The following is a 64,605-nucleotide window of genomic DNA, read 5'->3' on the forward strand; positions in this document are numbered from 1 at the left end:
CTTATCTGACTGCTGGCTTTTTGGGAGTTGATCAAAATGGAGCTCTTCTAGAGGGCTTTTAATTGTTAATAGTTATTGGCACAATTTTAAAATTTAAATTAATAATATATTTAATAGCTTTATTATTTAGTTTATATTGTTGTATTGTAGATGTTTTTATTTGTGTAAATTGCCAAGATTTGTAAGATTGTAGCTTTCTAAAAATCAAAATAAATCTGAACAAAATTGTGTAATCAAAAGGATCTTTAATTGGATATACTATTCTGCATTTTTAGATAATCTTTCAATAATGAATATAATTTAAATTGGCAATAAGCTGATCTAAAGTAGTAATACCCCTATTAGCCTGTTTCCCAACCCCCACTGCTGAAAGATATTTACCAGCTCTTTTGAAACTTAGTATATCCCAAAGTATTTATTTATCATGTGAATAATAATCAAAATTGTACTTACACCCCATCTTCTAGACATGCCTTAGAAAATTTAATGCTGGAAATACTGTAGAATTATAATTAAATTTTTAATTATAAAAGAGGAATTAACCCCTACCATGATATCAAAAATATAATATATTCACTTTCTAATTGTGCTTATAGTGGTTTTTTTTAACTCAGTCACTTGGATCCCATAGAGAAATAGAAATTAAAATGTATCCCCAATGATAAAGCTGAAAATCAGGAAAGCTTAAATTACTATTACTGTATAATAACTATAAATAGTAATGGGAATTAAGGGTTTATAATTCCTATAAAATCTTTCTTAAGAATTTATCAATCTGTTTGAAATAATATAAAGATATTAATATAAGAATCACTCTAATTATATACATCACTCCTGAAGTAATAATCATTTTTACATTTATCTTCCTATAAGCTCACCTGCATTTTTAAGTCTACTTATATAAGTATTAACCTGACATAACCAATCTGAAACATTTCTATGAACAAGGATATTTTTCTTGGGGTAATTATTCCAAGATGTGTAAAAGAATTCAAACGTCAAGCAAAATTCCAATTTTTTCATATGTATATGTATATGCATATGTATATATGTACACAGTATATATCTGTATGTATGTGTGGATATGTGTGTGTGTGTATGTATGTGCACATATACTGTGTGTGTGTATATATATATGCACACACACACACATATAGTGTGTATATATATATATACACACACACACACATACATACATACATACACACACACACACACTGTAGAAAGTCTAGGACACTTACTAGAATTAATTAATTGGACAATTTACTGTGATATATCATTACATTTTGATATAGAACATTCATAATTTGTATTTAATTCCAGCTGTTTTAATGCCCGGAATGTCCTTCAGACAGGTCAGTGGGTCCAATATCAAATTAAACATAAAAGGGCATTGTAATTCAATTAATGAAAAAGGAGATCATATTTGGCCTAAACTTGTCCAAAAATTTGATCTCCACCATACCCAAGACCTTTGGTGCATCCAATGAAATCGTGGATTCCATTTTTTCTGAATGTGTAACTAAAGTATTAATAATATTATCTGAGGCTTGTCATCCTTTTATAAAAACAGATGGCACAGGGTGGATAACTGAAAATCATGTCTTCTGTAATCTACATGCCAAGTTCACTGTCAAAATTCTGGCAGCAACTTTTATGAAAGAAATCAGGCAATAGCTTGCACAATCAGCAGAATTTTTACCAACCTTCAAAATCTTAATTATGCATGTTTCATTAAAAGAAGTTGGGAAAACTGTACTCAGAATAACAATGTTATAAATCTCCAGCAATATAGGAGTGAAAGAAGATCAAGATATACCTTATATCACTCAGCAGGATAGCTATTAGCACCAGGAACTTTTTCTGTTTCATAGATTTAATATGCCTATTATTTCCTGAATAGATAAAGGTGCAGCTTGATAATGTCTTGATCACATATATTCTTTGGAAAACCTATATATATTTTTAGAAAAGAACAATTTCTTCCTTGGTAATCTGACTTGATACTACATGCTGATTTACTATTTCAGACTAATTATATAGTTTGTTCTGAGCAACATTAATAACAGAATTGTTATTACTTGGTTGCTGCTGTTTCAGGCAAGAGGCCAATAATTTACCAGGTCTTTCACCTCACTCCCGATATTTTTGCTTTATGCAAGCAATTCAATGAATATTCTATACATACTTCATAAAGGAAATTAAATTCCAATTTAGCAAACATGAAAGCTTTATATAATTCCAGATATCAATATTAAGATATATAAAAGGGTACTATAGGGAAGATGGTCAGGAACTCTTTTCTACTGCCACAGAAATTGGACTAGAAATAATGAGTGTAACCTGTGGCTAAGTAGATTTCATTTAAGTATAATGAAAAACTTCCAAATGGTCTGATACCTATGAAGGCTGTGGATTCTCCATCTCTAGAGTTGTGTTTTTTTTAAAGAGGCTGGACAGCCACCTATTAAAGATGGTTTAATTAGTTTTCCTGCACACTGCAGCAGATTGGACTAGATGAACTGTGTGGTCCCTTCCATCTTCACAATTCTATTACATAGATAGTAAAGTAATATCATTAATGAATGCAATACAATTATTAAAATATTTACTCACCAATGTTAAATAAAACCCTTCTAAAGAACATATTCCACTGTGAATTTTTAAGACTTGCTATTCAAAGTTGCTATATTTCTGGCAGACTTTAAATTTGAACTAATATATATTTGACCAACGCATCTTGTAGATAAAAAACCTCTGTCATGTTGAAGGATGAGTTTCTTGTATAAAACAAAAATAAAAACAAGCAAACCTGAATTTAACTAAGTACTATCCCTTCTTGGAAGGATATCTATCACCTTTTATATTACAGGAAACAAAGATGTCACAAGTGAAAAAAAAACTGCACATAAAAAAAATCTAGAAAAAAATTCATTTAATGGAGAGAATTATTTAAAAAAAACCCTGAAAATAAAAACATGAAAAAACACAAAAAGAAGAAAGAATAACTTTAAAAACATTGAAGAAAATTAAAAATAATAAAATGCTTAAAAAATCTAAAAGAGAAACAAAAATAGTGAAACTAATTCTACAGGGACTTCTGGAAAAGATGTACTGAACATACAGTATAAGAAATCCCCCACAACCCAAGGTGACCCACATTCTATTTTTTTAAAAAATATATTAAGTATAAAAAAGACTTCTGCTTCTTTACTTTAAATGATTCCAGATGAATAAACATATCTGCAGTCTCTAGACTGAAAACTTTTCATACCAGAATCCAGAGAAAAACAAAAAAGGAAATCACTGGGAAAAAGAAAATACTGTATTTAATATCCTATTCTGGACATAGATCTGGAAAAACGCATTCCATTCCAATGATCATGCTTGCCAAGGCAAATATATATGATCCCATATTATAGATCTTAGAAATCTCATAATAGGATTTGGATTCTGTTCTGAATAGAAATGGAAGCACACACAATCAGCAATTTTAATTTCTATCTTCTATTTCAGCTGCACTAAAAAAAAAAATCTCACATATAAATTTGTCCATGAAGACTGCCATAGACTAATCTTGCTCAGCTCCTCTAAGAAGTATATTTGACCTAAAAGGCTACTAATAATTGTAACTAATACATTTCTTGTAACAAATATACTGTAGTTTTAACTATAGGTAGTCCTCGACTTACAACCACTCATTCAGCAACCATTCAAAGTTATGGTGATGCTGAACAAAGGGATTTACAACCAGTCCCTGAAGTCATTGCTGTTGCAGCGCCCCTACAATCACGTGATCAAAATTTGGGCACTTGGCAACCCACATACACTTAACCGAAGTGAGATTAGCTCCATCCCTCTTAACATTCCACAAGTCCTTCAAGACCAGGCTATGTGATCAGGCCTGGGGCTCCCAGGGGACTGGGGAGATTTTGCAATGGCTCCCTTATTAATTTTGTCCCCTCCTATTTTGTGTGATTTTAGTTTTTTATTTGTAATTGTTTTTATGTATTTATTCTTTTTAATTGTTGTACGCTGCCCAGAGTCACCTTGTGTGAGATGGGTGGCTATATAAATATAATAAACAAACAAACAACTGCAAGGGCACTTCCACTCCACCCACCCAGCTATCTCCCCCTGCACTCCATGGCCCCTGCCACCGTAGCTGATTTTCGTCATCTTCTTGCTCCCACTGCTGACCAAGCATGCCTGGCCTGGCCCTTTGCAAGGCAACTGTTGGCCACATGAGGCTTTCTTCCCAAGATTTCGTATGGGAGTTTCCTTGTGAGACCTGGGGAAGATGGCCTCACATGGCCAGCAGCTGCCTTGCAAGGGCCAAAACTCTAGAGATGGAGAACCACAGCCTTCATAGGTAGACTGTTCCAATGTTGCATACCTTGTCAGCAGCGGGAGCAAGAAGAGGGCAAAGGTCAGCTGGGGCAGTGGAGTGCAGGGCAGTGAGAGCGACTGCGGCTACAACTGGGATGGGATGGCTAAGGCTTCTTGGGGCAGCTGGGGCTTCATGCTGCGCTGCTGGGGCAGCTGGGGCTTTGTACCAGACTGCTGGGGTGGCTGCAGCTTTGTGCCACGCTGTTGGGGTGGATGGGGCTTCCCAGGGCAGCTGCAGCTTCACACCACACCACATTGCTGGGGTGGCTGAGGCTTCCTGGAGCAGCTGTGGCTTCATACTGTGCTGTGGCTTAGGGGCTTCTTGCAACTCCAGTGCTGCGGGGCACCAAGAAGCCCGACGCACAGCATGGCAAACACCCCAGAGCTGTGTGGTTCTGGGGTTGCTTGCTACCGCTCAAGTCAGGGTACAGGGTAGTCAAAAGGGGGGGACAGGCAGTTGGGATGAGTTGAAGGGGAGGCAATCCCTTACCTTGGAAGAACTGAGGCTTGGGGCTAGGAGGGACCAAGCCTGGAATGGTTTGGATTATGGTGGGTCCTCGGCTAACAACCAGTGGAATTTGGTTAACAATGGCAATGGGGATTGCTGGGATTGCAGTCGCTAAGCAAGGCGGACATGTGACATCACGCTTTACGACCGCATCATTTAGTAATGGAAACTCTGATCCCAATTACCATCGTAACTCAAGGACTACCTGTATTTGTTATGTCATGAAATATCACAAAAAGCTGAAAGCCATGTAAAAATCTTTTCAAAATCTGATTTTTCTTTCCCACTGTGAAGTATTTCCTATTGCCAATTAATAAGCTGTAGTAGTATACTTCTTTCTTTGTGTATTTCTTTTAATTTCTTCCTTGCATGTGAAGACATATCCTTGTAAAAGAACAGGTGTGCTATATTCAGTTACTCTTTAGAACCATTACTAATTATTGTACGAAAGTGTCAAGTGGTGTACCACAGAGCTCAGCTGTAGGGTCTGGGTTATTTAAGATATTTATAAATGATTTAGATGAGAGTTTATAAATATAATTATCAAAGCTGCAGACAACACAAAAATAGGGGGGAGATTAGAAACACCTTAGAAGACAGTATCACAATTCAGGAGAATCTTAACAAGCTAGGACAGTGGGCAGAAATGATTAAGATGAAACTCAAAAGGGACAGATGCAAAGTCATACAGGAAAAATCAAAGGCATAAGTGTAGGATGGGAAGGACCAAACTGGGCAGCAGTATATGCAAAAGGGATCCGGCTGTCTTGATGGATCATCAGGTGAACATGAGCTTCCAAAAAGCAAAAGCAATCCTAAGATGCATCAAGAGAAATATAGAGTCTAAGATAAAGTCAGGTCATAATTCCTCTCTATTTTGCTTTGGCCACATCACACTTAGTATATTGCATCCAGTTCTGGGCACATTTTAGGAAGGACACTGACAAGAATGTGCAGAGAAAAGCAAGTAAGATAAAGGGACTGGAAGGAAACCCCTGAGGAGCAACTGGATGTATTGGATATGTTTAGCCTGCAGAACAGAAGACTGCAGAGAGACATAACAGCTGTCTTCAAATATCTGAAGGGCTGTTGTTTAGAAGATGGGGCAGAACAGTTCAGATTTGTTCCAGGAGATAGGACAAGAAACAATGGATTTAAAATACAAGGAAGTGGATTTTATAACAGAAATAAATATATGTTCCAGCAATAAAAGACCATTCATAATAGATTTGATAAACCAATAAAGTGTAAACCAAACAACTTTCAAGAAAATTGTTTGCCTTTTGCTTTATTACTCAATATGTCTAAAATGTGCTTGCAATTACTATGAGCTGAGCACATACCAGATTAAAAAACACCCAGTTAGATATTACAGACTAAAAACTGTTTTCCTTCCCACAAAAAAACCTTCTGTGTGAAAACTGATATTACAAAACATGACATTGATCAAAGCCATATTCACTTGTATTATTAATTCAAATATATTTCCTTAATTCTTCTTTCTTCCTTTCTGCAAAATGCAATTGTTCATTACAACAATTAAGGTGACACATTATGCTGTTTCATAATATAATTTGCTTAGTTTTGGCTTACAATGTTGGATAAACTGAGCTAACTATGGCTTGGTCAACAGTCCATGAAAAAAAATAGCTTAATATAAGATGTAAACCAAGCTAGGTTCATATACTGCACTAAGCCTTGGGTTAGTTAACCATAATTTGTTGAATAAGCCATACTGACTTTGAATAAGTTCATACCATTAAGCCAAAAACCATGGGTTTATAAACCATAAAGACTGGATTCACACAGTGTATTAAGCTACAATGTAGTTTCTTCAGTTTTGGCTTAGCATGTTGTATGAACATGTATTGAGAAATAAAGACCTTTTCAGCAATGGCATCCTGCCTCCACAACTTTTGCTCCATAGAATTTTGCCTGCCATTCTCTTTGTTTTCTTTTTGGCATGAGGCAACACATTTGTTATTTAACCAAACCAAACCAAATGATTTATGCTGCAAATCTATAGTTCTCTTTGGGGAATAAGCCATGTTAAATGTAATGGGATTTACATGTCTTAAATAGACAAGTATAGGATATGTTATATTAACCTACATGTTAACTTTATGGTGGTAATTGATATTAGTCTAGAGATATCTGATTTGCAATTGTGTCTGTTAAATGTTGTCCTATTTTCTTTTTCAATTTTGAAAGCTACTATGAGAGTTTAGGCTGAAGAGCAGCTAACAGTATGCATAAATAAATAAAGAACTCAGAGCAACTGGTGTTAATCGGCAGAGTTCTGATCCATGCCACTTGATCACTATTATACGGCATCTCCCACCAGTGAGCATGGCTAATAAATGTTGATTGCTCCATCCATGGTTAATTATTGTTATGAATATATCTTAATAAACCAGAATACCTGGTTTATGTGTTATACAAATAAATTATGCACAGAGGCATCTAGGTTTACCCATGCCTGGAGGCAAGAAGAATTAAACAAGAGTGATCAGCATGCTAGTTATTATCAGATATGCCAGAATTAAAAAACAGACAAAGAAGTAGCTGCCATACTTTGATACAAACACATACATACTCTATCATTCCAACTAAGATACTCTTGATCTGTTTCTGTTTGGATACAAATAGAAAGGGGAGCAAACTGCCATTTTTGATTAGGATAGACAGCTAAGTTGAAGCTTCAGGGCTCTGTAAGAAAAACAAAAAACTCCAGGTGCTATAAAATCATTTCATTACTGTCTAGCACATTTCAGATACAAATCCTTCCTCAAGGGCTAATTTCAAAATTCCCCCTATAAATTCCATACCAGCTTCCATTAGAAGCTGTGTGAAAAGTTTTGAAGAAACAAAAGCCCTTCAGGATGGATTTGTACACTATCTAAAATGTAATAAACTATTTTTCTCAAGAGCCTGAAGCATTTTTGTGCCTTTGCTTCTCTCTCTCTCTCTCTCTCTCTCTTTTTTTTTTTTGTCTTTATAAAGGGATTAGAGTTAAGCTTATGGTGACTTCATCCCAAATTGAACTTGATTAAGTGTTCTGATCCTGGAATTTCTGGCTCCTTAGAGAAGTTGAAGCGAACATAATACTTCAGTCAAAGGAATTTGTACTGCTTATATCAAAAATTGTTGCTGGTCATGTCAGTGATCAGGTCAGAACCATATTTATTTATAGACCAGGTCCATCTGAGAAAAGACAGATCTGTTTGCTTGGCAAAATAATATTTTTATATACTGTCCTTAAACTTTCATATACTTGAGAAAAATATTTTAATTCCTATTCTTATAACAAATGAATTTAGGATTTATTAATATCAATAAGATATGTTGTATAAGAAACCAGATTCTGGTAGATTTATTTTATTTTAATTTATTATATTTGTTAAAAGCCACAGGCAAATGACTCTGGGTCAGGAGGTTACATAAAGTTCTGAAAAAACAGGAATGTAGCACTGAAATAAGCACAATTTCATTACACTTTACTGGCAAGTGCTAATTTATCATTTCATGCAGGGGTTATCAACTTTGCTATACCTCAGCTCCCCCCATGATAAATAATTGGTGTGATGCCATGAGATTAAAACTAAATAATTAAGAAATAAAACTGCTGTAATTGATGGTTTTGACAGTTGGCTAGACCCAGACATTTAGCCATCTCTCAAAACTTACTCTGAGTTTTGATCACTGTTTTGCCTGTGTAGCCACTACAGGCTTGTCCAGGCAAGTCAGAGCAAGTTTTGATAGTGCCCCCACTTTGCCTATGTACATCTGATCAGCTAAAAAACAAAACTGAGACCATCCCTCTAACATGCTCACAACACCCAGGGATTGCAACTCACAGTCTGAGAAACCCTGCATCAATTTTGAAATTCCAAATTTGGTTATAACATAACTGCAGATGTTAGATCTGCTAATGTCAGAAGCAAACAGCTGAAAAAAGACTGGTCTGTTACTATAACAATACTAACTAAGCTACAAATTAAAGTTGAGAATTTTTGAAATGTAAAGCAAATTTAGATTTGTATCCATAGTTAGTCTAGCAATCATAAAAATTGCAAGAATATTTACTTACTTTCTCACGTACTTTGTACATCAGCGGCAAACTTTTTTCAATTTTACAATTAGCATCTACATTAAGTATCTGCTTTTGCATTGCAGCTGTAAGAGATTCTGGATATATTTGCAGGTTTCCAGATTGTTTGAACTATAAAACATAAACAAAATAATCCATATAATTGAATATGTAAAAAGTTAACGAGATTCTATATTCTGTACTTTATTGTTTGTATTACAGCAACACCTAGAGGCTCTATATAGAAGCAGGATCTGATTCTATTTTCATTTTATAAATAACTTAAAAAACAAACAATTCCTACTTTCCAAGTTGTATGATATATAAAAATGTGTTAGCATATTATATATACCTCTTGGTTGGCGGGATTTGGACAATGTTATGTTGGCTTGCAAGGGAATCTCTAGATTAGATATCCTAGTTTGCATGGAATAATTTTACTGTGCTTTGGGTAAAATTGGTTGAGTTTCTCACATGCTGGCCAAATGTGCAAAAACTAACCCATACTGCCCTTACTGTTAGAGGAACACATACAATGGCTAGTAACCTAGTCTATAAATTCTCTATATTACAAAAAAGTGTTAGGTGAAAGTTTCAATTGACCAAAACTATAACAAATGGGCAGAGATCATTATGGGCCCATCTCCTGCAATGAGCAAAATTTGTACAATGTAGCCGCATGCCAGTTTGTGGTACAAACACCAGGTTTTTTGCTCTTCAGCAAGTCACTGAGAAATATATAAATTTAAGAAAGTTCATTGCACTTGTTAATTTAGAGAAAGTATGTTAAAAAGGGAGTAAGTCTGATTTATGGGATGAATTGCACAAATATGGAGTTTCTGAATATAGTAAGAACAATGTATGACTGGAATATAGCTTGTGCAAGAATAAAAGAAATTCTTAGAAAATGGTATAAGACAAGAAAGTATGATGTCCCTTGGTTATTTAATGTATTGATGGATAAATGTATAAACTTGTATACATTTATCCATCAATACATTATCTAAAGTTACCATAACTGTATAATGTTATGGTAACTTTAGATACATTGGTTAGGGATAGGAATATATATATATATACACACACATACATACATACATACACACACACACTTTTGTATGCAGATTATGTTGTAGTGTTGGTTGAGAAGCTGAACGATTTGCAGGGAATGTTAGACTGTATGAAGCAAGGAGGAGCATGGATCTGAAAATTAATAATTAATTAATATAGCAAAGTTGTGGTTGGCCAGGAAAATAAAATGAACAATTGCAAGTTATCAATAAATGGCAAAAAACTAGGACAAGTACAGCTGATTAATTTCTGTTACAATAGAAAAGAATATATGTAGCTCAGGGTTGAACTGAGGAGCCCTTGATGCCTGCTGAGTTTGGTTGTTTCCCTGCAGATATTTCATTACCCGACTAGGTAACATCATCAGTGCTAGTGAGCGTGGGGTTTGTACCTTGTTTATATATATACAGTAGTTTGCCCTGCCTGTGTTGGTGGAGGTATGGCTTTCTCCTTAGTAGTTCCTTGATTAGGGTATTGTTTTCTGCTTGATGATTTGTCTGGTGATAATCCCTGTTTATCTGGGTGTATTCTGCTCTTTTTGTTTCCTTCTTTGCTTTTTTATTGTCTGTTTTGAATGGTCTGTAAATGTGGTTTATCTCTATGTGTCTATTGATGTCTGATTTGTCTGAATGCCAAGCTTCTAGGAATTTCCTAGCATTTTTGGACTTAGCTTGGTCTAGGATGCTCATAGTTTCCCAGTTGAAACTATGATTGAGTCTGTCCATGTGTTGTGAGATTAAGGAGTTTTCATCCTGTATTCTGACTGCTAGATGGTGTTCATGGATGTGCTCTGCTAGTCTTCTGCCTGTCTGTCCTACACAGTGGCTGTTACAGCCCTTACACTGTATGTTGTAGACAACTCCTGTTTTTTCTTCTTGGGCTACTGGGTGCACTTCTTAGGTCTTATCAGATGACATTGTTTAACGGATGGGACGTGAAGCACATCTGCTCTGTCAGATCTTGTGGGGCAGAAATGGGAGAGAGACAATTCTTTCAGATAGCCAGGCCCTATGCCACAAAGGGCTTTATTTTAATTATACATGCCAGGTCAGCAGCTTCATTCATAAGTTATAGAAGAGGGAAGACTTGTTACACACCAACCTATTATTTAACAGCTGGAGCTCAGGACTATTGAGGATCCAATGACCTGGCAATGGGATTGAACAGTGGGAGCTGGAAGGCAGAATTGATATCAAATATTGACTTAGATACTGACATGTGCAAAAGCCGGTAGAAAGGTAGTGGGTAATAACTGGCTGCAAGAAATGAATTAATGTCAAAAGAAACAAAAATGGCTTTGTATGCATCTATCCACTTTGTGGAAATGTTATCTAGAAGTGAGAGCTGGGATTGTCAGAAGAAACATAAAAATTGAATACAGTGAGAATGGGGTAATTAAGTGTGCACAGTAAAACAAGAAGAGGGCCAAGAATGAATGGGTGTTAAATGAATTTCAATTAAATACAAAAGTGATTGACTAGTACGAAGGAAGTACATTGAAGTAGTTTGGCCATACAGAGAGAAGGAATGAGGAACAAACTGCAAAACAAATATATGGAGGAAGAGAATGGATTGAGTGGAACAAGAAGACTGAAAAAGATGTGGGTTGATGGAGATGATGAGATTCTTAAAGAGAGCTATGAGAACAGTAAAGAACAAAAAGCAATGTATGAATGGGTGTGTGTGAATTCAGCCAATTTTACTCAATGAAGTAGTACTGAACAAATTATCCCTTAGTACAGTATATAACCAATTAAACATTATCACAGGAATAAAAAAGACAATTTGTAAGAATAAAAGGCAAGCATGTTTCACTAGTAGGCTTACCATTAAGGCCAAATGAAAAGTGAAAAAGAGATTTAATAAAGTGTACCTTCAGTATGATTTAATTGTTCATATTTTCAGTGAGGGCTTTCATAAGTATGCTTTACTTTGCATGACGTAATTGCTCTCTATGTTCAATATGAAACAAATAGTCTATATTAAAACTGTGTATTCCTTATTATAACACCAGTGCAATTTGGCATTTCATAACAATAACAGTTACTGCTTTTGTCCATTGTATTATATACTCCCATTAGAGACAAAGGTAATGAGCCATTCTCTTGCCAAAAGGGGGAAAAAAGAGTGGAACTGAAAAGAACAGCAAATTAAGTAGACTGTATAAAGAAAGGAAAAGATAAACTGGAGGTTGGGAAAGGATGGAGGAGGGAAATGCTAAAAATGTGCACAAAGAAAGGCATTACTATTATCTACAATGCTTCTACATCACCATTATACTTCAACTAAAAATGAAGAACTGTTTAAGAAACCATTTTTAGAAGGAGACACTGTTAACTGTTAACATTTTGCACTGACATCAACGATATTAGAGCAGATAATACCTGTGTGCTCTATGTTAGACTGCAAATGTTATACTCAAGATGATTTATTTTAGATTATTCCTTATTCTACTCTTATGCCTCCCTTTCTCCAAGCAGTCAGAGCAACATTCAGATTTCTCTTTTCTCACAACAATCCAGTGTGCTACAACTAGCTTGAGAAACAGACTGGGCTAAAGTCACTTCCTCCAAGACCAATATAACTTATTTATTTATTTATTAAATGTGTACACTACCCATCTCCCCTAACGGGTGACTCTGGGCGGCTCACAATTAAAACCAAAAACCCAAGCCATTAAAAAACAATACCATATAAATAATTAAAATTAAGTAATCAATTAAAACCCGACTAAAAGCAACCCTATACATAAATACTAAAAAACATTCAAGATGATAGGAGGGGGGCAACTTCTTACATCACACAAGTTCTCATAGTCACACTCAAAGGGAGGACAAGATTATTTCCATATTAATTTTAATCTTTTAATCCATATTCATTTTGAGACGCCTGGCATGTACTTCCATAAATTTTAATTCTGCTTTATGAGGTCTGAAAAGGTTTTCCACAAATTACTTATTGAGCCACACAGCAATACTTCACTGAGAGGGAATGTTTTTAGTGCTTTAGTGCAAGGGGAAGTTTCACTAGACCCATACAGGAACAGGAATCTATATATACACCAGAGAGGCCGGGTTAAAAAAGAAATGAATGGAGAAACACAAGCATCTTTCCTTGGACGAAGGAGCATTTGATACCCCTAGGTCCGGGGCTATTCCTTTTACTGCAGACCGTCCCTCTTTCAGGCTAGGCTCTTCCTCGTCTCCAAGCGCCAAATCGACCAGGTGGACCAAACTCTGGCCTGACAGTCGCTACCTTCCTTACCCAGATACCGTCCCGGGTGGTGCTCGGATTGGCCCGCCTCCCTTTCGGCATGGTGATGAAGCTGAAGCCGAGCGCTCTGACTAGGACTTCTCTCGGTTGGGGGTTAGCTCCGCCACGGAGCCGGAGGGAAGGGTCGCCTCCTCCATCTGCCGACTTCCTGAGGAGGAGAAATAAGAGGAGCAGGAGGTTGGAGAAGGCAGTTCTGGTTGCCAAGGCTACCGTTGTCGAGTTCCTTTCTTCTGCGTCACGTTGCGGGACTCCCCCCTTTCCTTCCCTAGCGGTCCAGCGCTCCAAATCGGTTTCCCGACCATTCAAGAAAAGGCGGGAAATCCTTTCTGCGTCAGAGAAGAGCAGTGGAACTTCTCTTTACTTTTCTGGTCGAGATTGAGTTTCTGGCCAACGGACATCTAGGGAGCTCAGGATTGTACAGGGAAATTGTTAGGTCATTGGCAGACCAAGGATTAAAGAAAAGCGGGAGAACCATTTTGCGCGCGGGCGTGAATAGACTCCGGGGAGAATATTCACCTTCAGTACAATGTCACCTCCATCTCTCCACAAAAGAAGTAACCACTTCTCTGAGCGTGACTTCCCAGGCAAATACATTGTCGTGTGATAGTTGAATTGCACGGTTTAATCTCATGGTGAAACCAGACCCAACTGATTCAGCGTCACATATTCCTGTCACAAGTTTTCATCAAAACATAAGCAATGACATGAGCTATAAAATGTTTTTTAGAAGTTGCCTACACGGCTGAGTCTTGCTCTCTTACAGTGACTCATCTGGAAGAAAGCTGATATATATAAGTTAGGATTTCCACTGCAAAGGACTGCAGGGAAGTAAAAAAAGTGGGAAGAGATGATCAGTGTTCATATGCTCATTTATCAGTTCACCTAATTGTCATGTATGTATGTACTCTAGATATACTATTGGGAAGCATTTGTATGAAATGTGAATTCTATTAACATTTAATTCCAGTTGCAACCTTTTATAAAATCAATTATGGTTCCCATTAAATGAGCAAACTGACAGTTTTTTTGTACTTCATTTCCTGTGTCAAAGCATTTGATCTCATTTTGAAATCAATTTTTTCACAATCCCAGTGTCATAATTTAAATTAAATTTCATAATTTTAGTATTCTTTTTCACAGTGTTTAAAACATAATGATAGAACTTACAAAATGAGCTCTGTTTAGAAAAATACATTATCCTAGATTGCTTCATAATTCCCTGCTGTGATTTCTTCTTGCCCAATTACTTCATATTCCTACTGGAGGTAATGAGACATTCTGTGAATAAGGCAAGATAAGATTTTTTTAAAAAAAAACTAAGAGAAAACACCAAATTAAGGCCTTAGAAAGATGGCAGAGTCAGAAGCTCCAAAGTTTTTTGGTTCAGGAGGTACCCCTGAAAATCTTAGAGCATGTTATAGGCTCTCTCACAAAACAGTTGCCATGGAAAGGTTTATCCAAAATGGCTATCACAGCAGTTAGACACAATGGAAGGCAAAGAGAAAATACAGTATGCTATCAAAACTTCCTCATTATGTTTTTTACTTTCCTTTTCGTATTTTACTCTTCTGTATCAGTATTCTTTATTTTTTATCAGCTTGAAGAATGTAAACTGACTATATACTTATATTTTTTTCAACAAAACAAAATGGCTATCATGTAGGTTATGGTCAGTCACAAACATTCATTTATAATTACAATGACCATACATCTTTTATTATAAAGGACAGTACTTTATTTCAGAAAGCTGTCCTTTAGATTGATTTATTTTTCAAAAACTCACTTTTATCCTTTAATTTGGTCCTTTAACTTTTACCATACACTTAATGCACAGTGAAAAATATGTGAAAAATATGGAAATTGAATTTTATATTTTATTAGAATATGCGTTTTTGTAAAGTCTTTCTTGGTTTTGCTCTTAATTTTCTTTTGTAAAGCAGTTTTAAACAATTAACCTTTTTTATCCTTACAAACCTCCTTCAGATGCCCCTTTTTCAGGTTTGTCCTTTATTTTTTCCAAGAAAATATGGTCACCATCTTTATAGTAGGCTTTCTGCTGTCCCTCCCCCCCCCTCCGTTTTTCTCCCTGGGTAAATGAACGTATTTCCAAAGAAGGCATTGGACTGCAGCCGTGAAATAAAGTTTAACAGTCTGAAAGGGACAGTCCATCTGATCCTGAGATGGAAAAAAAGCACTATTTTACTGGAGGTGACCAGGAATTTAAAAAAAAACAGTATCACCAGATGCTTTTCTCAGGGAAAAAAATTGATCGTGTCCTGCAGAATGAATTAGCAATTTTTCACTGACCTTATCAGTGATTCACTTACTAAACATTATCTGCACTTTTGTTGCTGGATAGGATCTGAGAAGTTTAGAAAATACAGTGACTGAGTTCACCTACCTGATTATTTAAATAGAATTAATTATATTGATAACACCCAATTCTATTGTTCCCTGCCATTTAAGTCCAAGAAGGAATCGGTGCCTTTGTTGCCTATGTTTGGTAATGGACTGAATGAGGGAGAAAAAAATTAAATTAAAATAAATTAAATTAAATGTAGGCAAAATGGAAGTGCTGTTGATTAATAAGAAACTGGACTCAGGGATGTGGATGCTGCTTAATCTATATGGTTTTGTATACCTTAAAGAGCCTGCAGTTTGGGACAATTCTGCATCTTCAGTTATCACTGGACTTCCCTTTAGGGGAAGCTTTATAGCTTTATATAACCAATAATATGTAAGAGTGGAAAGGACTGTGTTTGAGGAATTACTTCTAGTATAACCAGCTTCAACCATTCCAGGCCAGCTGAATTTATATGTGTTTTACATGTGGCTACGTTTAAAGAGTGTTGAAGAGCTCCAACAAGAGCCAGTTTGGTATAGTGGTTAAGGCACCAGCCTAGAAATCAAGGTCATGAGTTCTAGTCCCACCTTAGGCACAAAGCCAGCTGGGTGATCTTAGGCCAGTCACTCTCTCTCAGCCCTAGGAAGGAGGCAATGGCAAACCACTTCTGAAATCTTGCCAAGAAAACTGCAGGGACTTGTCCAGACAGTTGCCAGGCGTCAACACTAACTCAAAAGGCAGCTGGGTTGCTAACTGATTCAATATATCAGTATCAGCTTATCCATGTTGAAAGTTTTGTAATGATGGCCAATTGCTTTCAAAATACAGTTTAAGATGATGTTAAACTTTAAAGCCATAAATGCCTTAGGGCCTGCAGATCTTATAGATTGCCTGTTCTGAACTTAAGTCCTAAAGGAGTGACTTTCTGAAGATGTCTCCACTTCCAGAGACCTCTTGAGCTGGCATAAAGGAGAGGACTTTCTCCAGCTTAACTCTCAGGCCAAGGAAGTATTCCCTCAGGATTTGACTTTGGCTCTTGCTCTCCTTGCCTTTAAAAGATCATTTAAGACTTATTTCTTTAGGCAAACCTTACATGTTAACATTAATATTTATCATTTTTGTGTATTTTCTTTTTGCTGAGTTTTCAGTTAAAACAGAAAAGCAAGATAAAATTGAATAAATAATTCAACGTAAGCATACAGTAATAGAATTCAGCTGTGTATGTTATAATTCTGCTGCTACACATATCCATTCACAACACGCTATTCCTTTTGTAATAATGACTTATTTAGAGCACAGAAAAAGGATAAAAAACACTGAGCTAAAAGAATAATGGGATTGAGATAAGCAAAATAAAACATAGGTAAAACCAGTTTATCTCAACACCATTAACAATATCTTCTCATAACTTTATATTCTTGCAAATGATCCTTGGTTCTACCATGGCTATACACAGCTGCATAATTTCCTTTTGCTCTTTAAAATTTTAACCTCTCTTATTTGAGGATCTCATCAACTCCATCCAGTCATGACTTTCTTGGTCTTCCTCTTAATTCATTCACTCTTCCTTCATATATATTTTTCTGCAATTCAAGCTTCATTCATTCTCTCTAGATGACCAAACCTTATACATTACTTATTCATTGTGGTCATTCACTTTTGTATTAAATCCACATTCATTCAGCACCATATGTTCTTGACCCTATCTCTTTTTGTTCTACCACACACACTTTTTAATGCCCCTTTTCCTAGTATTTTCAATTTGTTTCTCCTGCCATATTCAACTTTTACTTCTATATAGCAAAGTGAGCAGAAGCACATTCTTATGTACTGCTATTTTTCTTTCTTTCAATAAACATTACTCCTTGTCACAGAACCCATGCAACCCACTGCCTTTTTACCAGTATTTCCATGTCTTAAATTTTCATTATCCATTACCCCATCTTTAATTAACATTCTATCAAGGTACATAAATTCATTTACTTGCTCTAGTTTTTTCTCACTTATGTATAACAAACAACCATTCTATTTTCTCTATAAGATGCAACTACCTTGATCTTTGATATATAAATTATGGGATTTATACTCATTGCATCTAAAAATTGCCGCAGATCATTTAGATTCCCAGCCATCAAAACAACATTATCTGCATACAAAAGTAGTTCTGTATTGATGTCTCAAACCAATATACCTCTAATGTCATCACAAGCACTCCTAATTATTTATAAATAAATTAAACAACTAAGAGAAAATCACAGTCTTACTTCCTGTTCAATGGTGAATCATTCACTAAGCATTCATTCTATTTATTTTCACACATAGTTTATTTCCGTAATATATGCTCTTAGTACATTCAGCAAATAGCTCCATATTTATGCAAAACATTTCACATGTTATGCCTCTTCATTTTATTGTACATTTCCAGATTGCTATCTGGCAAAAATGCTGTACTATGCTCCCAAATTGTACTCATTTTCATTCAATCAGAATTTTGCCAAATACCTTCCCAGGCACACTGAATAAACTAATTCCTCTGAAGTTTATACATTCACTCTTACTACCTTTCCCTTTGTATAGGAGAATAATAATGGCATTCTTCCAATCATTGGGCATTGAAAAAGCCTTCACATATCTCTAATGTTCCTTCCAGCATTTTTTCCCTACCTAATCATTTCATCACTTTTTAAAATTTCATTTCCACAGTATTTCATCATTTATTTCCTGGATACTAATATTTATTATGTTCATTTCAATTCTACTCTTCAATGTATCACTGACATTCCTATACAGTAGCTAAAATATTTATTCCAGCATTCCCTCACTTCAGTTTCAACCTTAATAATTACATCACTTTTATTTTTAATTCCATTCGTTCTTCTGGGAGCTACTTAACTTTCTTCATCCACTTCAAAGCAGATTTGTATTTCCATCAAAATCGCTGTGCATTTATTCTGCCTGGGTACCTTGCTCTCTCTGACTACTTTCTCTGCAACCAACTTTTTTCCTCTGCATACATTATATAATATTTTACTCTAATCTTTTCCAGCAATGATTATATACAAAAAAGTTCTCATTCACAGCCTATTCCACTTCATGATTCCACTAGGCATCCTTTTCAAACTTATTATTAGCATATCACCACATTCTTCTGTGACAGTCTGCAGCATAATTATTTTCACTTTGTTCCAAGCAGTTTCCTTATATCCATTTCCAATCATTCTTTTGTGAGAATAATCTATTTTCTAAACCCTTTTCATAAAGGATTTGTATAACTATTCCCACAGACATTTTACATTCAATCTAATTTCTTTCCATTTCTTCCATGTCCATTTTTTCAACTCTTGATACTAACTAGGATCAGTTTATTCCAGATTCAGAACTTCTAACCACTCTTGTACCCTTTTTAATCTTTTATCATAAACAATCATGTCAGACATTCTTTTTTATTTATATTTATCTCTTGCCACGAGTACGGATGCCTGAAATTGTGCTTAAACCATATGTTTGAAACATACATTTTTCTAAACAGATACTCATTAGACATCATTCTCATTTATTCTTGTGTCTCCAAATGGTCCAATAACTTTTTCTGAACTTCCTTATCCCCACTCATCCCTTCATATCACACAGCAAAATATTTTTTCTCCTGAATCTCATTCATTCAGAATGTTGCACAATTTCCCTCCAAACTCAACTGTTTCCTTCATTATCACCACTCTAATTTGCAACTATCACCACTCTATGGATTCCTGCTTTCAAATCCACTAATAACAACCTAGATGATACCAAGTGACGTATGTTATGGCTGTTTCACTCATAATGAATACCTTCACTGCATGTGTTCATCAACTCCATGACATAAGCTCAGTCTACTTTGTTTCAGATCTATAACATACTCCTCCTTTCTCTCAGTGTCATAAAAACACAATATATCTCTTTTTCTCTCTTTCATTGTATTAGTTAATTTATAGTCTTTATTTATTCCTCTTACATTCCAAATCACAAACTTCACTATGATGTGGTCATCACCAAACAGGTGTAGGGGTGTGTGTGTGTCTGTCTATCTATCTTCTGCCCATTATGGGTTTGGTTGATCAAGGCTTTCACAAAAGACTTTTTAATAAGATACAGAAGATGTAGACTAGATTGCAGCTTTGGTCACACCTGTGACATATGCATCATTCCCTGCCTGGGCAGTAACAGTTCATTTTTGCACATTTTGGCCAATATGCCACACCCAGTTTTACCCTGGCATGTTCATGCTATTCTATGCAAGCAGGATCTATAATCTAGAGGCTTATCTTGCAAAGCAACATATTGTTACCTTATCTCACAACTAGGAGGTGTATGCAGTATATAAACACACATTCAGAATATGAACATCTGTTCATAATCATGAGCCAGTGTAACTTGTATAATTTACAAATATAATATCTGAACTGAGCCACTAATATGAAAGCCATTATTTATGGCTTAGTGTGTTTATATGACAAGCTAAATCAGTCTGAGTGGTTAATAGGCGATCTTATTCTTCTTCCCTCTCCTTGTGGCAGCCCTAACTATGACATGAGCCTTAAGGATGAATGTATTATATGGATCCAAAGTGGCTGCTGTTTCTAGGTGATTTGCAACTATCACCACTCTATGGATTCTTTTAGACCATGGTTAAAGGTTCTATGGAACACAGTGATGGGTATAAGAAGAATTGAGTAATTTTGAGTTAATACTGAACGCACAGCTAAGTTTATCAAACATCCTGGGTTGACTATGTCTCAGTTTTGTGCTCCAGTCCTAGCTTCTTGTCGAGTTACAAAAAAGTCCTGTTACAGACACACAGAGAACAAGCACTAGCCATCTGTCACAACCTCTTTCCCCCAGTTTAGGGGAATGTGGGTATAGCCATCTGATAAAACTCACACACACACACCCCTCATGTGTACAGGCAAAGGGGGAACACTTTTCAATGGCTAAATCTATGCTCTCCCTTTGGAAGAGGATGCACATGTTTGCCACAAGACAAAACTTGTCAGAAATTGCAAGCTTGACTTTTAGAAGGCTCAACTCTGCATTCCCTGCTTTGTCTATTGATCTGGACTTTGTCTCAGTTTAACCCCTTGGAAATATGGTAAGCTTACACACAGCATTGCATTAGTACGTTTGAAAAATAAAACTTCCAAGAGAACTTTCAGCAGCATTTCCTGTTACTGGAAGGTATGTTAGTAGACAATATCATTGGAAGTAACCATATTTCAACTTAGAACATATTCTTTAAAAAGTTTATATGGTCCAATCTACAAATTCCTACAGCTGAAGAATGGATATTGATATTAATGGAACTGGTGGAGATGGCGAAATTGACTATTTTGCTTAAAGAAAGGACACTGTCTACCTTTGTTTCTAATTGGAAACCACTCTTGGACTTTTTGCTTGATACTCAAAAAAACGCAATTTTAATTTTGGGATTTGATGACTGATTTATTTTATACCTATAGAAATATCTTGTACTAATCTTACATATTGTTGAAATAGATTGATTCTATGATCTTTTTGAATGTTAGACTAAAAATTATTTTTTACTATGTAAATATTTAGATATTAGAGTAAAAGATGAATGTATTTTACATTTATACCTGTGTCAAAGAAAGTCGGAAGTTACATTTCTTTTTTTATGCTTTGTTTTTTCTTAAAAAGAAAAATATGTTTTTCTTTTTACCTTTTTTGTATTTTAATCTTTCTGAAATTTAATAAAATTTATTTTAAAAAGTGTATATGGTCCATTAACATAGTTGCAGAGAAAAACAAACCTACACACACACAGATGATTAACATAGCAGTTGTATGTGATTAAATACATGCAGCCTTTTTCATGAGATTTGCATATACATATTAAGAAAAAAAAGTTCTAATTTCAGCCGAAGCCTCTGCACGTTTCTTGAGAAAAAGTTCTCAACAAAGAACTTAAACGAAGTTGAAATTCAACGAAGTCCTTTTAGTTTCATACGTCTGAATAAACATCTAGAGCTTTAAATCGAACTGGGAGTCATCCATTTGTCATTGAAGCAGCAGGTGTCACTAGTTATATTAATTAAGCAAGAGATAGTGGTGCTTCCCAACATTTGATTACAGCTCTCCAAAACACTTTGCTGCTATACTGACGGGGTGGGGTGGAGTCGAAGCCTGGAATATAAGGGGCTACGTGCTCCTGAGTCGACAAGTAATAATGTCAATGAATCATTTCCATTATCCCTCAAAGCCAAACAAACAACTCGCAGCACCCACGTTTGTGACCCAGGCTGCCCCGCTCGCTGCCCTCTCCCTCCCAGCGATTAACAGGAGATATCGCGAGAGCTCGTCTGAGCGCGGGAGCCTTCCCTCTGTTTGGCGAGGAACGGAACCAAAGAAACGCAGAGAGGAAGGGAAAGAGCTGGACGTCTGGGGTGGCTTCGCGTTCTTTCCGGTGGTTTCTAGATTGCAGGAACCTCCTCCTGTCAGAGAGGGCTTTCGACTTCCTGTGGCAACTGCTGCTCTCGTCGTTGCTGCGAGCCGAGTGAAACGAATGGGAGACCTCTGGGGAACAGGGGCTGGGGTTTGCCCCAATGAGAGAAGCTACTCGGGGACGTCTGAGCCCGGACAAGTAGCGCTGACAGGAGAACAAGACGAGTCTAAACAGGTATCTCAGCGCGGCTTTAGGGCAGCCGCTAACTTCTTCCCGTGAGTCACGGAACTCTGTCCTTCTTGTCTGTCTTCCCAATTGTCCCTTTACATGTAGCTCAACAGATGTGAAACTCGCATCTGCCTTCTTTGTGTGGCAGTCGTTTGGACTTGGACTTTGGGAACAGATGAATAAACGCAGCGTTTAGTCCCTTTTCACGTGGCAGGTTCTGCAAATGGGTGAAGTTGGGACAGCCAGAGAAGTAAAAATATAGCTGTGACACAAAGTCAGTGAAGTCACAGTTTTTCTATGCCTTCTCACACACTACCTTTTTCCTGGTTAGTTGCTTTTGTCGAGTTTACAGTTTCCAGTTGCTTAAATAGAGAGGAGGACAAGCAGGGTCGTTGCAAAATGGAATTCCAAGGATTGGATAGAAATTCTGATATATTAGACAGAACTGTCTTGTGGTTGTAGAGGGGCATCAAAAGCACCCCTAAAACAGCTTCAATGTGTTTACTAGTTTTCCTTCTTTTCTTTTGTGACAGTAGAAATATATTTAATGATCCTCAAATGGTATTGAGGATCCATCAGAAAGTCTTTCTCATTACCCAGTGTCCCTAGGGATGAGTTGTATAAAACAGATGAGCTTAATTATGACATATCAAAACTGAGTAGTTATTTTTGTTCATTCTTTTTTTATTATTTGTTTGAAATAAGATCAAATGAGCAAAGTATATGCGTATGGAGTGTGTGCATTTGAACTACATAATTCTAAATTGCTTTATATAATCTAGGGATCTGTGCTCTTTCTTGGTGGCAATGAAATAAAGAGCAGTGCTGTTGTAAAATATTCATCTGCACCACCGCAAGCAGCGTTTGCCCGTCTTCAAGAAAAGACTGATCTGAAACTTCCACCTGCTAACTGGTTACGTGAAAGTGCAAAACTAGGACCAGCGGGGGCAACTATTCTTGGCAACAGCAAGAAAAGCAAACCATTTTCAAGGTAAATGTTGGGAACCTTATTTATCCCCACCAAATCTGTAGTAAAAATAATCTTAAATTTGTTAAAAGGCAGTTCATGAATTATGATTTACAGATAAATGTGATTTAATGTCAATCCACTGGATTGTGCGGAAGGCAAAATATAGGAGCTAAAGAATTTTGCACCAATTCATATGTGTGTGTGTGTGCTGAAATAGTTAGAAAATTGTCATTTTCAGCAAATGGAAAGCCGTCCCAGAAAACTAAAACTTATAATTGTCTTGCGCTCTTAGTGGGTTTAAGTCTCAATAAAATGGCTGTATTGAATAAAATAATTAAATAATAGAATCCCAAAGTTAATTTCATGAAATGGTGATTTGACAGGAAAATTGAATAGAGAAGATAGAAACTGTGGGAGGAGCAGCATATAACCAGAAACAGCAAGCACTGAGGGGAAAGGAACTAAGGTCACTGTCAGTATCAGAGAACTAATGAGTGGAATGTGTGGTTTGAGGAAGGTTAATCTGTCTGTAGGGAACTAGGCCAGAATATTATGGAGGCAGCACAGAGGAACCCTTGGTATAGTGTAATTTAGAGACAGCGAAAAAATCTCTGAGGTAGCTACAGTTTCTGGGAGGAAGATACCTAGGGCTCCCTAATTTGAGCTGTAAAAATTCAGATGACCATTAGATGGTAGCAAGTATTTTTCTGAATCTCTTTGCTGCCATCTAATGGCTGTCCCATATTTTGTAGCCCACATATAGTATATCTATCAAAATTCTGATGTGAAATCAACCTTATTTTGATGTGTGGGCCAGTGTATGTAAGAATAAACCAGAGTAGAGAATGGGGTTAGAAAAGAACAGATGTATTCTGTGGAAGAATTTGGTGGAAGTCTGGTCTGTAAGTACAGAATGACATATTTCTAATCAGTTCTCTCTCTCCTCCTCCCCATCTCCGTGTTCATAGCAATAACTGAGCATACACCATTATTATTTGAATTTTCTACTTCTGTTTTTCTGTTATCAATAAAATTATGTTTTACATCTAGTAACAAATTTTGCTTTGGGAAATGAATACATTTTTGTTCTTTTCTGAGGAGAAATAATGGCAGTAAATATTGAATTTTAAAAAGGAAAAAGTATTTTTCTGAGAAAAAGGACTGGGATCTTTTCCTTTATAAATCAGTAGCAGTAATAGAGATGGTAGATCGCTGTCCTCCTTTTTCCTGTTTAAAGTTGAATTGATGGTAATGATGGGATCTATTAGCATCTCCCTACATATCCTTACTGCCAGGAAGAGGAAGAGAGAAGTAGTTGGTCTAAACTCTTAATATTTGAATGATTTATAATGTTATTTAGACATATAATTATTGAATTACATTTAAAAGCTATGCATTGATTAAATGATATGGAATGCAATCCCTTAGCAGTTTTTTCACTCTTTTTGGCTTTAGAAAATGATAATTCCCTTTTTGGTCAGGCTTTTTGAATTAATTATGGTGATTAACTGCTGTGTTTAAGTAGGTTTCAATTTTAAAAATCTATTAGCTACCTTGAACGCCTTGGAGATAAAAATATGGGGTACAAAACTGAAGTTATAAAAAGTTAGTGCATTGATTTTTAAAAATAAACGCAATTCTTGATTAATTTCATATCTTTATTTAAAATAGCTTTGGCATGGCATATGATTTTATCGACTCAGTTGGAAATGATGTGGATGTTGTATCCGATTCTGAGGTATGTATATTCTTAAGTAAAATAACATAGTGTGTAACCCAAACTTGCTATATTATTTAATTGATCTTGCCACATTTTAAAGGGGAGAGTTTCATGCTAAAATCATTTTATTTATTTATTACATTTATATTCCACCACAATCAAAACACCTCTTGGTGGTTAACATAATATAGAAAGAACAGTTTCAAACAATCAGCATAATCAAAACACATATGGAGGGTTAAAAATGCCCTTAAAACACTTCTTTTTGCAGGACTTTTATGAAGCTGGAATAATTTTTTGTCATATAGATTTATGTTGTAGTTGTGCTGATATTATCTATTAGTTATTTTAGTGTTGTTGATTTTGGTTGATACTATATTATATTTTACTGATTTACCTATACTGATCTTAGTCATAAGTGCACATTAAATAAAAATTACTACTACTACTGTTTGACAGCATTAAATGCCTACAGTTTTTATTATCAAGATAGTCATACTTTAGAAGAATAGTGTTCTCTCTTCTAATTAGGAGCACATTAGCGTAATCAAATGCAGGTGGAATGGGTTGAATCCAAAGGTACCTTTCCATTCAGAGAAGTGGCCTAGGTCCAGTCAAGTTTTCATGAATTAAAATTGAGAGATTTGTCAATTTTCCATACAGAGTTTGGAATTTTCTTCTGCACTCAGGAGTAGTTCACAACCCTTTGGTATATATTTTGTTTTGTGTGGGGAGATAAGGTATTGCAGAGGAGAGGATGAGCTAAAACCTTTTAGAGATCAGTCTTGACCAACTTCCAGAATGTAGTCAGTGGTGAGACAAGTCTCACCTCTAAGAAGAGGTTGCTTCATGGCTTATTTAAATACTAGGACTGTCATCACTAGTTAGTTTAGATGATGTTTTCTAGCCACGTCAACCAGGAGATGAAGACAACAACCGTTACCCCAAATGTTGAATGTAGTCCAAATGTCTTAGCATTTGTGTTTACTGCATTGATTTAAAAAATCCTATTACATGAAATACTGTAAAGTACATTAATACTTTTCTATTCATACTTCCATCTTATTACTTCTTCCACACAGGAATTTCTTCAAGCCATAATACTTGACAGTCCATGTATTTCGATAAGCCATGGTTTACAGCTTTTCAGTTTTCCTCTGCTTAGTATTCTAGTCTCTAGTTACAGCAATGCTGGGATTAGAGAAATATCTATAATTTGTTAATTTGGGCAACATTCTCTTAATCCATATTTAGTGTAAAACATGGTTTCTGAATTCTTTTGAAAGCAATGTTTCTGATTCATGTTTTAAAGTTTATAGGAAATGTTGGGTGCTAATTCAGTGTTACACCAAACCGTAGCAGGGCTTCCTTAATGAAAATTCACAGAAGTTTTCCCGAATATCTGAACTGAGTCATTTTCAAGTCTCGCCAAAAAGCCTTTCAAAATTCTGATGGTGTTGATAAATATCAATCAGGAACTATGCTGTATTGCTGATTTTTTTCTTTTTTTATGATTCCTCTCAAGTTTATCTGTGGAAGCTTCTGAGTTGGAAATCTGCCCAATTCCTCAAAAGTATTCTTTTTCTCTTACTCTGCAGAATATTAAAAAGCTCCTCAAGATACCTTACAGCAAATCACATGTCAGCATGGCAGTACATCGAATTGGGAGAACACTTCTTTTGGATGATTTAGATATTCAAGAACTCTTTATGAGATCATCACAGGTGATCACAGTTTTCTTTTAGTTTATAATGTTGCTGTTTATTGTTCAGTGATATTATTAGAAACACTTGGGATTCTTTCTAGGAAAGTTGGGATGGTGAAACAATCTGTGGTCCTCAGGAGAGTTCTAGAGTTATGGTTATGGCAGCCACATTTAGTTTGACTATGTGCAAATGTAGCAATGCAATTTGATGAAAGGTATGCATCTTCATTTTTCTAGAATTTTGCCTGATGAAACATGCTGTATGTGATATTTGTATTATCATAAATAAATTATCTCAACAGGTGGAAGCACTATTATTTATTTATTGCTTTAATGCAACTAAGAAAAGAAAAATAGGACAAACTAGAAAAAAGAAAAAACACTAAAATAGATGATTACTAAATAAAATACATTTTCTATTTTTGAACAACAAATTAGGCCTTGACCCCAAAGAATCATATTGTCCAGTTTTTTATTGTATAATTAAAGAGGTAATTCAGAGACTAAAGATACATACACTTCATTGAACCAATCTTTGATATCAAGTGAACAAACCTCTTAACAGATGAGAATTTCAGGGCTGTAAACTAGACCAAAAAGTAAAAAAAAAAAAAAAAAGATGGAAAACCACTCATTTTTAATCTTTTATTACAAAGATTTATATGCTGCCTGAATATCAGGCTCTATATATATTGTTGCCAAGAAAACTGTCTGGATGTGTCTGTGTGGACACCAGGAACCATGCTTAACTCAAGGGCATCTTTATCTTTTTTTTTTTACTATTAATAAAGTAATGACTATGGCTTCCTTTTTGAGTTCTTATTTTTCTTTGTCATTTAGACTGGCGACTGGACATGGCTGAAAGAATTCTATCAGAGATTAATAGATCAGAAGTGGCAACGAAAAAAGAAGAGCAAAGAACATTGGTACCACAAAGCTATACTTTCCAAATTTTTATATTACAGGTACCTCTTTGTAATTTTTTTGTTTTCTGTGATTCTGTTAAAATTGTTCCTTTGTGTTTATCCTATAATATATCTACATCCTAAGTAAAAACCATAATTTCAAAGCTTAGATGACATATCTCTTTTGTTTCTGAGCGTTGACCAAGAAGAGAAGACCACATAGAAGGTGATTTTTCCTTCTGATTATAGTCTCTCATTTCCCATGGAGTGTCATTCAAAAAGTTCCCCCTCTTGTGGAGAGCTGCAGTTGCCTGTGGCTAGACAGGGAGAGCTTAAAGTTTCCATGAACTTATAGCACTTTGAATCCAGTTGTAGTACCAAAAATGAAGACATTTGAATGTGATTTTTTTAATTTAGTATTTTTTTTCTTAAGGAACACTAAAAAAAAGTGTAAAGAAATTGAATTAACACTAATGGTCTGCATCTTGCTGCAAAACTAAGCTTATAACTGTTTATACTTTTGTAATGCTGAATCTAGATGGTTGAATGGCAGCAAGATTGCATACTTGGGAAAATGTATGTATTTTCTGCTCTAGTATCTGTTTATCAAAAGCAAAATAATGAGACTTAGGGACAGGTAATTTATTTAGGAGACTGGGTCCAAAGCAGAGACAGGGCTGAATCTCAAATTACACATACTGGCCTGTACAAATTACACCAAAATAGTGTTTTATAGAAAGTAAATTGGTGCTGCTCAGAAAACGGCACATAGGCAGAACAATCTCCACAAAAAGACAGCACGTGTATACAGTGCGTGTCACACCAAAACATACCAACACAACATGGCAACATAAATACACACATGGCTTGTTCATCCTTCATTTAGTCTACCCATGATACTCTCCTTTGTCCTTTCTGCGTGTGCTCCCTGGTAGCTGGGCACACTTCTAAGCAACGTTAAACTGCAGAGATTTTCATAGGCTTAAGAATTAACCTTGGAAAAAAATAGTTTTTCAGTATGGTAGATTCCCAATTAGAAATAACAATAAAGTATATAAAAAGAGGCAAATCTACTATGTTGCAGTCGCTTGCGGGTATAGAGAGCCCCAAATTACATTTGTGGAAAATGTTATGTGTTCACATTAATTGTAAATATTAGGATGTTATTAAAAATAACAATATTAAATGTTAAGTTTTATGAAAATGATTTAACTAACATTTTCGATTTCTGTCTTGTCAGTATCAATGGTGATGAAGCTGCTCAACCTGTTCCTAGTTCCAAAGAGCAAAATCAGGAAGGAACAACAGAAGATGAAACTGATGCACCTAGCAGAGTTTCTTGGCCAGCCCCTTTTGAAATGCCCTCCTCCCTTTCTGAAGATGCAGGTGCTTCTAATCAGGTAAATATTGTGTCCTCTCTATCTTGACAGTAGCAGGTGTTTCTTATAGCACTTATTGCCAGTGCCTAGTCTGGTGACTGTTAAACAGCAGGGAAAATTTGCAGCTTCCCGCCCTTTTTCATAGGAAGATGGGAGCAAAATACAACTTATAAGTGAGTGTACGAGAGCTTACTAGATAGCATGGTGTGGAGAACACTTAGGATTTCCAGGTCATTTATGTACATGAGTTTAAGTATAACTCCCAATTAAACTATTAGGCATACTTCAAATTGCACTGTTTGATTTGCTTTTGACTGTATTTCAGAAGAGATTGCAAAGTGCTGCAGTTAACATGAATATTTGTCAGCTGCCTGCTCACACAGAAAGTAAATGAGAACATGTCTGAGAAAAATGCTTAGATTATACTTATAACTACACTTTTTCTGGTGTGATATGAAGATTTATGGTTTTCTTCCTTGTTTTAAGCTCTGAATGGTGGATGGATCAGAAACTTGGAAAAATGGATTGCTTAGAGCCTAGATAATATCCCCATGTTCTTATTTATGTCAGGCCAGCTTTTATTGTTATTACTTTGCTTCACATAATCCTGTTAATAAGGAAAATCTGTTAACTCAACCTTTGTATGTTGTTACAGAAAACATGTGCCCAAACCTGTGGTATAGAATCATTGCTTTTCCTGCTAATTTGGGGTGCTATACAAATATATTACTGTTCTTTATATGTTCCTGAATTTGTTCCATGAATTTCCCCATCTCTTTATGGTCCATCTTTGCAGGAATTCTGGTGCAAAAGTTTCAGAGTCCTGAGTATCCAAAGAAGAATTCTCAGGAGGAATCAGTGTTTTGGTCTACATACTAGAAAACTAAGTGAGCTCAGGCTTGCCCATAGTTTGGCTGCATAGATTAGTTTTACATGCTAGCTGGGAAACTACTGTATGCTATGTTAACTTTTATTGTCAACTATTAGCATATGTTCATCAAAAGAACTAGATGTTTCCAGAATGCAAAAGTACTGCAAAATTTATTGTTATTCATTTAGTAGATTAGTACCCATAAGAGAGTTGCATCCTAATTTAAGAATGAGATTCAGTAGTAACAACAAGCGGCCAAATGCCAAGGATTGGTTATTATTACTTTTAAAGGGATTTTAATAGGTACCTACAGGTAGTCCACTCTTACCAACCACTTGTTCAGTGACTGTTCAAAATTGTAACAGCGCTGGATAAGTAGTACTTATGACTGGTCCTCAAAGTCCTGGCAGGACCCCTGCGATCACATGATCGCAATTTGGGTGCCTGGCAACCAGCTCACTTACAGCAGTTGCAGGATCCCAGTCACATGATCACCATGTGTGACCTTCCTTAATGGCTTCCCATAAGCAAAGTCAATGGAGAAGCCAGCATGGAAAGTCGCAAGTCACTCTAGTAAGTCCCCCCATCCTCAGCCTTCCTGTGCACCGTGCCATGCCTTCCTTCCCTCACCTTCCCTGTGCTAGCATATTCTGTGCCTTCCTTCCCTCGGCCTCCCTGCACTCGCATGCACCCGTGCCCTCTTTTCCTTGGCCTCCCTGTGCTTGCACCACGTCCTCTCTCCTTTGGCCTCCTTACACTCGCACCGCACCATGCCCTCTGTCCCTCAGGTACTGCTCTGCAGCACTGCCCTCCCCCAACTCACACACGGCCTGCACCAGGCCTCCCCCAACCCCTGCAGAACCCTCGCACTCCTTACTTGGGACTCCCGCTGCTTCCCACTTAATGACCTGCGCATCTTGGGATTATGACAGCAACCAGGACTGCCTGAATTGCCATCACTAAGTAATGTAGTCACATGACGTTGCACTTTATGACTGCATCGCTTAGCGATGGCAATCCCAGTCCCAATCACTGTTGTAACCCAAGCACTACCTGTTCTTGAGAAAGTTTCCTTGGTATTGACTTACTTCACAGAATGGAGAAAGACAGACATACAAAGTCATAGAATCATAAAGTTAGAAGGGTCCACCTCCCATTTAATATAGGAATGCAGAGTAAAAGAATGTTGAAGTAGAAATTGGACTGTCCAATTTCTACTTCAACATGTCCAATGATACCTCCCTAAGTAATTGTCAAAACTGCTTTCATTTGTAATATGTTCTTCCTGACCTTCTGCCTTCCTATAATCTAAGACTTTGGGACCATAGAGAACAAGTCATGACTTCCTTTTCTGTGATACCTCTTCAGCTACTTGGAGAGTGCTATTATATCTTTATTTAGCTTCTTCAATATCTCTTCATAGGATCTCTAGTCTTGCATTTAAAGTATTAGTGTCTCTGAGTTTCTACCACATTCTTGTGCTTTTAGTTCCTGCAACAGTTGTCATCTTCCTATTTTGTCAAATCCAGGGTGTTTTCCTTTGTCTACCTCTTGATCTTCTGTCTGCACCATTATATTTTCAACCATTTTTCCCCTTCATCTTTGCCTTAAGTTGCTTATAACATTGCTAAATAAGAACTGCATGGATAGCCAATATGTCACCTGAAAGTGATAGATAAATCTATGGTAGGACTACTGATAAGGTATCATCAATCTAGACTGCTTTGGCAAGACTGGAAAATCTCTAGCCTTTGTATGTAGCTCTGTATGTAAACAGTTTGGCCTCCAGAAGCCTATATAAAGCCTTTTCCCATTCCTCACCCTCTTAAAGGATTTCTGTGCAGGAGGAGTCCAGCAGGAATTTCTTTCTGTTTCCTCCTAAAAGGAATAGTTTTTTTGTGTACAACGAGGTAGGGAGCAGTTTTCACTATACAGAAGAAGATGGAGGATTATGGTTTCCTATAATAGGAAATAGAAATAGCAGTTGCTCCCTTCCTCTCTCTATGTTGAAGAATGACTGAGGAAGGAGAGACCTGAGGAATCTCTGAAGTTCTGGTGGAGGGACGGTCGAGGACTTAAGCAGAGTTCAGTTCTCCAGTGTTGGGTTCAGGGGTTGTGAGAATGAAAAACAATAAAACTGAAGGATATTTACAATATAATTGCAAGCAAACATTTGGCCATCCATTAGGAATATTTATAATTCTATTATTGCAAAACATTTCAGTACCTGTTAAGATAAGTACATCCAGAAGAGTACCAAAACTAGTGTGCTTGAATTCTGTGCAGAAGTTTGTAGGATAATATTTTCTGGATAAAAGTGCTTATATGAACAATGAAATTGCAAAGTCTTACAAGGAGTTATTTATAAACAATTATTTTTGTGATGGACTGTTTGAAGGTATCAGTTGAAAAGAACTTGGTAAATATGTATGTTCAGTGAATAAAGCCTTCACAGATCAGTTATCCAATATGCAGAATAGGTACTTTATTAAAAACAGTTTATATAATTTCAACAGTAGAATCACTTATGCCCTTGTGCTTTTCACAGGGAAGTGTACCTCTTGAACCCTCATGTGTAGTGGGGCATGTGGCCTCAGCCCCCAAAGAACAAAACCTAACTACTTTGTTCAGTGACGGGGAAAGCAGTCAGGTATGATTTTATGTGGAATTTGACCTGAGAAATAAAATCCCCTTACTCAGTTTGATTTACAGTGCAGCTGAGGGAAAGAAAATCATTTTTATCAATTGTTTTGTGGCACCTGTGATCTTGATCTTTACTGTGAAAGTCTAGCATAGCTACCATGTGCTATATTTTATTTGCTTGTTGTGCAACTTGCTTTCTTGTAAGTCTGCAAAGCTGTGTTACATTTTCTTTTTATAATAAAGAGAATAAATGTTTATACATGGCATCTTCTTCAAATTTAAAGGGTCTTAAAAATGACTTTGTTCGGAACATCTTATGGACATTTGAAGATATTCACATGTTGGTAGGTTCAAATATGCCTATATTTGGAGGAGGAAGATACCCCGCTGTCAGCTTGCGTCTCAGGTGAATTAAGTGAATTAGATAAGATAGTTGCCTGTTGAAAAATGCTGCTAACTTGTCATTCTTATCTATAATTTGTGTGTAAACTTGCCTTTTTCATTTATAACACATATAACTTGGTTTTGTCATGTATTGCTCCTGGGGTACATATGACAAGCATTTAGTTTATAACTGGCTGCTAGGAAAGTTACATTATAAATAAATTCCTTATTCAGATATGAACTAAACTTAAGTAGTTCCAATGAATGAAGTATTTAAAAAATCTAATCTATATTTTGTCTGTTTAGCAAATAAAGTATCTATTCAGTGTCTTCAATATGTTAAATATGAAGGAATTAAAACGTAAGCTACTGATAGATCAAACTCTTATATTCTGGTACCTTATAACTTCCCATTTTTGGTCTCTGTAGTTCACTTGGAATTAATTATTTTTTTTATTTTGGTGATCATCTAATTAGATAATTTTAAAGGACAGTCTTAAAGTTGCTTCTTGTATTGAAAAGTTTCCATTGTATAGTAGAAATAAAAATACAAAAATTGTCATTATTCAAAATCATTGTTGATTTCATATCTGCTGCAAATGTTTCTGTTTTCCTATTAGCCCTGCTAGCTAACATCCACAGGGCTATATTGTATAAACCTAGTATTTAATTTGGAAGCAATACTTCTATTTATATTTTTAATGAGTCCTGTTTTATTGAAATAACATTAGAACATTTTTGTTTGAAGGGATAACAATAAGCCAATTAATGTGCTAACAGGCATTGATTATTGGCTGGACAACTTGATCTGCAATGTTCCAGAACTTGTTATGTGTTTCCATGTCAATGGAATTGTTCAGGTAAGTTTCGAGTCAAAATACTGATTGCTTTCTTAATCTAAATCAGCAAAAGCATAATGAAGCCAGAGACTTAATGTATCTTTACTATGATTTTCTCCAATGTGGTGTCTCCTAGATATGTTCCTAGCTAGAATAGCTGGTTACTGAAGACAACATTGGTTGAAGAAAATGGAAAGTATCCATTCAGGGAAGGTTGCTTTGGCAAATAGATAGCAGCCCACCTGAGACTTCATTGTGTTAGTTTGTATACAGAATGAATGCCTTTGTAAACACATGTTTTATTTGTAAGCATATCCAGGTTCAGCAGTACTACAAGAACTTACATTTATACATGTTAATAACTGCAACTTCTATATTAGATCCATCAAAATATCACAAAATGGTGTGCAAGCTTTTCAATTTTATAATCAAACTCTTACAATAATTACTTTAAATAGTATATTTTTTCAGTTCTAAAATTTCTTCACTTTTTGTTGCAGAAATATGAAATGATTAAGACAGAAGATATACCCAATTTGGAGAACTCCAATTTCTCTACTAAAGTTATAAAAGATATTGCTCAAAATATTTTATCTTTTCTGAAATCGAATTGTACAAAAGAAGGACATACATACTGGCTATTTAAAGGTAAACTTTCCCCTGGCCAATAGTTTTGTTTTTTTTTAATGTGATTTGCAATGTTTGTGACTTGGAATGAAATATAGCACAGAAGGCTCAAAATTCATAGAAAATTGAGAAGATAGTGAAATAGCAATCTGTTCCCCAAAGGTTCCTAATCACTGGGTACCTGACAATACATAGAATGTCTTTTCCCATTTACCCTAGCATAAGGAGATATTACATTGTGCATAGATAAATTTGTGTTTGCCACTACTATAAGAAGAGAAATGTGGGCTTTTCCTGCTTCCAATGAAGAAGAGTTATACCTTCATGTACAAGATGCAGATAGCTGAACAGGAAGAGGGTGTGGTTTTTTCAACTTTTTTATTTTTGTGTTTTGGATGGAAGAGCTTGAGCCATAATAATGGTTAGGTAAGCTGAAAGTACAACAAACCTTAGTCATCGGCTTTATATTCTTTTCCTCATCTATATACCCATATAATAGAATTACAGATAGTCCTCACTTAATGACCACAATTGGGACCAGAATTTAGGTCACTAAGTGATATGGTCGTTAAGCACGTGACTGGACCTGATTTTATGACTTTTTTTGTGGCTTTCATTAAGTGAGTCACATGGTTCCCCATTGATTTTGCTTGCCGGAAGGTCGCAAATGGCGATCACGTGACCCCAGGATGCTGCAACCAACATGAATGCGAGCTGATTGTCAAGCACCCAGATCACGATCATGTGACCGCAGGAGTGCTGTGATGGTCGTAATTTCAGGCATTGGTCGTAAGTCACTTTTTTAGCACTGTCATAATTTTGAACGGTCGCTAAATGAATGGTCATTAAATGAGGACTACCTGTACCAACAGTTCTGTTTTTTATTCTTCAGACTTCTAGTTTTATCAGACAAACTGATGGAAAACATTTTTCTTTCAGCAAGTGGAAGTGATATAGTGAAGTTGTATGATCTCACCACTCTCTGTGAAGAAACGGAAGATAAATACCAAAACCCTTTCACAATGCCAGTAGCAATTCTTCTCTACAAGTAAGTTATGATTCTATTTATCATGACAATTCAAGGCTATGAAGAGCAATAGATGGTAGGTGTATAATCCTCCTGAAAAAAATCTAGTCTCTCTGATTTCACTGTAGAGCTCCTTTTTCCATTGGAGGAGAACTGTGGCAGCAGCCTTTAGGATGTAGTGCTTAAGAAAGACAGCAAAGGAAAGAAAGTAGCAAAGGAGTGTTGTTAAGTGGAATATATTACTGGAACCATGAAATAGGTAGGGCATTTTGTTTGGACTTTATTGTGTAGCCAGCTAGATATTATATTTATCTGACAAAAAAGTAAATCCATCCCTCCCTTCCCAAAATACTTTTTTTGGGGGGGTTGTCTTAAATTTAGAGTTGGCTGTTTCTTCATGTGTGCATGTGTACACCCACATATATATAGAGAGAAAGAGGTGAGGATTGATTTCATTGAACCTCCTGAAATTGTGGAGGTGGTGGTGGTGGTGATGATAATGATGATGATGATGATGTGCTATCAACTCAGTGTCTACTCTTTGCAGTCACATAGATAGATTTTCTCCAAGACACTACCCCCAGCTTCATCCTTCAGTTCTTTCAACAATGCACCCGTTGCTGCTGTAACTGAGTCCATCCACCTTGTTGCTGGTCATCTTCTTTTTGTCTTTCCTTCCACTTTTCCCAGTATTAGACTTCTCTAATGTGTCAAAAATGTGATAATTAGAGCCAGGTCATTTGTGCCTCAGGTGACTTGTCAATCATATTATCTATCCATGTGGTTTTCTAGTAAAGTAGAGAAATGGGTTATCATTGTCTTTTCCTGTGCAGTATGAAATTATGCCTTTGCCATTGTCACTAAAATGATCATCTGCTTCCTGAATCTTCATATACCACTGCAACACAATATAGGTGCCTGTTCGTTTTCCCTGGACAGCTGGGATGATCTTCATGCCTTGGATGACCCTTCTTTTATTTATTTTATTTATAGAGAGAGAGGGAAGAAGAGGGAGGGGCTTTGGGGGGTCTCTTTGCTTCAATTAATTTCCTTTTTGAAAGCAAAGGAAACATTATGCCAATTTATTTAGGTTGCCTTAGCCAAAGGGAGCAGCTTTGGGTCCACTAGAACTAAAGGCAGCTCTGGCAAACTGCTTACCATACTTCATTTCAGGACTGTTGCTAGCAGGATCATTTAGAGAGTGGAATACCTCTAGCAAATCAAAACGTCTTTGTTATTACAACTTTTTATTTTTTATTTTTAGGTAATATAAAGTAAAAAAAAAAATGCAAACAGCCCCCCTTTTAAGAAAGTGACTTCCCACCCTCATCACAAATATAAACAATTTCATAATCTCTTCACCCCTCTTAATTAACAAATATAAAACTCTTCATCCCATAACCTTTCTCTTAGTAGTAAAAAAATCAAGTAAGTAACATCTTCTCCTTATCCAATTGCCAGCAAAAAGTCCAAACAGAGCTCTAAAATGTTAAAATTAATTAACAAATATAAAACTCAACTTTCCAAGTCTCAACTCTTAGCTATAAGCAAAACCCCATTTAAAAAGCATAAAAAGTTCCCAATATCCTAGTATAAATAAACCAAATATAAAGTTTAACATAACAAAACAGACCATTTCTCCTTTAAAAAACAAGCTCCAATAAAAATTATAAAAATGAATCTTTATTTTCTTATATTAAGGTTTGAAGGCACTCACTCACCAGGTGTTTCTAGCCTTGTCCCTTTGAAGCAGTTAATAAGCAATTGCTGAAGGTAGTTAGCAAGAGAAGTGCACAAACCTAGTGTCCTTTTAAAGGCTCCATTGCAGCTTATGGCAAATTCCCCTGTCTCCAGGTATCCCCCCTACTGGAGTTCGCTATCTTGCAGTCTCTTCGTGAGGAAAAAGAACAAGCATAAGGAGAAACAGCTTGGGCAATCTTGTATCTCTCTCTTTTATCCAGATAGGATCAAAGGAGCTGATCTACTGACAGGCTCCTTAAAAAGTCTGCAAACGTCAGCTCCGCTTTTTCGCGGAGCTGTCTTCAGTCAGCCATCTTGCCCGAAAGTCACAAATCATAACCTCTCTAGGATTCTTTATCAAGGGAGTAGAGTTGCCTTCTAAGTCAAAAGTACTTTTTTGTGGCACAGTGTTTAAAAGCAAAATCTGTTATATTGCAGTACTACAAAGATAACTTTTAAAACAGTGCATGTGTGAAACTCAAAATTAATTTAAAGCTGTCTGATGCAGCATGTAAGAAAAGATTGTCTTTAATCACATCAACATTTTCTTGTCATTAAAATATTTACAATGCATTCTTCTTTTCTGAGACATATTTAAAATAAAATTTCAGTAAATGTTTGAAATGTGACAATTTTTATTTCTTCTCTGTTCTGTTACTTTTTCTTAGAGTTGCATGCAATATGATGTTGAAAAAAACTCAAAACAGGAAACATTATGGTACTATTAGAACTTTACTCCTTAACTGTGTAAAATTATTGGACAAGGGCAGGCATCCTCAGGTAAGAATTTAATTTGTTTACTGCTGTTTCTGTATCTCATGGGCACTCAATGAAAACATTTTATATAGACTAGTAAAATTAAGTATATAACTTAATTATATCACTTAAGTCTAGCTTGGATATAATGCTAAATCACTTCAGTGAACTTTGGCTGTATACATTCCCTTGATATGGTTTAAAATAGCTGGAATTTATTGTATCTAACTTATATTTGAGCCTGTCTTATTTTAATAAATTAAATAAGCCTGCCTTATTTTAGAGTTTAAGCTAACTCAGCTTGCCTTTTCAGCTATAACAGTAAACTGCCATTGGTTAAAAATAGGGACCATATTGGTTTGAGAGTACATCCTGTTCTTCAGTTTAAAATAATAAGCAAGCATGTTTTAATGGCAACATTTACTATTAAATCCAATTTTTAAAATATTTGTAAAAAAGTAATGCTGGAGACCCTTTGAATTCTTATTTCTGTCTTTATTTCAAATAAGATTATTGCTTCAGCAAATTACATGCTCTCAGAACTGTTCCAATTAGATGAGCCAAAAAAAGAAGAAAGCAGTGAATTCCCTTTAAATGGCAACTCTGATGAAAGTTATAGTGAAGAAGAAGAAGAAATGCCTGATAGTGATGAAAATGGATTGTATAGTACCAGCTCAGATCTTCCAGATGACAACAAAGCAGTTGCTATAATCAAATCCGTTGGAGAATTGTCAGTACCTGAAAAATACAAATCTACTCATCAAATACGTGTAAGTTTATCCACTACTTTTGAATGTCATTTCAGTTAACAGTGGGATTATATTTTATGGTCTAAATCTAAATATGTTGAATACTTTTCTGTCAGAGTAATTAGTATGAGAGGAAGGGTTTTTCAGCTAAGGATTACCACTGTGGAACTGGGACTTCACTGGAAAAAATGTATGCCTTTCAAAAATAGATGTCAAAATAATTTATGTCAAGTAAATAACTTTTCATTTTTTTTTCTGAAGATCTGCATGGTAAATATCATGAAGATCAAGATCTTCGTGATAAACTACCAACATTTTTCCCTTGTTAAAATCTTTTAAACATACATTAGATAAATTCATTTATACCGTCATCCCTAACCTACCACTGGAACCACTGTACTTTTATTTCTTCTTTCTTCCTTTTTTAGTTTCAAAATCATGTTTTTATTCATTTCTTTTAAATTTGCATGTATCTGTATGCCCCTTACGTATGACAATTTACATGGCTTACATCCATACACTCTCAATCCCAAAAACTCCAATAACATCATTTGGCTATGTATACTACTACCACCGCCCCTGGTTGTCTTTGATAAGAGGATATTCCCTGCTTGAAAGAATCATTGGAAAAGTACCATCTTCATAGCTTTCTGGAATGACAACAGGAAAGGGGCCATCCTAATTTCAGGGGGCAGGGTATTCCAGAGCAGGAGAACTACAACTGAGAAGGTCTACTTATGATTGCTGGATTTCCTAACATCTTTGGAAAGGAGGATTCTGTAGCATGATCTCTGTACCCATAGATATTGTGTGGACAGATTTTACATGAACTAGATGGTCCTGTAGGAACAGATGGCCTTCCTGGATTATTTTCAATAATCAGTGAAAAAGCAGCTGTTAGTATTTGTTAGACTATATTCCTCAAAAGCTTGTTTAATTAAGGTCAAATCTTGTGAAGTATCAAGAACTCAGAAAACATTTTGTGGATACAGTATGATTTATTTAAATATTTTGTATCAGTCACCATTAATTTAATTTTGCAATATTCTGGTAAGTATACTGAAAGCCTGAATTTATAATGCTTTCAGAACTTATATATATAAATAAAATTTATATATATAATTTTTATTGAGAATTGTTTACAGAATTAAAAACTACAGAAACATAAAGAATTAGAAAAAAGAAAAAGATATGAAAAGATAGAGAAAAGCAGTAAAAGTCGAGAAGAAAAAGAAAAGAAAAAATCTAAAGAAATGACTTCTGATCTTCTTTACAGCAAAAATAATTATTACCTTTTCCTCCCAAATTATATATCATGGTTCCCTTCTTCCCATAAACAACCCTTTTTAATCAGTAAATCCCGAAATCATTGGTTCACTTTTGTCCATTTTCAGCAAAAAGTTCATAAAGGGTTTCCAGGCTTTTATAAAAGTAATTGTTCCTTCACTAATCAAACAAGTGAATTTGGCTGTTTCAGCACGTTCTGCCATCTTCACAATCTACTCTAACGTGGGTATTTCTATATTTTTCCATCTTTGTGGATATAATAGCTTCATTGCAATTACCATATATAAAATCAATCGTCCATAAATCTTTTCAAGTTGACTATAAGTCCTAGTAAAAAAGTTCTGGTTTCAACTGAAAGTTCAATATATTTGTGACCGATATTTTTTTCACTTTTTCGTAAGTCCACCATGCATGGTAAAATGTCCCCTCATGCTTTTCACATTTCCAGCATCAGTCAGAAGTCCCTTTATATGTACTTACTATACTATACACTATCTCTGGTGATAAATACCAATGATACATTATTTTATAGAAATTATCTTTTAAATTGTAAGACAATGTAAATTTCAATCCTTTAGCCACATTCTTTCCCATTGATCGAATTGTACATTGTAACCAAAATTCTTAGCTCATTTTATCATGCACTCTTTAATTTGTTCTTCCATTTCAAATCTCAGTAGTTTATACATTTTAGAAATAATATGATCATCATTTGTACATAATTCTCTTTCAAGTTCTGTTACATATTGTTCTATACCTGGTGACTTTCTGTCCATATTAAACCTCTCCGTTAATTGTTCATATGAAAACCATTGAAAAGTAAATCCTTCCACAGTCAGTTGTTCTCTTGATTTCATCTTAAGTTCAAAACTGATTTTATATTCTTTGTAAGAATGGCTTCTTTATTAACTTCCAATGAAAATATGTGCTGAGTTCCACTAGTTTCATGAAAACATCTTTTGTCTTTTCTATAAAGCCTAGCTGTGCATTTCCTGTTTGCCATGACACTGAAGAACGATGCAGATTAGTACTCAGCTATGTTCTTGAAGTAAGTTATGTAATAGAGAATCATGTTTGTTCAACAGTTTTTTAATGTGTACCTGTTAATAGAATATTGAAAAGTATTTTTCTTTAAAAAAAATAGGGCTTAAAATCAGTTGACACTAGCATCAAGAAAGAAAGTGATCTACCTGCAGCAGACCCCAATATACCTATCCCTTTAAAATATGAAGATGAATCATCAACTGTTGGTCCTGAGTGTCTTGAAAAACAGATGGCCTTGTTTTTAGGCAAGAGTAAGTTTGGATTGTTGCATCCTAAATGGCTTTTCATAGATGGTAAACCTCTTTGTCAAGAAAGTCTTTAATGCTAAACATTGCTTTCTTTTTAAAGTGATTACGTTACTTTGAATTATTTGTAAAACTTTGCTCTTTGCTATTTTATTGTATTTGTCTATATTTAATGTATTTATTATGAGACCTCTGAACACTCAGTTACTGTTTAACTGATGTTAGGTGGTCATAGGTATATTAGTTGTTGAGGTAAATTTTAAGTAAGTAGCTTTTCATAATTCAGTTTGTAGATACAGCATTGTTTTGATCCGATATGTTTATTGATGAAAGGTTCTCCATATCTTCATATATTTATCTTCTAAAATTCATGGCACATATTCAAGATTGTTTTATAGAGATGTAAAACTGACCAAAAGCTAAAGCTGAATAAGGAATGTTATCCTGTAATTAAATTTCAGAATGTAAACCTTTTAACTTTTTATGTTGAGGTTGCTGATCATTATTTCATTTTTAATTCTAGTGGGGTCATTTCAGGAAGTTAAACGTTCTAGTCAGTCAGGAATGATCCCTGGATCCTGGCAATATAAAATGAAACTTCAGCTGATTTTAAAATCTTCAAAGGCTTACTATGTTCTTTCCGATGCTGCTGTGAGTCTTCAGAAATATGGGAGAGCATTACGGTACATAAGATTAGCTTTACAGTGTCATGGTAAGTTGGACTATTTTTATTATATTTTTCTAGACATATAATTTTTTTTTATATCCACTTAAGCACTCATGATTTCTTTATATCTGGGAATTTTAAACTGGCTGCTTCAAATACAAGTTATTTTTCTTCTTTAGAGTATGGTTAAATTAATTATTTCTAATATCTCTGGACATGGTCAGTCACAAGCCAACCACTTATCAGCAGGCAGATTGGTGAGGTTTCTTCCTGCCCCCCATCCTCAGCCTCCTAGGATGCTCAGAACCACCCCAGTTTACCTTTCAATGAAGGGGGGGAGGAGCAGGGTAGTAAAGCATTAAGTTATAACCCTGACACCATTTTTATTATCTAAAAATGTCTAAGGAAATTGTGTGGAGGCCAGGGGTTCCTCATTCCATAAAGATGATGCTAGCAGTTTGCTTTACAGCATGCTGTCTTCTGATTTACGTTTTTTTAAATCAAATCATAACAAAATCAAGAGAAGCAAGATGATGGGCAGCTTACTGGTATCTACCATCTCTTTTACCCTGAATATAAATGTAGATCTAGGCAATTATATTTAGTATTAGCAAAAGACTGGTAAACACAACTCTTCTTAGCACTTGTAATTTATATAAGCAAGTTTGATGTTAGAAGCTAGATAAATGGATTTTTATTCCTTGAAGCTGCCAGAAGAGGCTAGATTGGTAAATTCTTCATACTGTAGCTTCCTAATAAAAAGATATTCTAAGTTCCAGTTCACCAATATCCTTTCTGATTTTTTCCCAATTAGATGCATATTGCTGCCTCTTCATGAACATCCTTTCTGAAGTACTCCTGTTTCTTTGTCAGAGTTTAACTCTTTGTGGTGATATTCAATTAATGCTGGCCCAGAATGCAAACAATAGAGCTGCATATCTTGAAGAATATAACTTTCAAACAAAAGAAGATCAGGAAATACTGCATAGCCTTCATCGAGAGTCCAGCTGTCAAGGTAATCACAACTGCTGTCTTTGTGTAACAATGTGTCAAACAGCTCTCCAAATCAAAATAATTAATAAAAAAACCACGCTCTTTTCAGCAGCAATATATTACCCTTTGAGTCATCTTGGCAGTAAAATCTCTGGATCCAATTAAACAAATGAGCAGTAGCTGTGCATTTTATCATGTGATATAAGGGCTTTTTATTTAATATATTTTTCTTTAAACAATTTATTGGACAAAAGCATTGTTTTTTGTTTGTTTTTGCTTGACCTCTAGCCAGTGTCATTATGAGGGACATGCATGCTCCCTGTAATTGCCAGAATAGTTTGACTACAGGTAGTCCTTGTTTAGTGACCGTTTGCACTTATGATGGTAATGAAAAAGTAACTTTATGACTAATCCTCACATTTACGACCTTTGCAGGACTGTAAAGTGAAGGAAAGCTGAAGTAAGATCATAAGGGTAATCCGCATTTAGCAACCACTTCATTTAGTGACTGTACACAGTTACAACAGTGATGAAAAAGTAACTTTATGACCAATCCTCACATTTACAACCTTCACAGGTCTGTAAAGGAAAGGAAAGCTGAAGTAAAATCATAAGCACAATTACAGTTTCACTTAACAACTGAGTTACTAGTCCCAGTTGTGGTCACTAAATGAGGACTACCTAAACACTCAACAGATGTAGAGCACATAATAGTAATCCAAATAGAATGTAATGATGATGTATAAATGATGCTAGTTTAAACTTTTCTAGTGCAGTTGGTGTTCGTCTTAGCTATTTAAACAAACTTCTGACTGCCAATGAAATCTGGATGTCCAGGTTCTGATCTGTATTCCAACTGATCAGTAGCATATCTTAATTAACCTTTCATTTGTTTGCCCATATCAAATTCATAACGGATAGTAGACATTGATTTAGAACTTGAGTTTCTATATTTTGCTTCCTTGGGTCTAAATGGAAAGAAGAGAAAGAGTTGGATACAACTACACAGCTTCCAAGAACTGAAGCCACCTTAAAACTTGGTTGCTAGGTGCAACATAAGGATATCTGTTGACAATACTGAAAGTTACTGAGAGGTTCAGCAAAACCTAGAGGGACATACTCCCAATATTAGTTTGCAGTGTATGTTGGCCACTGAGTTGGTCAAAGACTCCATTGCATATCAGATTGGAATGGGTCTAAACAATGAACTTTAGCCAGAAATATCTAGAGCTGAATGCCATTGTATACTTTTGTCTCCTTGCTCAAGAATGAAATACTGGCCTCAGTACATAACAGCTTTTACAAACACTGATAATGTTTTTCATATAAAAGTGATGTTGAATTTATAACTAATAGCTGATTCCAGAATCCATCTTAAATAGTTCTCCAACAGCTTTTTATGTACTTCCTTGTGTGTGTGTGTGCGCGCGCGTATGTGTGTTTAATTTAGAAATAGCTATATAGGAAGCATTTGGCAATTTATTATGTTAATTTTTTCTTGTAGTATTTTCTTGGGCTACTGACTGGTCTACCGATTTGGAATGCCAACTTTCAGTCAGCTGCAAATGTTATGAGGCAGCTCATGAAATTTTGCTTTTTAGTAATTTAAAAGAGCAGAATCCAGAGCAATATACACAAGTGGTGAAGAGAATGGGCAATATTCAAAATGAAATTGGAGTATTTTATATGAACCAAGCTGCTGCTTTACAAAGCGAAAGAGTAGGCAAGTATATTTATATACATGTGTGTATTTTTTTTTTTTTTAATCCGTACTCAATCGTTACCAATTCTGCAGCGACTGCCTGGACGAGTCCCTGCAGTTTTCAAGACAAGGTGTTTCGGAAGTGGTTTGCCATTGCCTCCTTCCTAGAGCAGAGCCCAGCTGGCAAGCGCAGTAGGCGGGGTTTCCATTGCTTCGTGCCTTTTTCAGGCGTGCGCGGCTTCTGCGTTACTGGCAACTTGGTCCTGTCTCCCATGCAAGCGCTGCCAGCATTTTCCTCCCACCGGGGCGAGAGTACCCATTTATCTACTCATGTAAGTTTTAGAGCTGCTGGGTTGGCAGGAGCTGGGGAGGAAGCAGGAGCTCACTCTGCTGTGCGGAGCTGGGCTCGAACCACTGAAGTGTCAACCATTTCTGGCCGGCAACTTTCAGCATCATTAAGCCTCTGCGCCATCGCATCCCCCCTGTGTGTATTTTAGGCATGTGTATATGTATATATTCTATTGGTATTTTAAGCATGGATCTACAATTATCAGAAAAGAATCCTAAAAGTAGAAGATAATTTGTTCATTGTCGATTGTATAGTATACAACATAATTGAGAAACTGCTATACATAGTCCAGTTGATTAAGTATAATTGTAAGCATTATGAAGTCACGTCCATAAAAAGTGGGTGATACAGAGTTTGCCAATTATAGAAAAATAACTAAGAATAAGCTATAGGACTTGATGTTCCTTTGCCTGGTATTTCTTTGAAATGCCAAGCTGATTTCTCATCTTGGTTGTTCAATTTTTAGCAATAATATTAATATATTATTTAATAATTTATAGAGATTTCACATTTGAGAGGAAAGAACATATAGAGTTAGAGGCCTGTACAATAACCTAACCATAGTTAAAGGAACAGTCTGTGTAGCAAACTTTGGACTGATATCTGTCTTCAATCCAGCTACTAACTCCTCATTAGTAGCAGAAAACAAAAACAAATTTCCTAACCTTTTACAATTTAATACAGTATTCATTGCTACTATTTTTTCCCTCAGGAAGAGGACCAAAAGTTTATTCTTTCACAATCTGGGACAATATTTAAAAGAGTCAATAAAATATTATTGCTTGTAATTGCAAGAAATTAAGTAATTCTCAGATAAAGAATCCAATTACTTTTGTTATATGCTTTCTTAGTTACTCTTACAAAATTATACACAGGATTGAGAAAGAAAAGCTGATCCAAATGTAAATATGTCATTTCCTACTTAGGGTATAACCCAGATTTTCCTCCTTAATTTTCTGTGGAATTTTCCACTAAATTCTTTACTCTGTTCCCTGTGGAGTTACTCACAAACTACATGAAGATAGAATTCATACAGGTTTCTGACAAAATAGATTACAGGTAGTCCTCGACTTACTATCATTTGTTTAGTGACTGTTCAAAGTTATGATGGTGCTGAAAAGAGTGACTTATGACTGGTCCTCGCACTTACAACCATCCACCGTTCCTTGCACATATGATCATCACAGTGTCCCCATGGTCACATGATCAAAATTGGGGCACTTGGCAACTGGCATGTATTTATGATGGTTGCAGCATCCTGGGGTCACATGATCACCATTTGCGACCTTCCCAGCCAGTTTCTGACAAGCAAAATCAGTGGGTAACTGCATGATTCATTTAACAACTTCATGATTTGCTTAACGACTGCAAAAAATGTTGTAAAATCAGGTGCAGTCACGTGATGCCTTGCTTAATGACCACACTGCTTAATGATAAATTTTCTGGTTCCTACTGTGGTCGTAAGTCGAGGACTACCTGTAACTGCTTCGCTGGAATGATAATGCAGAAATATAGGGACTGTTTTTCCTATTCATGATTGCCCAGCAAGAAGATGCTCTGTACTGTTTTCTCAGGACCCTGACCCAGGTTGTTTATGGTAGGACTTTACCTATCCCTAAACCACACCACTTCTTGTAAGTTGCCTGACACAGATAATGATTCCAGCCTTTTTTCTCCCAGGTTGCTGCTCCTGCTAGCTTGTTTTGTTTTTTGTTTTTGTTTTTAATTCTAGTTTCTGAGTAGATTATTCTTCTCATCCTGTTGGTGAACTCATTTCGAGTTCAGTTCTTCATTAGCTCTTTACACAACCATTTATTTCAGGTTTTCAATTGCATAAATTTGCACTTTAGAATAGTGTGCAAAACAGTTTGGTAGTATCCAAAACAAAATCTGTCCCTCCTTTGTTAAAAATAGTATTGTTGCTTCTGAACAGAAATTTCCATAACCTGGAAGGGAAAAAATTCTTATTGTTTAATAGCCATTAACCATATAAATATCAAGCAGAGTTCCATTGCTTACATTACATCTGTTGTGGCCTACACTGTTTATTTATAAAACTTATATGGCTGCCTATCTTATGCAGAATAATCCTAGATTTTGTTGCTTTTTTCATTGTTTGTAAGAACACTTACAACTCAATACCGTACAGTAAAACCTTGGATTGCGAATAACTTGATCTGCGAGTGTTCCGCAAGATGAGCAAATATTTCTAATAAATTTTAACTTGATAAACAAGCGATGTCTTGTAGAACGTGACGCCGAACGTCACATGATCACAACTGAGCCAATGGTTCTTCTCTCTCTCGCTGCGGGATTGTGGGTGATCATCTTCCATGCTAGTGATAGTGAAAGTCATCCTACACAATAACCCTCCTCTCTCTTGTCTCCCTCACACCAGCCACGAAGGTTTTCAAAGGTAAGTGCAGGTTAATTTGTTTTATTTTTCTTTATATTTTGTATTTTCTTTATTATTTTGTATTATATTACAGTATTGTAATCATTTTTATATGAATATTTTTGGGTTGTGGAACGAATCATCTGACTTTCCATTGTTTCTTATGGGGAAATTTGCTTTGATGTACAAGTGCCTTGGATTACAAGCATGTTTCTGGAATGAATTATATTCGCAAACCAAGGTTTTACTGTATATAGAAAAGGTAGAGTAGAACTCGTACCTGTGATCTGATAAATGATTTATCTTTGAATATTTTTTAATCAGACCAAAATTTAAGATTTCTATGATGGTCTTTTTAAAAACAAAATCTAGATACATTTGAGTAATCATGTACATGAGATTGTTAACATGAAAACATTGTAATTAATAAAATATGCTTTTTGAAGAATCTTCTGTCTTAGAAGTAATTTTCCCTGTGAAGTCTAAGAATTTGGATTTAGATCCTTACTATTTATGACTTTCTCATAGTGCTGGTAGCCATCATGGAGCCAATATGTTCATGAAGAAAACAATTTGGAAACAGTTTTTTTTTTTTAAGTATTCATTTACTTGTTTTTGTACTGCCATGCTGCTGACTCCTGACAGTTTCCAACCTGTCTCTTGGAAAAACAAACAAAAACATTTGAAATGTTGTTTATGCACTTGAAGTAAAAATATTTCTTACTTAATTTTCCAGAATGTTGTTCAGATGCTTACTCCATAGGGTTTTTGATATTTCTGATCTCTGAATGAAACAGGCCCCTTCTCTTTTATTCTGTTGTAGAGAGCAAAATGGTATCTTCAGCAGAACAGCAACTTTGGAAGAAAAGTTTCTCTTTTTTTGAAAAAGGGATTCAAAACTTTGAATCTATTGATGATTCAACCAATGCTGCTCTTCTCTTGTGTAACATGGGAAGATTGATGCGGATTTGCGCACATGCTCACTGTGCCCTGGGTGAAGACTTCAAAAGAGAATTTTCTCCTGAGGAGGCCCTTTATTATAATAAGGTAAGATTAGGCCTAAACATTTAAGCTGATTGCATGTGAGGGATTGTAGTTGGGGTTGCTGTCTGTGTTTGGGAAAAGTAGCTGCAGCCAGGCAGAAACACTTCTCGCCCCATTTCCCTCATTTCCCTAACTCAAACTTTACTCACAAGCATCCAAGCCAGCATTTCAGCTGCCTGTGATAATTGAGCCACACCCTGGTGTTTTCAAGGATGTGCCAACATCCAGAGGCAGCCTCACCCCACCCAGGCTCTTAGCTTACAAAAATAAATGCTAAGACAGAGTGGGGAAGGTGTATGTAGGAGGAAAGGTGATGAGCAAACAGCATACAGATGGGGAAGTGGAGGCCATGTCTGAAGATTGGCAGCTATTACAAGCAGGCAAGAGGACTATCATTCAACTGCCAGGACCACAAGCTATGGTGAGCAGCATATCCTGGTGGGAATCCTGCCTGGAGCTTTAAGTTTTGCTGGGAGCTCAGTAGCAATTAGAAGAGGAACCACCACACTGAAGCAACACTTTATCCCAACTAGTGTAAGAACGTTTGGAAAAAGACAAAGGTTGTATGCCACTTTATAGACTTTATAGATTTTTGCTTGAACTAAGTATTAAGGGACTGAGTATTAAAGACATATTTACATGGCAACATCACCTCGCAAGTCCTAGATGGGTGAAGAGCAATAGTCTGTTGTTGGAAAAGGTGTGTGCTGCAATAAAGCATTTTGTACAGATTTGCTACGCTGAGGTATGTTCAGTCCTTGGAAAACAAAGAACCCTCAGATTGCATTACTTCAGTTGAAAGATAGATTTGTACAGTAATTTTATTATCATGGCATATGCTAAATTTTCAGGTATGGTATGACACTATTAGTATGATTCTCATGTACTTTTAAAGTGAATATTTACTATGTTTCATCTTTGATATAGGCAAAAAATCCATATTTGTATCTAATTTTTATATTGGCAATATTGTTGCAAGTCATTCTTTCAAACATGCAACTCCCAAACATTTTTAACAGGTTTTTAATAAAATATGGATTGGCAGCTTTTATTGTTCTCGATTCAGATTGTTTTTCCACTGCCTTATTTATATAAGTAACTATTCACATCATAGGGCTAATAATAAGAACACTGTAACATTAGGTGAATATGTTGTAGAAGTCCAAATAACTCCTTACTTTGTTGTTTTCCACACTCTTGCCTCAGTATAGAGAACAATCACAGGGGAACTATAACGTATAGTTCTTTAAAAGTGTGAACAAACATTTTGGGTATGAGACTCTGATTTGTGAACGTAAAAGGATTATGCTTTGGATACATAAGTATTTACACTGAATCAATTCATTGATTAACATTTGAAAAGTCAGTAAATTGTGAAAATATTTTCAGCCAGGCATAAATAGAGAGACTTAAAAGCTATAGTAACATTCCCCAACTTGGGACCCTCAGAAGTATTCAGATACAATCCCAGATTCCCAATCAGTAAGCCCAAAGACTAGGAATTCTATAGTCCTGTATATCTGGAGAGTTCCAGATCAGGAATGTCTGGACTACAGTAATCTTAATGTAACATTGTATTTATGCCCAGTGTTAAAAACCAGCCAGTACAATTGACTGCCTATTGTGAGACTTATCAGAAATATTACTACTATTATTTGCTATAAATATGTAAATATTTCATTTTGTGCCATAATTATTAAATCTTGTAGGCTGTTGATTATTATCTGAAGGCCTTAAGATCATTGAGCAAAAGAGAAGTCCATCCAGCTGTCTGGGATTCTGTCAACTGGGAACTGTCCACTACGTATTTTACCATGGCAACTCTGCTGCAAGATTATGCACCGTTATCTAGGAAAGCTCAAGAACAGGTAGCAGATTTGAACCGATTATTGGAAATCAACTGTTGCTCTACTGATGGGGAAATAATTTAGAGTTTATATGTGGTTTGTCAAATGCCACATTAATATGTTTGTTTGTTACTGAATTGCTATGTTTCTTTTCTGTAAGCTGCTATCAAGTAGTTTTACAGAACTAAAACTAAAATTTAAAATAACTAAATTAATTATATATAACTATAATTAAAAATGTATTATAAAGCCATACACACCTAAAAAGAACCAAAAACCTGGTAAAGTGATGCATCTTGATGAAATAGAATTATTGATAATTTCTGACACACCTCCAAAGACAGAGATTCCATGCAAGGTTGCAATAAATAAGGTTATGCTCAGTTAACTGGTCCTTAGGAATGCCCATTGATAGGATTATAAACAGGGTTCTTCTCAAAGAGCTCTGTGATTGGATTGGTACATTTCGGACAAGTTTTCCACCAGATGGCTGGCCCCTTATCATTTAAGACAGGAATGCACAATCTGAGGTCCTTCTCAAAGCCTCAGGAGTGGCCCTCAGAGCCCTTTCAATAATTTTTGCTGAATTGTAATGTTTAAATATGATAAAAAGGGAGACATTATTAAATATATGGCGAGTATTCACTTTAACTGCATTCAGTTAATGTAATTTAATTGTAATTAAGTATACTTCTAAATTAAATCAGATCAAATTTAGTTTTTGTCCTGGGTCCACTTATTAATTTATCCTGGCTCTAGCTGCTTTTTAGAGTGTAGAAGGAGTGGAACCATCATATTGTCATGCCATTCACCTCATATCATGGTTAGCTGTGGAAAGCTAGAAAGAAATTCAGGGAAATCAGTATGATTGTCACTTTGTGTCTGACACATGTCATTCTTGTGGGATTACCAAAGCAGTTTCAGTGGTGAACCTAGGCCTGAAAATCGATTTCATATCATATCCGTGGGGGACAAATATGATGATATGATCACTATCAAGGCTTATAGCACTTTATTATTTTGGAGTAGTTATATAGCAGACAGGAGTACAGAGAGGTTATAAGTTGAACTGATTTTAATATAAATTTTGAAAGTTTTTCTTTTGTGTATTTTAGATAGAAAAAGAAGTTAGCGAGTCAATGATGAAATCTTTGAAATACTGTGATGTCGAGATAGTGACTACAAGGCAACCTCTTTGCCAGTACCGAGCAGCCACAATTCACCACAGGTTGGCTTCCATGTATCACAGCTGTTTGAGAAATCAGGTACTTGCTCCAAAATCATATGGTAACATGGTCTTTCTGTGATGGTACATACTTATGTGTATGTTGATAAAATGCCATAATATAAAATACTGATTGCTGTTCTCTTGAACTGACTTGAAAAAATATATTATTGATGAAGGTTGGTGATGAACATCAGCGTAAACAGCACAGGATACTGGTTGATCTTCATTACAGTAAAGCTGTGAAGTTTTTTCAGCTCTTGAAGGATGCACCATGTGAACTTCTCCGTGTCCAACTGGAAAGAGTGGCATTTGCTGAATTTCAGATGGCAAGTAAGTTAATTAAGTAAATTAAGGCATTTCCTTAATTTAGAGTACAAATCCTATTTTAAATAGATAATTCTGTTATCTATTTAACAGAATAATTTCCTGAGAACCCATTGGTTATGGCTTTGAACAAAATGTTTATGTGTTCAAAAAGAAAATCTGTAGATTCCCATTTTGAGGCAGTGTACTATGTAATTATGAAGTATTTATGTTGCTAACGTTTCTGATTCTGTTAGGTCAGAATAGCAGCACTGGAAAACTAAAGACTTTGTCTGGGGCCTTGGATATAATGATTCAGAGTCGGTCTGTTTTTCAATCTATCAGGAAAGAGCTTGGTGCTGAATGTGAACAGGTAACTATTATTTTTCTTTTTTTATAATAATTTTTATTAGAGTTTTCAAATACAAGGATAAAAGGCTAATACAAATTAAAATTATAAATAGTAAAAAAAGAAAAAAGAAAAAAGAGAAGTGCAAAGAGACAGAGAAAAGAAGAAAAGAAGATATATAAAAGATGACTCCTCCCTACCTCCAGACAAGTATAAATAGCTTCAGTAATATAACACCTTCTCTAGTATTTCATAAAAGAATTCTCTTCTTCCCATATCTCATCTCTTATCAATAATCAAATTGTAAAAATTCATCTTTCAATCCTAATCAGGAAAAGTCCATTTAGGGCTACCAGAGATAACAACATATGTATTTTAACCTCAAAGAAATCCATTTTATACTACAGTTTATACTTTTTCTAAAAAGTAAGGCAAAAGAAACCTCTCCCCACTTATACGCAAATCCTAAAAACCTCGTCCTTCAGTCCTGGTCAAAAAGAAATCCCATTTGTAACTACTAGAAATCGCAACTTATATTTTAACCATAATCAAATAGATTCATTTTATAAACCTTCTTTTTACTTGTAAAAAGTTTAATCTTTAATCCTAACAAATAATGTCCCACACATTGATTCCTTATAATTTTCTCTTTGTCTTTTTTCAAGAACAGCCTCAATAGTTTGTCTCTTCTCAGGAACAGCTTCATTAGTTTAACACATCCCTTTTGTAAATCCATAATAAAAAGGCTTTCCAAATCACTCTTCTGGTTTATTATTTGTACGTCCCCTTTCATCATGTAAATCCATTTTAGCATCATTTTCCATTTTCAGATCCACAACATTTTTTTCCAAATAACTTTTATAATCCAGCATTTTTAAAAACTCCAAATCCACATACAAATCAGCCTCAGTCTGTTCCTCTAATGAAATCTGATGTTCTTCTATATCCTCTATTAAAGTGTCAGACAGTCTTTTCAGAAACTTCTAGGTACATTGCTCCCAAACCACCTTAAACTCTTCTATAGTTATATAGTATTGCTCTATTGTATTAAAGAGTCTCTTCCCCTTTAAATGTAATTGGTTGTTCTCTATGGTTCCCTCAGTCGTCCCCTTATCATCTGTTTATTTTCCAGACAAGAAAACTTACCCATGTGAGGATTTCTTACAATTAATTTCAAAATCTTCATTTTTTTTTTTGTAATTTTTAAACACCCCACAGGACATATTCTTTCAAGTCCCTCTAGCCCCTTAACTTTTCAAACCCTTTTACTGTTCAGAAAGTAAATCTTTTCTTTTTAATCCTTAGACTTATATGTAGTTCCTTTCATCCAAGGTAGAAGGACATTCTCCCGATGCAATAAAACTTGTCCTTCAGAAGGTTCTTAACTTCTAAATAATCTATAAAAAGCAAGTTCCTAAAGTAATTAAGAGAGGAAGAAGGCGGACCCAGCATCCCTTTGAAAGGCGCTGAACTGCGGCTTGTGCAGAATGTTTTTCCCTCAGCTCCCAGAACTCTCAAACCTGCTGGAGATCGCTATTTTGCGATCTCTCTGCAGGGAGCTTCTGTATGGAGCAAACTTGTGGATGATCCTTGACCTCTCCTTTATCTGGAGAGGAGTTCCAAGGAGCTGATCCCTTCACCGGCTCCTCTTTTTGCTGTGGTCATCAGCTCCACAAAAGCAGAGCCGTCTTCAGACCGCCATTGCTGTCCCCAAAGCCTCAGGCAACTATTGTTTTTCAATTAACCATAGTTCTTGCATGTTATGTTCAGATTTGCTTGCATATTAAGTTGCATGTTATGTTCAGATCTCACATATCAAAGTTCAGATTTGGTATAAAAAGATGTTTGGATAGACAGGTTCAATTTTGTGACTTCACTTTAACTGCTTTTTAAAAAACCATAAAATTCTGACTGTAGAAGAACACCTAATGAAATTCTGAAGGCATATTTAGACATTACAGTAATTCCATACACATCTTTTCTGTTTAGAAATGTGCTGATGACTCAAACAATGCTGAGAGAGTTCCTGTTGAAGACCCATCTACTAACCTTAATAAGGAAGAAGTATTAAAGCTCCTTGATATATTTGAATCTCGATTGTCTTTTCTTCTTCTTCAGTTCATCAAGTTGCTTTCATCAACCAAAAAGAAAGTTAGGTAAGTGCCAGTATATTGTGTTACTTCCGTTTAACTTTTTTGCAAACCATTAATAAATTTCTTTTTAAATAGATCATGCTTTGAATCATAAGGCTGGGTATCAGTACTCTAAAAAAGAAAGAATAGAAACCCTAGAATAGTTTTACAAACTCTGCAGAGTTACCTACTGCTATTGAATGTGTGTTCTGTATATGTTTTCATATTTTAGGATGCACAAACTGTTGGGTAAACTGTTCATTTTAGAGCTTCATTTTAATTTACTCCATGTTCTTATCTAATGTGAGCCCCATTATGTGAGGTGGTGCTTGTTTATCTGTCTTTCGTGGTGCCATATATCTTCTATTGGGCATAGAGGATTTAAATGGGAACTGAAGATGCAGGAAGAAAGGTATTACCTTTGTTTCAGGTACCTATATGTATCAGGCAAATTCTGATTACTTTCATTTCATATATGCTAAATTCATATATATTTGTCATATACACTGCTAACAAATAAAGGGAATAAATTACATGCTTTTGTTGTGAGGTATGCTGAATGTTAGACCTATTACATCAAGGCATGAAAGTTTCTGATTTTCAGAATTAAGATCTTATTAGTTTGATCCAATCAAATAGGGCAAAAAAAAAAGCTTTCAATGTTTGTACAAGAGAAAAGGGAAAAGGAGATCATCTGCCATCTTCTTGCTAGGAAAAAGTCAGTAAACAATTTAAAACTAGCAGTGTTAGCATTCCAGGAGAAAAAGATCCATGGGGAAAAGGAGATGGATATATGGCAGGTTAAAATTATAACAGAAGGTTTACAGGAATTATATTAGAATTTCTAAGTCTCCACAAGATGGCAATATAAATACAGAACATTAAGAATATAATTCCTATTTCAAAATTAACTCATTTGTTATATAACCTGTTGACACCAATAATTGGTCTAATCCTACAGTACTCTATAAGAGTAGTACTTTATAGTACATGGGCATAGCTTTAGAAGTTTGAGATTTTAATTTAGGGTGGATGGAGGGAACTAAAATCAGTATTTCCTTCAAATAGTATGATATATATCACTAGCTGTATTATATTTTGCTCTTTCAAAAATGAATTCAGGAGGACCATACAGGTAGTACTCATTTAGAAATTGCCTCATTTAGCAACCATTCACATTTACAACAGTGATGAAAAAGTAATTTTACGACCCATCCTCGCAGTTACGACCTTTGCAGGTCTCTAAAGCAAAGAGAAGCTGTAGTAAGATCATAAGCACAGTTGTGGTTTCACTTAGCAACCTCTTTGCTTAATGACCAAGTTGCCCATCTCAGTTATGGTCTCTAAACGAGGATCGCCTGTACTTTCATGATAGTTCTGGACTCTGGTTATAGCAGATAATACAATACTTCTATGTGCCAGCAATGAAGAACCATTGTTCTGGTAGTTCAGGATTGCCAGTGGTTCTGTGGTTTGGGACTTGGTATCTAACTCACGTTTTAGTTTTGTGAAATTATAATCAGCATATAGTATTGTATCACAGTTTTAGGGAGACAGGTTGTGTGAATATTTGACCAGTTTTCATCTGCATTTGTATAATTTGATAACTTGCAGGTGAATCTGTCAACAGAATCCATTTAGAATACTTTACATGCTGTGACATCTGTATGAACTCATTCAAACATTCAAGTCACAATGTGATGACTTCATTATGAGCCTCTATAGAAAATAGATAAAGGGCAAAAGGCACATTTTTAGAATTTCTTTTGACTTTAAGTTAAACTTGCTATTAAGAGATAAGCTAACCTTAAGCTGCCTAGTGAGGCATCTTCCATACTTTTGAGTTCAATACTCTGTACAGAAAGATCAGAAGTGCTCCTTGAATTGTGTGTACACCTCTCTGCTAAACTTCATACTTGGAAAGTTTCAAAGCTTTCACTATGTGAGTGTATTTGAAATTTTAAAATGGAGCAAATTCACAGGGAAGTAATTTCTTAATTTGATGCATTTCCTCTTTGATTAAAATGGAATGTAAGAGGCTTCCTTCTTGGAAACCTGTAGGCAGTATTGTATTAAGAGGTTATATATACCTCATCAATAAAATTGCAGTGCATGAACCATGCAGCTGTTAGTATGTGTCTCTCAATATATTTAGCTATAGAATCCATTTTAAATTGCTAATTAGAGAAACAATTCTGGATATTATTGGAACTGTAATTGTCTAACTGGTAAATATAATAAATTAAGCTGTTGATTCTGTTGCCAAGTGTTAGGACTTTAATTGCTTCTTGCTATTTTGAGTGAAAATATTTGCAGTGAACTGACAGAGCTTTCTGCATACATATAAGCAACAAATCTGAAAATGCTAGCTTTGCACATTCACTTTTGGGCTTTTAAAAACTATTTTATGAATATGGTGAACTTATAGTAACGAAAGTAGCAAACTTGAATTTATTTTACACCCTTTGGGGAAGTAGCACTGTGTCATGTTTAATGTAGAAATAGAGACAGGCCCATATAGTGGACCACTATGGTAACAATGCAAAACACATTTTCAAGAAAAGAACTGGTTTCATATCTGTAATTGCAGTTCTTTTAAATATCTGTGAATACATACACATAGGTTATGTACCTGTGCAGAGCCCTATTTGGAACATTCTAGAGCTTGCAGAGTTGTTTGGTGGAACCATAACTAGTCATGGCTGTCAACAAAACTGTTCATTTCCTAAGACCAAAACAGTGAATCTGAGGAAATACTGGTATCACTTGAAATCAAGCAGGCTGGAGGGCCAGTTGTGAGAATTTATAAATGACCACTCAATAGAACTGCAGTTGCTGGTTTATAACTAGTTCTTCAACATGGTGAGTAGCAAGCCTCTTAACTAGAAAAGTGCCTGGTTGTCATAATCTGAGAAAAGAGAGATGGCTCTTCCAAAAATTTTATCTCTCTGGAAGTGGAGGTCCAATCTGTGCCGGAGTAAGGTGGAGCTCCCATGTCCACTAGGCTTAGCCCCAGTGGGGAAATACCCTGGAGTAGTCTTGTAGAATAATCATAGATCAGAAGGACACATACTTGTTTTATCAATTCAAAGCAAGGCTTTATGAGTAATGCTGTAGAGAAATGCTGTGGAGAGGATGGGCCTTGGAAGGCAGGAATAAACATTGGCCATGAAAAAACAAGTGAACAACAGACATCCAAAGAATTAAGCAGTGGTTTCCATGGTGTTGAGAAAAATGGGAGACAGTATAATGTATTGATTCAACTGGAAGATAGACTTTCAATACCTCAAGAGTGTAACTTGCATATGACATGTCCAATTTTCTGTTCTTGTCCCTGAGCACAGAATGTTGTTGATGGTGGTGATATAATTGTGTTAGGTGATAGATGCTGGATATAAAAATCCTCTTTATAAGGATTCTTGATGTGGTGAAAAGTCAATGATATAAAATCTGACTTGGCCCAAAAGTCTCTTTTGATTGTCACAAGATTGAAAAAACTGGAATTAGGACTGACAAAGCAGCAGCTAACTGGTGTATTGGGCCCTCTATTATCTGAGAATATCTGTGCTATTCTGTAATTTGTTTGGTGTAAGAACAAGGACTTTCTGAAGGAAAGCTGGGAGCCTTCAACCAGAAAATGGATGACAATATTGAAAAAACATGTTGAATAGACTGAGGAAATATTAGAGGCATAATCATCAAGTTCAAAGAGATTACAGAAATTCTGTTAGAGGATGAATAGGGATGGTCCTGTGGCTTAAGGGGTATGGTAAAAATCTGTGAACAAGCAGCCCAAGCAGTCTCGGCATATACTAGCCTGACTGAGGTGAAGACTAAGATCTTTGGTCAAGCGGCCATTGTGGGATGAAACTCACTTGTGAAAACTACCTTGCAGAAATGTTTTGGAGAAGAGAGTGATGTTTTCAAAAGTTGCTAAAAGGTCAGTCTGAGGCAAAATTAGGCAGTGGAATTTGTGGAGTACAGAGTGAAAGGGCAGTATGTGTAATGTCTGACTTGCACATCATGGATTATTCAGAAGTATCAGGTCACCGACTGGACTGTGATAAGTTTGGTACTAAAAGGACCCATGATCTGCCCTAAAAGTGTTGAACTTATCAAAATCAGAATTGTCTTTCAAAAGCAAAGTGACCCCTATGATCTTGATGATCTTGAAATGGTTGAAGGTCTCAGTTTTGATTATATCTATAAATATAAATAAGAAAGTGGTTTAGAATAGGTCTCAAGGGGGGGTCTGTACCAAATCTCTCGTCGGATTTCTGGCTATCCTAGCACTTCTGCAGTCATGTACTCGTGATCTGGGTGCTTGGCAACTGGTTTGCACTTACAACCAGTTGCAGTGCTCTGCAATCACGTGATTGCCATTTGCAACTTTCCCTGCCGGCTTCCCCAGAAAGCCAATGGGGAAGCTGGCAAGGAAGGTCGCAATTTGCTGGGGTACATCTCTCCTACCCATGCTTTTGTCTAGCCCCTCTGTGCTTGCGCTGCGCCAGCCTCTCGCACCCCCTCATGCACCCTCCCTGACCCAAAACCATTGACCCCCTCACTCCTTCCCCACCCAGCAGCAGCCACTTATCTGCTTGTGGGCCTGGGACTTGCAACTTCCTGCTGGCTTCCCCACTGACTTTGATTGTAGGAAGCTGGCAGGAAGTTGCCTCACCTAATGACCATGGGATTTGGTTAAAAACAGCAACCAGGACTGCAGGGATTGTCATCACTAAATGATGCGGTCACACTTCACAATCACATCACTTAGTGATGAAAATTCCAGTCCGAATTCCCATCGTAAGTCAAGGACTACCCGTAGTACAAATTTGCGACTCCTTCAACAGCAGGACCAATGTAATGGATCTGAAGAAAATTATTGGAGAGAAGAACTCAAGGCTGCTGGAGCCAGAGTTGGGGATGCAAGAGAGCATTTATCCCTCTTTCTTTTTGTCCTAGTTGGAACTGAATGGGACAGTTCTCTTAGCAGGCTTTAATTCCTTAATAGGAATTTCCTTGATGCCTATAATAGTGCAGCAAAGACCTGAAGATCCTCTGCAATGTAGAAATTGAAATCCATTTTCAAAAAAATGAAGGAACCAGTTTGGGGGACCTGGTAGATTTGGAGGAAGAAAAACTAGCTCCCAAATGAGAACAGTTATGATTAGTCTCTTTGGTAAATAACTAACAGTACTTACAAAGTGCTTACTAAGGTGCAAAGAAAAAGTTTATGCTGATCTGAAGGGGAAGTTTGCTACTGTAACATTGGTGTTTGTGAATGGGGCCGTAAAGCCAGGGCTGGATGCTTACATGAGAAGTTGTGCTGATGAATACTTTTATGGAGTTCTGAAGAACTGAGATAAGATTAAAGAGAATAAAAAAGAAAAAATGAAATTTTATAGAGCAAAAAGGAAAATCAATTTGAGGATGAGACTAATATGCTAACAGTGGTGGTAAAAAGCAAAGCAAATGGATTTGGTAGGAACTGTGCCTAGCTGCATGGTACACAAATATGGGGAGGACTCCTGCCAAACAGTTAATTCTACACAGGTGAGTAACCATGTGTGTGCATGAAGAAGACCACAGTGAAGAACTGGAATGAATATAGTTCTTTCCGACAGTACTAGGGATCATAAGAAAGGTGGAGATGTTGCAAACTTTTAAGAGGCCCTGATGAAAACTTACAGAATGGGATAACATAGTTTACTCCAGTTAGGAGAAAGGAATGAATTTTAGTTTTTCTGCCTTCTCAGAAAGATAAGAGGGTAATTTCTCCGTTTTCACACAGGGTAAACTGATTTCTATCTGCTTTCTTATGAAAAAGGGTGGGGAAGGAATATGCAAAAAGGCCTCTTCAGTTAACATTATAAATGGTTGCATTCTGAAGGAATACAAGTTTTTGATCCAATAAACTGCCGCCACAAGGAAGCTTTCAAACCCCTTGAAAAACTGTTCTTAAGGATTTGGGGAACTTCTGGAAGCACTATGCGACTCAAAAGCCTGCAGCGGGGAAGAAATTGGTGTAAATTAGGGAACCTTCCCTCTTGAACAAATGAAAATGTTTTTTGTTCCTATTGATGTGCTGTAGTGAAGACAGTATTTTTTAGAGTTCATTATGTATTTGGATAACCTGTGTTCCACTTTTCTCCAGCAGTAAAGATGAAGAAAATCTTAAGGTGAATAAGTATGCTTACTCACTTCTCTTGCGGTCAGCAGCAAACAAAAACCTAACTTTGCTGGAAAGAACAGAAGTTATTTTAAACATACTGGAACAGCTGACTCAGGACAGTGAAAGAAATAATCTGGGAATTCAGTGATCCACCTTAATGCTGGCATACTGCATTGTGGTAAATCAGTGCCTTGTTCAAAATGGAATGTGTGTTTCTGTCCAATATGGACGGCTTGATTTTATTTATGTTGTTGCATATTTAAGATTGTACAGCTGGAAAAATAAACCTTGATCACTATTCTTTGAATGCCGTTAAAGTTTTCTTTGTCCATACATTTCAAGTGGTAAAATGAAATGTACAATTACTTGAACTGTAACGTGCTATAATGTTGCAAATAATCTATTACAGTAGAACAGAACTCAACTGTTTTTAAACATCTTTTATGCAAAATCTCCTTTGAAAGGTATCTGCCACTGCTGATAAATAAAATCACCTGATTTTATATACATATACAGACATTGTTGCTGCACCCATACTTTTCCAGAGATGTCCTTTTTGCATCAGTGAGACATTTGGAATAGTCATAAGGAACTATTTTGCATCTCAGCCACTTCTTTTTTTAGAAATGTGAATAAAGTTGTATATTAAAAAGTGTTTTATTGAAAATGAGTCCTATAGGCTAATATTTTATTATTTTTGTTTTGTGTTCCTGTTCCCTACTCCTTCCAAAAGCAGAATTTCTATCTTACAGAGTTAGCAATGATAGCATTTATTGCAACCTAATGGCACCTTAGATACTTTGTCTAGGGTATTTTGGTCTGTAGATGTTTTGGACTAGTAGGTACCTCTGAAATTTTCAGTGTCACAGATGCCTCACTAAAAGCTTCCCATGGCTAATTATAGTTTGTCAGGCATACATGCTAAAATGTAAATTTGTTCATGAACCTAAATAAACGGCAGAGGTAGGACAGCTGTCTAAGCTGAAAAAGACAAACCTGTTTACCATGAGGAGGTTATTTAATTAACAGTTGCTTTCATTTGTCTTGGAATGGATGAAGTTCACATGTTAAAATGATGAAAGTAATATTATGAATATATTTACCAGCACAACTCTTGCAGCACACACCCTGTGTGTCCCTGAGGTGACTGTTTCAAATTTCTGTTGTAAAGGTCTGGTCATTACAATTCTGCCATTAGCAATTCAGCATATGCAAGCCGGATATTGTGTGGTCTCTTTTCTGTCATATCCATGGTTTTAGAGATTAAACATCCAATATTTTCTGTCATTTTGAAGATAAGCCTGCCATTTTTTTACCAAGCACTTTCACTCATTTTCTTCTCCATAATGCTAAGTTTCTATGTATTTTGTCAGCATATACTCATGCCTGCCTTTCGCTCTTTCTTTCTCAGTCTTAATTTCCCATCTGCTGCCCCCGACCAATGTTTAGGTTGCTTGATCACTTTTTACTGTCTTTTTGTCATCACCCAAGCAGCTCTTTTTTCTTTTTTAAAGAAGCGTTTCAGCAAATTGCTAGAAAATATTTTTAGAGGAGTGTCTCTAGACCATGTTTCAACCAGAAACATTATAGGAAGTAAAGAGGGTGGGGCAGCTGAAAGCTGAAGCTCTGCAGCTTTTTACTGTCCATGTTTTAAAAATATTTTTAAGTGCAAAAAACAAGATAATTGTTTAAATAGCAATGTTAATGGAATGCTAGCTAAAAAATGGAGGTGACTAGAGGTATGTCACCAACCATAAGTCCTGAGCAGATATGAGCAATTTGGCTTCTGTATAGTTATTTAGTCTACTTTTGTGGCTCCCTGACTCCACTTCTATTTTAATATTTAAAACAGATATATTAAACTTTGGAGGCTAAGCATACATTTTTTGTAGCCCCACCCAAATTCTCCAACTAAGAAAAATACCAAAAAATTCACCCATCCCATTCCAGTGTCACTAACCAAGCCTCTGTCTCAAAAAATTAACCTCCAGAGTGGGGGGGGAATGCTCACCTCTGCTCAAGGAGGTTGTGACATAGTCAAGGTATTATAGCTTGGTTTTTTTAAAAATAGAAACCGTAATCATATTATCCCTGGGAATTATTGCCTCATTGCTTAATCAAATATTTTATACAACCTTTACATCTGCTCATTTTTCTCTTTCCTTGGGCCAACTTCTTGTATCATTTTGCCCTCTTCTGAATGCATCCTATACAAAATTTTAAAAATGATCTTGAGATGTCACTATATATCTCAGTGTGGTTCAGAAAGATTTGACAGAACTCCTAATCTTAGCTCTGAGGTCTTACTCTGAATCCTAGTTAACTCATTGCCCTGAGTCCTAATTTGCATTCTGCTAACTGTTCCTCTGCTCCTGGGGGCTAGAGAATACCTTGGACAGCCATCAACAGAGTATTTGGGAGAAATCGCCCCCTTTCTTATGTGATTGAAGGGATGCAAGCTACTTAATTCACATTAAGTGCTGTAATTAGTATCAACTTGACAGCCTAATTTATATAAATAATAATTTATATTATATAATGAAAGTGTTCTGTATACTGAATTAGAGTATTAATAGGCCAATCCTTTAAAGCAACATATTCCTTAAATGGTTTGCAAAATTTGAGAGCAGTCCTAAGCCAGACCTCTTAGAAGCATTTTACCCATCACTTTCATTTATAATTTGATACATTTATAAGTAGTTTGCAGCAGACTAAATGTAACCTGTTTTTCCCCATAATTGCAATTCCTGCTTCACCAAATGTTAAACAAAAGACCTTTTTCTAAACAGCAGATGGTAATACCCCTGATACAAATAAAGCTGCTTTAGACCATAGTTCTGTTACTGTCCTTGTGTCTGATGTTTTATTCTCATGAGACTGATCCTTTTCAGTAGAAAGTGTGTATGTATATGAAATATCTTCAAGCTAACAGGGACAAATTTCTTCTAATTTTGGTTGTTAAAAAGGACATAGCTACACCCTCAAAAATTACTGTAGGTTTTAGAATTAAGCAAAACAACATACTCTGAAATTATATAGCATTTCTGTTATTGAATGTTTTGCTGCTTGTTAATTTTTGCTCTTTAACAAAGTGGTAGCATCTCTCATTAGGCAGCCAACTGTTCCTTTAACCTTATTAGGTAGCAACCACTATTTCTTCTCAAAACAATACATGCTGAAATGATGCCTTTTATAACCAGTGGATCTTAAAGAGTGAAATAATATTAGATTATAAATAAGGAAATTACCTTAACTTTGAAATGTAGCTAATCATGCAGTTTAACATATGGTTCTATGTAACTCGCGTGCATAGGAGTTGACTTGAAAAATGCTTTGTTCTCAGAATAAAGTGCTTGGAAAGCTTAAATTGATTGTCAGTGTTAAAAAAAAAAAAAAAAGTTCAGGGGAATTTGAAGCGAAGTCTCCAGAACAGAGAGCAGTTTTGGACTAATAGAAAACAGATGAGCTTCTTGCTGCGGGGAGAATGTTAAGATGTCTATCTATTATTTTGTGCTCCGTGCTGTAGAATCAACATTGCAGCCAATTGCTGTGAAGCCCCTATTTGAGGAGAACCTAACAGTTGATATAAAGATGAAAAAAAAGAAAAGAAAAGAAACACAACCCCTGAAGTACAGGAACTGAAATAATTCTACAAGAGCTGACTTGACTCTAGCTGACTGGATCATACATACAATTATGCTGACCAGTGACTACAAAACAGCTGAATTGCTTTAGTGCCTATAAACCCTGTCCTTTATATTTTATAAGCAGCAATTCTCTTCCCCTCTAGCTTTACAGTTAATGTACTCTGGCATCAGAGAGAAATTGCAGAGCAGGAACTGTCAGTTCTCAAGCCAGAGCACTAAATAACTAGTGTAATGTACCTTTTGTTCAGTACTGGAGCAGTCAGGCATCATACTTTCTGTCTGAACAAATTAGGGGGATACTAATGTGTAAGCTTCACATTCTTTAGTATCATGCTCTCTAGTAAGGCAGCATTTGAAAGCCCTCTCAGTTAAAAACTGTCACACAAGCTGCCCTAATAGAACAGTATCTTACCTTGTTGTTCTATTGGATCAGCCTTGTTAAAACTCACTAATAAGTAACAATGTAGTTCTCTATTAGCATCCAGTTTACAGATGGCAGTCTCAAAAATATAAAAAGCAGAATAATCAAAGATATAGTTAGTACTGT

At 35.8% G+C, this 64,605-nt stretch overlaps 2 protein-coding genes across 4 annotated transcripts in view; one reads left to right on the forward strand and one right to left on the reverse strand.

The window, feature by feature from the left end:
- The window catches only part of TEX36 (testis expressed 36), a 21,788-nt gene extending 8,297 nt beyond the window's left edge, over window positions 1-13,491 (reverse strand). The window contains exons 1-2 of the mRNA XM_025170443.2: window positions 13,323-13,491; window positions 8,988-9,119 (exon numbers count right to left, since the gene is read on the reverse strand). Of these exons, the coding sequence (XP_025026211.1) occupies window positions 8,988-9,119; window positions 13,323-13,373 (183 nt within the window). The 5' untranslated portion in view covers window positions 13,374-13,491. The remainder of the gene's footprint in view (window positions 1-8,987; window positions 9,120-13,322) is intronic.
- Window positions 13,492-22,066: 8,575 nt separating this feature from the next.
- On the forward strand, window positions 22,067-60,709 carry EDRF1 (erythroid differentiation regulatory factor 1). Of its 3 annotated transcripts, none has more exons than XM_088132225.1 (26): window positions 22,067-22,345; window positions 23,122-23,330; window positions 24,981-25,047; window positions 26,628-26,753; window positions 27,575-27,699; window positions 28,880-29,039; window positions 32,438-32,539; window positions 32,817-32,938; window positions 33,665-33,776; window positions 34,256-34,403; window positions 35,322-35,430; window positions 37,818-37,929; window positions 38,415-38,675; window positions 40,918-40,989; window positions 41,086-41,236; window positions 41,754-41,942; window positions 42,712-42,912; window positions 44,395-44,613; window positions 47,340-47,357; window positions 48,160-48,383; window positions 50,090-50,248; window positions 51,343-51,492; window positions 51,632-51,785; window positions 52,016-52,131; window positions 54,097-54,263; window positions 60,394-60,709. In XM_088132225.1, exons 1-26 carry the CDS (start codon window positions 22,232-22,234, stop codon window positions 60,557-60,559), a joined length of 3,753 nt encoding a protein of 1,250 aa, XP_087988351.1. In that variant the 5' UTR covers window positions 22,067-22,231; the 3' UTR covers window positions 60,560-60,709. The 3 variants fall into 3 exon arrangements, with proteins under 3 accessions (XP_087988351.1, XP_087988352.1, XP_087988353.1); XM_088132226.1 differs by having other exon boundaries at window positions 60,397-60,709; XM_088132227.1 differs by lacking the exon at window positions 32,438-32,539.
- Window positions 60,710-64,605: the final 3,896 nt, after the last annotated feature.

Source organism: Python bivittatus, unplaced genomic scaffold, assembly GCF_059951505.1.
Source record: "Python bivittatus isolate LINGU-HERP-01145 unplaced genomic scaffold, Pbiv_v1 ctg000980_np1212, whole genome shotgun sequence".
NCBI classification, from domain to species: domain Eukaryota; kingdom Metazoa; phylum Chordata; class Lepidosauria; order Squamata; family Pythonidae; genus Python; species Python bivittatus.

Excerpts from the sequence above, each read along its gene's own strand:
- EDRF1 (XM_088132225.1), top strand. The coding sequence starts at position 22,232 with ATGGGAGACCTCTGGGGAACAGGGGCTGGGGTTTGCCCCAATGAGAGA. Across the intron at positions 38,676-40,917 it reads AATCTACTCATCAAATACGT|CCTAGCTGTGCATTTCCTGT; the intron begins GTAAGTTTATCC and ends TTTTCTATAAAG. Across the intron at positions 48,384-50,089 it reads AGGCCCTTTATTATAATAAG|GCTGTTGATTATTATCTGAA; the intron begins GTAAGATTAGGC and ends TAAATCTTGTAG.